At 35.3% G+C, this 72,089-nt stretch overlaps 3 protein-coding genes across 3 annotated transcripts in view; 2 read left to right on the top strand and 1 right to left on the bottom strand.

The window, feature by feature from the left end:
* LOC128982087 (ETS homologous factor-like) overlaps positions 1-12,686 on the top strand; it is a 13,222-nt gene extending 536 nt beyond the window's left edge. Inside the window, exons 2-8 of the mRNA XM_054401130.1 lie at positions 1,419-1,464; positions 5,072-5,225; positions 6,825-6,970; positions 8,733-9,090; positions 9,402-9,521; positions 10,032-10,224; positions 11,512-12,686. Of these exons, the coding sequence (XP_054257105.1) occupies positions 1,426-1,464; positions 5,072-5,225; positions 6,825-6,970; positions 8,733-9,090; positions 9,402-9,521; positions 10,032-10,224; positions 11,512-11,626 (1,125 nt within the window). The 5' untranslated portion in view covers positions 1,419-1,425 and the 3' untranslated portion in view covers positions 11,627-12,686. The remainder of the gene's footprint in view (positions 1-1,418; positions 1,465-5,071; positions 5,226-6,824; positions 6,971-8,732; positions 9,091-9,401; positions 9,522-10,031; positions 10,225-11,511) is intronic.
* Positions 12,687-13,410: 724 nt separating this feature from the next.
* Positions 13,411-69,260, bottom strand: LOC128982082 (charged multivesicular body protein 2a-like). The gene is given in 7 exon segments (XM_054401124.1): positions 13,411-15,586; positions 32,821-32,926; positions 35,918-36,052; positions 36,790-36,965; positions 57,741-57,775; positions 57,778-57,974; positions 69,143-69,260. Coding segments are annotated over 6 exon segments (684 nt in total). The 5' UTR covers positions 57,908-57,974; positions 69,143-69,260; the 3' UTR covers positions 13,411-15,484.
* On the top strand, positions 46,305-50,104 carry LOC128982081 (zinc finger MYM-type protein 1-like). The gene is made up of 2 exons (XM_054401123.1): positions 46,305-46,731; positions 47,763-50,104. Exons 1-2 carry the CDS (start codon positions 46,495-46,497, stop codon positions 50,010-50,012), a joined length of 2,487 nt encoding a protein of 828 aa, XP_054257098.1. The 5' UTR covers positions 46,305-46,494; the 3' UTR covers positions 50,013-50,104.
* Positions 69,261-72,089: the final 2,829 nt, after the last annotated feature.

Here is a 72,089-nt window from a genome sequence, read left to right as displayed (position 1 = left end):
TGTAGATACATGTGAAGCAAAACCATCATCATAAAGTGAACAAATTAATTAAGACCTACTGACTGTTTGTTTATATGTGTTTACTGCAGTCATATCTTTGAGCAGATAAGGAATATGGTACACATTTTCTTTACCATTCAACCTTTTTTTCCTTTTAAAATTTAATTCCACTTACTTTGTAATAAGATGGTAACTTCAATTGCTATAAATGAATTTGTTTATCATAATTGCAATGTAATATAAAATATACCTTGTTTACAACACTAGCTGCAAGTTTTTTTTACTGTAGGGATTGTAAAATTCAAAGTAAGTTAATTAAACATTAGAAAATGTCTTTGAATTTGTAACATAAAAACCTTTAATTTAACTATTTATGAACTTAGAAACAAACCACAGTTTAAGGGTGACTCAATTTTACAAGAATTTAGCTTGTAAAATTATCTAATTCTATTATTATTTTGAACTGGCATTTTAATATTTATCTTAAGCAAGCAAACATACTTATTACTTAAGTTGTAATTGAATTGGAACATTTCTCAAAATACTACACTATTATTGATTACAAGATATATTTTATAAAATTGTCCCATGGCAGTTATTTTCAAAATAGTAATGTATATTTGTGTTTAATTGCTGAAAAGATTGCTTTCAAAGAATTTGTTTTAAACAAATTTTTTACTACTTGGGTATTACTACTTGGGAAAAATTTCAACAAAATTAAGTTAGATTTTATGATTAAGTTAATACATCTCATGCCAAGTCATCGTTAAATGAGATACCGGTATATTATTCAATGTATAATAATGACAATTATTTACAATTAATTTTGTTTTGTTTTACTTGCCAGAAATGTCATGATCAGGTAGATTTTTGGGATACAGTTTCTTAACTGGCCTACGCTAATATTTATTGAAACTATCGATTCGATTAGTAAACCTTCATGCAATTTTTTCACCATCAGCAAGTTTGGTTGGTTAGGTTAGGTTATGATAGTTTAATTTTATAATAGATATATTTTAAAATATCGATTATTAATCAATATTTTCAATTCAATAGTTTCAATAAATATTAGCGTAGCCCAGTTAAGAAACTGTACCCGATTTTTGTGATTTACATTAGAAATAGATTTAACTGTCAACATAATTTAGTTAGAGGTCTAGTTGTATTAAATCCTACATTGTACAATAAATAGACCAAAGTTCAGTTAAACTTGCAGGAACATTTGGTAATTATTTCCCCCTACAAATTAGTTGGAAGTCTTATTTTGTCTAAAACTATTTCATAATGTCAATCATGTCCAATTTCTACTACTAGAGGCCTTAGGGCCTTAGGGATTGTGATTAGATTAATTAGTCTTACTCGCATACTGTTTAAGCCAGTTTTGATTTATATTTTTTACAGTTTGTGTTTGTTTACAGGCTCAAAATGCCAGCGTTCTCAGGAGTTAATTCTGAATCTAATGAAGTAAGTTCACCCTCTGCAACTAATTAACTTTTATAAACTGTGTAGACATTTTGTGTGACTTTTCCACTATTTTAACTATAATCATCTACTATTCAATCAGTACCAAAACTAAGTTTTTATCCCTTATGTGTGTTTGTTTGTTGGATTCAAACTAAATTCACTATCAATTGCCCATTGGGTTTTAACATGTTCCCGTGTGTACCGTACTATTTTTGGCATTAAATCAGTATTAAGCTATTGTAATTTGTCAAATATATCTGCTTGATCAACTGTTAACTTCAAAACCTTATTATTTTCATTTTTGTTTGGCGAGGGGGGCCCCTACAGATCACTACAATGAGAAAATGTGATCTCAATGTAGCAATACATTGTGCCTGATTTTAAGACTGAAGTTTTCGCATAAGTATTATTTTTTTGTGAATTACTCTACAGGGAAGTAGTATAACTGTAGGTGGCACGGTAAGACCTAGGCACGGGACCGATTTACTTTTTCATTTTGATGTCCCCAGAGGCCAAAAACACCATTCGTTCAAATTTTTATATACAACAATCAATATATAGGCTATATATATATGTCCTGAACTTGAGTGTGCGATAACTTGAGTATTTTTTTGTCCGATTTTGATGAAATTTGGATTAAAGGTGTAAGGCAGCATGAACTTGGAAGATTTTGCAAAGCAGCTTGATCGGACCATGGGAACGGGGTTTTACGGGGGGCTGTATGGGGTTAAAATTGGTTTTTCTCATTTTTGACTCTCAAAACATCAAATTTCCCAATTTATCTCTGAACCTTTTTAAGAGCTTAAAAAACCCAAACAATTTATTCTCTGTATACACTAACTTGGCGTCTGGACCCTTGACTACCTGCGACCGGGCCGGGACCATCCCTTGCTCGCTCACTTCTTGAGAAGCTGTTTTCTTAATTAGTCACCTAGTCGCACCCCCACTGCACTTATTAACTTTTTTTGCGGGGCGGAATTTTACATATTTATCTGTACGAGCAAAAAGTCCATGAATAAATAAGTAAAATGATACCAAACATGACCATATTCTTATTATGTTTGTAGAACCTACAGGCACAGACAATGGAAATGGAATAAACATTAAAGTATTATATTGTCTGTGCTACAGGCTGTATATGTACAGTAGCTACTGAGGAATAGAAACTTTATTAGGGATAGAAATAAAACTGCAGAAATAAAACAATATCGTTATGTATGAATTATTATTAATTGAATCAGACGTGCACCGCGAATCTGCAAACACAAAAAAGGAATAGTGATTTATATATTTAAATTTCCTAATATTGTTAGGGGAATAAAGTTTAACAAGTAAAAACATGTAAAACGTGTTGAGGTGATGTAGTTTGTCACAACCTAATTCATATGTTTCATTGAGTAGATCTAACCAATCACATTTAAGATTATTGTAAACGTGAAACACTTTTAAACCGTACGTTTCCCTCCGTAAGTTAGTATACGTAATGTTATGTGTTAAATGGCAAAAAAATAATCGTAAATGCGAGCGAAAGTAGCATTTGGCTTGAAGTTTCAAAATTGCGTCATTTTCTACGGGTCAAATGAAACTTAAGATTAATCATACAATCATTATGTTTCTATGGATATGTCAATTGTCGATTAAAAATTACAGAATCATGTGCATGTGTTGAGTAAATGTTTTTAAGCTAATTAAATGTCTGTATAAAGTGTAGGCCTACGACGGGCCTACCGTAGTTTTTCGGCAGATTATACATATTTCATCAATAGCATTTCAATACCCAATACGCGATTAATCTAATGGTGATCCACGATCATGGTGACCCACGTCAAAATATGATGGTGACCCACGTCAGAATCGTCGTCGCTCGTCAGAGGTCTTAGGACGTGAATCACTCATTTCCCGGAAGACATGGGGGTTGGTTTAAAGATATAACAATATCAACGGTATTCATAATATGAATAATTAAAAATAATTTAAACTTAAGGTTAACTTAACGGAATATGGTCAAGTTTAGTATCACTTTTCTTAAAATTTCATGAACTTTTTGATTGTGCAGGAAAAACATTAAAATTCCGTCCCGCACAAAAAAGTTCATAATTGCAGTGGAGGTGCTACTAGGTGACTAATTATAGAAGCAGCTGCTCAACAGTGGGCGAGCAAGGGACGGCCCCGGTCCGTCCGCAGGTAGTCAAGGGTTCAGACGCCAAGTTAGTGTATACAGAGAATAGTACCTATATCGAAGTGTTTTTGTACCATTATTGGTAACGGAGAAAATTAAAAAAAAATTAAATTTCAAATTCCCATGTTATTCTTATGGAGAATATTGTAATAAGTTGTAGTTTGCTTGTTTATGGATACATTTTGATCAAACTTGGCAAATTTATTTAGCCTATTTTATACTAAACTATTAATTATTATTATTATTTTATGGCCAGCATTGGACCACTTAGGTCAATATAATGGTTAGATTCTTTTTAAATTCTGTCTCTTCTTCTTGTCCGCCCAATACTTCTTCATTCTTTCCGACCGTTGTTTTCTTTCTTCTTCCGAAACCACTCTTCCTTGTCTCTGATTGTTTGCTCATATTTGCAGGATGATATTTTTGTCTTTGAGTACTGCAAGCGCCTCTGACTTATTTTCCAAATCTTCTAATGATATTTTCAACCTTCTCATGTCCTCCGTAATCTCTGTAATCCACCTAAAGTCACTCTTGCTATTCCACAACTTGTCAATTATTTTCTTGCTTATTCTATTTTCCGGTGTCCTTAAAAGATGTCCAATGAATGAAATTCTTTTCTTTTTAATTATTAGTATAAAAAAAAAAACACACGTTATTAGTTTCATTATAGCAGCAAACCTAGATATTTGTTTACCCTTAAATGTTATTTAAATAGATTTAATTGAAAATCAATTCAGACAAGTGGAAATTCGCTTAGTTGGCAGGTTCACTGTGGCATGGGTATTTTTATTATCATTGCTTAGATTTTGCATGGTTTCAGCAAAATAAAGTTTTAGCAACACTAGAAAATAATGTTAAATAATCACCACTGATCAAAGTTAAAGAAGTTAGTTTTCTATTAATTTGTACTCTTATCCTTTTATTTTAGAAACTTTAAATCAAATTTTTAACCGTTTTAATCTTACAGACAATTTAATTTATATTTTATCCAACATACATTCAATTTTGATATGTATAGATACTATCATACTATTTGCTTTTTAAACATGATATGGTAATGCAATGTAAACGGTTACAAGATATGACTAATATTAAAGAACAACTTAAAGGCAATAGATAACAAAACTATAACTTAAAAGTGATTAACAACATAATCCAGCCAGCAAAAAAAAAAAAAAAAAACAGAAGATGATCTCTTAATGTACTAACAATAATAAGGAAAACAGGCATAAGTTCAATATAAATAAATATATTATATACCTGTAAGTTAATAACTACTTTTTTAAGTCATTACAACAGAATTCTACTAACGATAAGCATAGATTCAACCTACGATAAGCAAAAATGAAAGACTTGTTTAACATTAAAAAACTACTTAATGAATTATATACTCCTATTAGTTCTAATGCATGTTTTGGTGATGTCCAGATGTTTGACCCTTCACAAGACTGGAGTATCTACAAAGCCACATCACTACTATCAGACTCGGTCTCTCTTTACGATGACGCCGAATTGTTCCGTCAAGTGGAGAGCGAATATCAGCCTCCGACCTACGGACTACCTCCAAAGACCATTAAAACAGGTAAATAACATCTCAAAAAATCAAACTTTTTTACTTAAAACTGTTAAGAACAAGCATTTGAAGTTATTTTTTCCCTGCATGGTGTACATGACGATTTTACATGTTTGATCCCTAAAGTATCGAGGTTTTTAGATTTCATCACAACTAATACCAGCCAAAAAATAAATTAATTTCAAAACTGAGGACTTAAATACTCCAGGTCTAGAGCTAAGGCTAGGATTATACTAGGACGCTGGCGTCCGGGATGCTGGCGTCCGAGAGGCTAGCGTCCCACTTCGAGCCGAAAAATGACGTGATTTGTGTTGGGATGCTAGCCTCTCGGACTGCCATTTTATTTATATGTTTAGTCACTTTTTGTAACATTAAATAACATTGGGTTTAACGAGTACCAAGGTTTTATGCTTTAGGGGGCTAATAAAGTGTGTTTTTAGTAAAATACTGTATTATTAGCTTAGTATAAAACAAATTGGCCAAGTTTAATCGAAATATATCCATACATAAGCAAATTCCAACACTTAACAACATTTTCTATAAGAATAACATGGCAATTTTTAATATACTCTTTTTTAATTTTCTCCATAACTAATAACATTACAAAAACACTTAAATATAGGTACTAAATTATTTGTTTTTAAGCTCATTAAAATTGTCTAGAGAGAAATTGTGATTTTTTTATTTTTATGTGTCAAAAATGACAAACCCCCTTTTTTAGCACATTAAACCCCGTTCCCAAAGCATGTTCATGCTGGTTCGCGGACTCATTCAAATTTATCCCACCCTTCACCTTAAAACCAAATTTCTTCAAAATAGAACAAAAGTTACTCCAGTTATTGCGTTTACAGACAAATATATTTATAATATTTAAATCTATACGAACGGATGGTGTTTTTGGCCTCTGGGGACATCAAAATGAAAAAGTAAATCGGTCCCGGGCCTAGGTTTTACCATGCCACCTACGGTAATAACTTCGAGCTTTCGGTGGCTTTTTTTAGCATCCGACGCTAGCATCCATAGTATAATCGCCCCCATTTGATTTAATGCCCCGCTAGCGTCCCGGACGCTGGCCTCTCGGACGCCAGCGTCCTAGTATAATCCTAGCCTAAGTGGTTAGGGTGGTTGCCTTGAGATCCAGAGGCTGTTAATTTCTTTCTGAGAAGAGTTTTAAACAGCTTTCATTTTTCATTTTGAAAAAGTAAGCTAAGTAAAACAAAATACAATAATTACTTGTCAATCTCTTGTTTGAGCGGGTGATAATATAAGAAACTTTAAGAGGAACAATAAAGAAACGTCATAACTTTAGTACAGTAGGCTACAGTATATGTCTCATGATTCTTGTCATTTACCTATTGAGCCTGAAAAGGAAAGAAACATCCAGTGCAAATTGACCCAGCTGTTCATGATCATTGGGCTTAGTCAGTAACAAAGCTACGCACAGATCATCTCACACCATTCTACACTCATCCTTGGGTTAATATAGGCACCTAGGTGGTGTCCCCATCTCCTGAAAAAGAGATCCTAGGTGGTGTTTCTGGAAATACTTGTGATTTGTGATAAAATAAAACAAGTTTTTATTCAGTTGTCTATTTACTTGTTCCTCAGAGCCGCTGGCAGAGCTGTGTCCACCAGACGTACAGCACTACGGAGACTGGCAGTCCAAGTACATTGACCACTGGACACCTGAAGACTGTCTGTTCTGGGTCATACACGAGCTACATAACCTCAAAGTCGGCCGCAACCTACCAGAGGTAAGTTAACCACTACTCTTGGTCACATTACTCACATTTCATAGTTGTCAGTTAATTCTGGAAAAAAACTGTTACTTTTGGAAGGCAAAATTCTTGTAGAAATTCTAGATTAAATCAATAATCAGTTTGGTATCGTAGCTCCAAACAAAATAGCAAGCCAGATATAAGTGGTTTGAGGGCTGTTTCCTGAAGCCAGTGGCGGACCTAGAACAGTCACAAGGGGGGGGAGCGAACCGGGGGGACTGGGGGATTTGGGGGTACCCCCCTAAAAATTAGTGTAAACTAAGTATCCAAAATGGCAGTTTTATACTATTTCTTTGTCCAAAGTTAGTGTGACAAATTATTTTACGCAATGTGTAAAAATATATGTATACAGGGTGATTGGTACTCAGTGTGACAAAAATTTTTTGGTGTAAGTACAAAGTAAATGCAGTATGATGATGCATATAAAATGTTCCAAGTCTAAAAATTAGCCTCCCAAAGAATTATTTTATGTTTTTCAAAAATAACTATGTTTTTAAACTTAATACAGCTATTTCTCAATTACCTGTAAATGGATTTGAGTAGATAATGTCATTTTCGTGTTCTACATTAAATTTTGAATAAGAATAATACAAAATGACAGAGGATCAGTTGTAAAAACTCCATTGTAAATAGATTCAAAGATAAAAATTAAGATGTTTGATAAAAATTTAAAAAACATTGGTCAATTGCATTTGTTTACACCCTGTATACAAGAAAGTGTCGGAATATGTTAAAAACTGTGCCATTTTATAAGCTTTCCAACCATATGCTACACCATTGAGCTTTATGTCTGCTTATGTACGCTTTAGTGGTTTGAAGACTACAAAGCATGGTGTCTTTAACATTTAAAACATAGAAAGTCGGCATTTATTAAGCAAAAGTTGTATTTTTGTTTCAGCTTGAACAGTAAAAAAGTTCCCTGTTTTCTGGCATTCAAACCACTAAAACAAACAAAAAAATATCTAAACCTCAATAGTGTAGCATATGGTTGGAAAGCTTATAAAATGGCGCAGTTTTTAACATATTCCGACACTTTCTTGTATACAGGGTGTAAACAAATGCAATTGACCAATGTTTTTTAAATTTTTATCAAACATCTTAATTTTTATCTTTGAATCTATTTACAATGGAGTTTTTACAACTGATCCTCTGTCACTTTGTATTATTCTTATTCAAAATTTATTGTAGAACACGAAAATGACATTATCTACCCAAATCCATATACAGGTAATTGAGAAATCGCTGTATTAAGTTTAAAAGCATGGTTATTTTTGAAAAGCATAAAATAATTTTTTGGGAAGCTAATTTTTAGACTTGGAACATTTGATATGCATCATCACACTTCATTTACTTTGTACTTACACCAATAAATTTTTGTCACACTGAGTACAAATCACCCTGTATGTATGCCTGAGGGGGGGGGGGGTCGGTCGCCCTGCCCCTCTGGATCTGCCACTGCCTGAAGTGTTGGTAAAAAACCACTCTTCAACATTCACAGAAAGTATTTAGTCATTTTGTGAACCCATTTGGTTAGCAAGATGCAAATTTAGGGAAGTTCTAGTAATACAGCTGTGATGGAACACAAACCTGTAAGAAAAACCAGGATTTTGTTATCAAAAGTCCAACCCTTTAGTTGATAACACTAAGTTGTATGTAGTTGTTCTTCATGATAAACAGTAAAATTATAGTTCAACAATTTATTTTAAAATTATTTCCTAACTTGTTGACTTGTCAACAGGTGAAAATTGAGAAATTGGCACACATCAACGGTGTAATGCTGAAACACATGAGTGCGGAAGAGTTTTGCCAAAACTTCCCTGACCATGGTAAGGAGCTGTACATGAGGCTGCAGAGGTTCAAGTCACCCTACGTTTACAACAGTATGTTCAGCGTAGACCAGTGGAACAACCCGAGACATGAGGACGAGTACAGCAGGTATCGCATGGAACAGTCTCAGTCTCGTACAGACAACCACATGGACACCAGCAGTCCACCACATGAGAGTCACACACTCACAGACCTGGACGAGTCCCACTTGCACACTCCTGCGTTTAAATCATCTACAGCCACCGCTCCTCCGTACTCCTCACCATCAGGTAAACAATCATGGTCAAGATAAATATTTATAAAAATTATTGTGGATATTTTCCAGTACAGCTAAAGCTGGAAAAACACAACAAAAACCACCAACAGAACAATATATTAGTCAAACACAAGTAGAATAATCAAAAAAAACAAAAGCTCATAAATAAAAACCCTGTTAATAATTTTTGTCTGGCAAATGCCGATCGTTGTTTCTCGATCGAGGACGTGGGGTAGGTATCAAGATCCTGAAATCTCTTGAAAACTCCATTATAGCGATGATATGTAGTTTGATCTGAAAGCTAATGCTAACCTTGTGTTGCAGAGGTTGATAGTGGTTACAAGTCAGATTCCAGTGAAGAGACGACAGTCAATGAGCCTCCCCCTCCCCCTGAGAAGAGAAGACCAGGCAGACCTCGCGGCACACGGAGGAAGAAGAAACCAGGTACTAAATCCTTAACATTCAAGGAAGTTACAGTAGTGGCTCTACAAACAATCACAACCTTAGGGACAGTTGCGGGGGATTTTCAATTTAAAAGGTTCCCCTTTTACTTGTTACAATTAATTGCAAAATAATTTGTAAATTAATTTAAAACTGCAAAATATGTGAAATTTCTGTTTGGGGAATAAATAAAATTTCTTAGAAAAATCTATCAGGTAGCAAAATATTCTGTGAATTTCATAAATTTAACATTTTTTTTACTTTCCATATACAAAAGTCCTGCTATCACTGAAATTCATGTAGGTTTTGGCCTTTGCATCACGTTTCCCTGCCACTCTGTCGTCCTCTTCAAGTTAACTGCTCAAAGATTCCTCATGTATGTCTAATACTTGATCATTCCATTAAACCAAAGATTGAACATAAAAACTTTGCTAAAGTCATTGGTAAAGCTGTATAGAATAAAATATATCAAAATAAAGTGAGATCATACTAAATTCTGTGTATTGATTACAGAAAAGCTTGGACGACTGTGGGAGTTTATCAGAGACCTGTTACTCAACCCATTGTACAACCCTAGCCTCATATGTTGGGAGAACTACGACGAGGGAACGTTCAGGTTCGTCCACAGTGACCGTGTAGCCAAACTGTGGGGCAGCAAGAAAGACAACATCGACATGAACTACGAGAAACTCAGCCGTGCCATGAGGTAAGCATTCACTGTCGTTATTGTTGATACCACTTTGGGAGAAAAATATAAGTTAACCTTTCCAGTAACAAATATACCTGCTAGTATTTTGGTGTTGAAGGATATATCTGCATAATGTTGGAACCAATGAGAATTTAAAATGTTAGCCAGTTCCAAAGACATACTAGCAAGTGTACGATAACCAGCTGGTTTGCACCAATATGGCACGACATTCAGGCACTCTGTAGGAATGCTGTAAACTTTTATGGAGCAATCCACCCTTCTCGCGGATACAGATAAATTTTGTATGTGGACATCTTTCTAAAGCATAAATCTTGTTCAAATTTACCTAATCTTTTTCAAATACAATTTTGTCCAATAAATAAGATCAACACTTTATTACTAACCTGTTGGTATTTTTTTGTTGCATTGATGTTATTGTTGATCTTGTACAGGAAGATTTCCTTTACAAAGATTTTAAAATTCATAAAGGATGAAAAGAGAATGAATAATTGTAGTGACTACCTATTGAACACCATTAAAAGTGATTTTGACAACTATTTAACATTGTGGAAATTTTCTTTGGTCACTTTTGAAATAAAGTAAGATTGTTGTAAAAATAACGTTCGTAATGCAAATAACTGCTGTTTCCACAATCTAAAACGAGAAGGCGAGTCACATAGCAAGTATTTGGCTGGTTTTGGAAGGTAAACACTATGTGCAAACAGGCTGAGATGAAGTAAACAGGCTAATAATAGATGTTATTGTTTGCTAAACTGACTCTGCTGGTACACTGATACTCTTAATTCTTACAAGGGATCCTGTGTTAGTTAATTTCTATTATATTTTCTAGTTTGGTAGAAACATGTAGGTCCATCTATTTCTATCCAACATGGATGGATATTGTTTTTTTTTTGTCACACTTAAGATGGACTGTAGTAGCCTGAAGCTAGTAATTTACAGTTCAACTAGCATAAGATCACTTGACAGTAATTTAATCCATTATAGCTTAAGCTCCGTGATTCAGAAGCTATTTCACCATAAGAAAATAAAGTACATTGATTGACAATTACTGTTGCCTAGGAAGAAATTAATGTGATTCAATATACATTGGAGCTCGATAACACGAGCCTAGATAACATGTCACCCTTGATAACAAGTGTCATTTCCAAATCCCTTTGAATATAATAACAATATGTTAGTGCAAACCTCTAGGAAGTCGACCTTGATAACAAGTCTTGGCATCAATGGCATTACAAAGAGTGATTTCTTATTATTTTTAGTTATAGCCTTTATTGTGATTTACAGATACTACTACAAGAGCCAAGTTTTACTCCCAGTATATGGCAAGCGGCTTGTATACAAGTTTGGTCCCACAGCTACAGGCTGGCGGTCAGAACGGCCCATCTTCCGTCAGGGGTAAACCTCACCTACCTCTCAGACAAACAGGGTACTGCGCACCTCGACCATTCCTAGTCCTATTGTTATGTTTTGTAGACTTAAGTTAAAGCCAGATGCTAAGACGTTTTTACACATGTGATTCTTCCTTAACCGTAAAACATAGCGATTGTAATCTCTTTTGTTTAAAATGTTGGCCATGAATTGGTTTCTCAATACAATTTACATAAAGTAACGTTTTGAATTTATGAAAAAAAATGATTAACAAGAAACATAGATCTCAAGGACAGGGTTATAAATTTTAAACTGTGAGTGTTAAATATTCTGATTAGAAGTTGTTTTATCATTCCTTTTGTTTGTAAAAGTTTTTGATCAAACCTTTTAATGTTTTAATGTTCATGGTTTAAAGTTCCTTCAACACATGACCGCCAAATTAAAGAATTTTTCTTAATCCCAAGTTTTGACATTAGATTTTAAAATATTCTTAGATTTAGTAATTTAAGAACAAATTTTTTGAAAATAAGTGATTTTAATTGAATTTTTTAACTCTTGGGGCCTACTTAGCTTATAAAATGATGCTCATGAATTTTATTGATAGAAGTATCAAGCTCAATGCTATTTGTAAAATATTTAAATAAAATGCATTCTATTTTGTAATATCAAATACATTAAAATGAATGGAGAATATATTCTAATTTGTCTAATTGGAGTAATTTTATTTTTAAGAAATACATGTTTTAAACGTAATTCTCTTTTGATGGTTAGATGTGTACAACTTTTTTCTGTGATAATAAAAGTTTGTTGTATATAGATGTTAACATTCTACCACAAAATACCTATGTATATAAACCATTGTTATCTTTATTTAGTAAGCCATTTGTTCCCAAAGGCAAATAGTTGATAGTTATCTTGAAGCAATTTTATGAATTTTGCAACAATTTGTATGAACCAAGTATTCTTAGAATATTTTTATATTTCTGAGTGTTGTTGTTTTAGCTTGCAAACGAAGCTAACTTATTCAATATTATTTCACGTTATATTTATTGTTAATTTTTTATGTTGAAATAAACTGTACATCACAGTAATGTATCTTCTTCATTTATTTCTTACATGTATATAGACCTAAGGCCAATAGTGAGATTTTTCAGACTCGAGAAAGTGTTTCAAGTTCGAAACATAGTCGAGAAAAGGTCAAGAGCTTACAAAATATTTTTGCCAAAGGGGCAAAAACCCTTATTATTATAAAAAAGATAATAATAGATCAAGATAATAATAAAATAGAACACTGTAGTACTACAAAAATAGTTTGATTTAGTTTGCAAAGAAAAATCTACATTAAATTGTAAAATCAATAACAAGGATAGCTAAAGAACACGAATCTGTCCAATGCAAATATTTAATTCCAAGGAGGTTTTTTTTTTTCCATCAATAGTCAATCTTGGGTAAACAAAACTGTCTTACATACAACAGACCACTACATAAGTGTTGAGTACTATGTAAGACCAATTGATATAGTTTTTACTGAGATTTGATATTTTGCTGGTATAAAAAACAACAAATATGTCTTTGGTGACTTTAAATTCAGTTAAAAATAGGCCCAGTAAGTTTAAGAAAATTGTGAAATAGTTTTAAAGTAAGCCCAAAGCTGTAAGTAATAGTTTGGGATCAACAGTTAGACTTTGAGGGCAAACAACTGTTGTTTGCTTTTTTTCTTCCCATTAATATTAGTTGGACAATTATTGCCGGTACCAAGTCCTACATCAGTGTAATGGTAGTAAACGGGTGATAATAATGAAAACAAAACAATAATTATCAAAATAATATATATGTCGTTTAATATAAATCAGCATCCAGTTATAATAGCAGCTTATATTAATACAATAACAATTATTAACTATAGTATCACATTGTTTTTTAAACACTTAAGTAAAAAATTACTATAAACTGACATCAACCATTGAATATAATGCTTTAAAAATTGTATTTTTTATCACTCAGGAGACTAAAAGAAAACTCTGTTTTAAGGTGGTATTGGTAACTTATTTGACACTAATACATTTTTTTAAAGGGAATCTTAATGTAAACATACATTTAAAGTTGTTTTTATAGGCAATACTCACTAAATATAAACAACAAACAATGGTATTTTCAACCAACGCATTAATTATTAAGCTATGGGTCGACCTGCCTATTTCTTAATGATTAATTTCATTTTTTTTTGTTCTCATCTAAAAATGACTACATACAACTTTGGTTTGAAGCTGTGAATGTGAGTAAAGAAGGGATTTGCTATTGCCATATTTAGTAATCTGGGCCGAACCACAATAAAGGGTCTTCTTTTTTTTTAAGAGGTTGGCAGCCTCTTTTAACCTTGCATTTGCCCGTTCACATAGACTATCTGCCCGTGCGTGGAACGTATTTAGCAAAGCGAGTGGTGAGCCGGTACAGTACAAAGGTGAACTGTACTGATAAATTTTATCGGCAGTGACTAGGATCCAAACCCACGACATCGCTGCCTTGGGCCCGAAGTCCGTGACGCTACCAACTGAGCCACCAAATCACATTTTATATGTTCAGAATAACTAAATATTTGATTACCGTTTTTATATTCGCGAGACCATTGACTATTGGATACTGAAGTAAACGTCCCATCTATATAGACCAGCCGAAGCCAAATTTTTGTTAAAAAAGAACGTAGTTGTGTGAGCCAGTCACAGAATGCGCTAGTGACTCAATTTATATTTTCTACCTTATTTTTTGTTGCTGACCAAGTTTATGGGTTATAACAGTTGCTATAACCTATCATAAGTCATCCCGTTAGTTTGAATTGGTAAAAAAGATTGTGTATTCATTCGACATAAATCAGTAATTTAGATCAGCGCAATCTGTCGGTGGCTCACATAAACTATGGCGGCTTCAGTTGGAAATATTTAACATGAGGATGGAATGTCTAGTTGTATTAATAGTCAAAGGTACATTTAGACTGTTAAAGAGGCCCAATAAAGAAGATAAGCAAATGAACCAAGAGGAATCACTGTTTTACAATTATTCAGAGTTTGTTTGCATAAGCCTTCCTTCCATGGTAAAACATCTATTTTGTTATACACTGACAATTCATGTTTTATACAATCATTAAAAAGGATCAATATTTTTAAAATAACCAATACCTAAGACCCAACTTAAGTACAGGAATCGTCCCTGAAAGGTGCAAGAAGTTTTCACTGCAAGTGATTTTTGTCTTATAGTACCTAATTAATTAACATAAAACTATACAACCTAATGTTAAGCAAAAGCTTGGCTTATTGATTCGGGTGTCTTCGATACATCTCATATTAGAACAAATAATTAATTCAGTTCTTTTATACAAATAAATACTGATAAAACTTTGCTTGAGTTGAAAACACAGGGAATTTGGTATAATAAGTATGGTAAAACTATCTCCACTTGTGTGCAAGTTATTAAATAACAGACAAGTTAATTTTCAAAATTTGAAATTATAATTTAATATATAAATTGTAAATTTTATAATTTTGTAAATTGAAAGCCGTTAAACATTCTAACTTTGACAGTCTAATTATGATACAAAATCCTATTTAGACCTTTAGAATTATTTATACGCAGTTCAAATTTACAACGATTACTAGCAAACTGATTTAAAGTTATAATTGAATAATAATTTTCAACGGTGGAACTTACAAAAAGGGTTAGTTTATTCACACTTTTTACAAGTAGCAGTAATAAAATTTTCACAAGACTTAGTATTAAAAAGGTTTGCACTTATTTAGGCAACTTTACAATGGAACTTTACCATACCTTTGCTCATCATTCGTTAATCCAAAGCTTTATTACAGGTAATGTACAGAATAGACATTGTCGTGATCATTTACTCACGACGCAGGTTGTCAAGACGAGCTTGTAGGTCGGCGTCTGCATCGGAGACTGGTGCGGCCCCGCCACCCCCTCCTGCTGTGGCTGCCACAGCGGTCTATAACACAATAACCGCAATCAACAGCTGCTTTTATACTACAAATCATTCAAACAATACAACAGTACATTTAAGTACTGTAACTCGGAAATTGATAACCTGGGAGTCTAAATTTCTCAACGAAGAACAAACTCATAACAAATTATTTCTCAAAAGTTCATATATCCCTACGATGATGCAGGGTGTCCATGTCCAGCATTTCATAAAATAAAATTCAACTTAAGGTTTTTTAGGTTTTCCAGGATGCTAAAATAAAGTCATTTCACTTATTTGTAGCTATGATGATTCAAATTATATCCATGTTAATTTTATGAGGTCATCATCGCATCCGTGATTATTTCCCATGGTTGCAGAAATGTCCTTAATAATGTATCACGACCGAGAGAACATCAAAAATCGTAGCACAACCATAATGAATTCCCTCGATCAGGGATTTCATCAATGATTTCTCAATATAAATAGGTTACATACCTTACGTCGTCAATCCTAAAATAAGTCTATGGCGACTAGTTTCGAAACATCAAGGTTTCATTGTCGAGCCTCTTGCTTTTTAAAAACATTGTGACATCTTGTCGTCGTCATTATACACAGTACATTTAACATAAACACACGAACACGGACATACTATTTACAAAAATGGGTGCGCGGCCGGCCATAAGTACCGCGGTGACGGACACGATGCAACTAACCGACTCCTGTCTGTTGACATTGACCTTGGAGGGGGTGAAACAGCTGATTGTGAGCGCTTCCGTTATCAATGTCCTCAATCCTATCAAATATTATATTACGGCCAAAATTGAGTTTTTCATTTAAAATGTCGTGAGGATGTTTTTTGATTTCTCAATACCACTGCAACATCTGGGATATTTCTCAAGATCAAAATTTGTGATCATCACCTGCGACCATATTGACAATTGCTACCATCTTCCAAGGTCATAGCAATAACTCTGATAATCTTCTGCTATATCGACACAATCATAATGATTTAGTGTAACTGTAGCAACTTCTATGATAATTTCTAACGATTGCAGCGATTACCACTAGCACGGTAGCATTATTATGATAATTTTCCACGGTTAAAGTTTTTACTTGGCAAGACGACACAAAGAAAATATATACCGTGATAATTGGTAGATATTTTTGGAGTTAAACACAAATTTTGCATTTTCTGGTCCCATAATGAACAAAACTTAGACAGTTCATGGATTTTTCCTGGGCATCAAAATTTATGTTCAGCTGGATACCACCCTGGTGGAGAGCTACAGAGATTGTTGGCTTCAAAATTATAGAGTTTTGAAATAGTGAGGAAAAATGTGATTTGGATTCCACTATAAGCTGCAGGCCCCTTAGGTGCCATTGGCTTTATTGGCTATTAATGAACAGCTGTGTCTAAGGAACATGTCTGCCTTAGTCACCAACAAGACTACAAGATCGTGCCACTCATCCTTTACTCATATTTGGGTTAAAATATGCACATAGTGGTGTCCGAGTCTTAAATAATTTATATAATTGAATTGATAATTGATAGAGTTCATCACCTTTGCCATTTAGAACGGTGCCAAAGCAAACATTACGAACACACCTGACGACTAGATTGCTGACCAATCAATCAACCAGTTAGCACAATGAAAACCACGATATTTTGGAAATTTTCGTAAAATTTTTTGTTGATGTTCTGAGGCAACCTATGGGTGAATTAGGGATAATCTCTCTTTTGGAACAATCATTTGTGACACTGTTCTCCAGGTATCTGACCCACCATATTGTGTAGTTGTGTAAAAACAGGTTAAGGTTCCTAGAACTTCTGTTAAGAGAATGTTTAAAACAGAAAATATAATGACAGTTTTCGGTATGTATGTTTTTGAAACAGTGGTATCTGTTAAAAACAGATTTCATGAAATAGAGCTGGTTGGAAGGAAACATGATTATCTTACAAGAAATCGAGGCAAGTTAGCATTAAGTCCTCATAAATTGCGCCTTTTCGAAAAAAAACCCAAATACGCCGGAACAAAATTCTATAATAAACTTCCAAAGGACATACAAGCAGAAGTAAATATAAAAAAATTTAAAAATAAACTTAAGAAATTTCTCATTAGCAGGGCTATTTATTCATTTGATGAACTGTAATTGACTTTTCTTTCCCTACTAATCAAAGTACCTATGTTTTAACTGTTAGTTTTATGTTCTTTTACAATTATTCCCATTTACTATAAGCATGTATGTTTTATTATAACTTATAAGAAATGTGACACTATTCATGTATATATTTCTAATGTACTTGATGAATAAAGATAATTTGAATTGAATTGAATTGAATTAAGGTGGACCACCGGACCAAGATCGAAGTCGGAGACGAACTACGGAAGAAGCAGGATGACGGGCTAAGATACGCGGGACATGGGATGAGGCCCTGATAAGGTATGGTGGTTAAATTATAAGTTACCTATTCTAAATTTTCACATTATTTGTTTCAGGCTCAATGATTTATGATGTCCATTTTAACTTAAGTGTAAGCATTTAGATATCAATATTGCTTTAATTAATCCTTCTTGTTGTGTCCGGTCAACTTTGGTCTGTTAATTAATATATTGATTGAAAGTTAATAATTCCACAGCAATATTTAATAATTTAGTTAATGTTAGCATAAATCAAAGTTTGCTTCTTGGGCCTGTGATTCCCGGTAAGCTGTGTCCTCTCATAAATTTAACGTTCAATGCCCGTTTCCAACATAAAAATGGTTATGTAATTGCATCTATCAAACGGCCAGACGGCCACATTTCTTCATGGTCACAAGAGTTCATATATAATTCAAGCTTTTCAAGGTTTTCATGGCTAGTGGCAACCCTAGTGTTGGAATATATCTTCTACAATAATAAAACAGTTGGCGCTGATAGCCAGGCAAAACCAATACAACCTCTTTTGCTAGCCGGCTACCCGGGCTTTGTAAATCATGGTGGCACCCGGGATTAGTGAACCCATGACGTAATTGTAGATAGTTTGTAGATAGTTTATTGAATTGGAAGAATCACATTCATAACACCTCTAAAAAGTTAAATTCAGTATGTTTTCAAATGTTGGTCTTAAGAAATGTTGTTGATTTAAACACTAGACTAATGATTTATCACGCTTTATTTTCGTCAATTTTACAGTATGGAATAGAGCTTTGGGGCGTCACATCTGATTCGTATCAACTTTTTAAACTTCAAAAAAGAATACTTAGAATTATGACTTTTAAACCTGTAAAACATTCTTGCAAACAACTTTTTAAAGAACTAAAGATTCTAACCGTCCCTAATTTGTATATTCTTAAATGTTTATTGTATGTGAAAACAAATTTTGAAAAACTCCACAGTGAAAATAATCGACACAATTATAACACTAGATTTCATACAGATTTTCAATATCCTATACACAGATTAAATCTTGTGGAAAGGACACCTTCTTATATGGGTAAAAGATTTTTTAACAATTTGCCTGGGTACTACAAATCTATAATAGGATTAGTATCTTTTAAAGAAAAAATTTTTGAATTTTTATTGGAAAAGAATTATTATAGTATTGGTCAGTTTCTTGAAGATAAATCAATGTGAATTGTTTGTTTTGTTACCTACTATGTATTTATTTTTACCAATATAAGCTAGTTTATTTTAGTACTAGTTAACGGCCCGTGCTCCGCCACGGGAATATTGTCAGCAATAAAAGAAATAATAATTAACAAATACTGTTTATCTTTGTATTTTATTTAGGAGTTATTTAATTTTTTACATGAAGTAGAACTGATAGTTTGCCTGTATAAACTATTTTATGTTAATCAAACCGATATATTATTTTAACCAAATTAATGTTTTATATTAATTCGAGTTTCATTTGAAAAATAAATAATATACGAACTGGGCAATGCTGATTGATAACCTAATAAGCAGCTATTTATGCTATTTAGATAATTTGCTCAAGTATATTCCTATATTCGTAGTTTTTTTCATTACATTTGTTGTATGGAATAAAGATAGTCACTTAGCCTACATGTAAATCACGCATCAGCAGTTGGTCGCATTTCACGAATCATTGACCCATTCTGTGAGTAAAAGCTGTGTTTACGTCGTATATATAAAGTTGGGCATACTTGTTCAATGTTGAGTCGTGGATTTTAAAACTATGTAGACTACCACTACCAGGAAGATGTTGATTCAAGTGAGACTTAGAACTGGCCATTTCAAATGCAGATTTGTATTATATTTTACTCAAATAGTTTTTGTCTCTTTTGACCCTTAATACTTTTTTTATAGTCGCTGTTGATAAGATTTTCCATAAACTCAAAATGTTGATAAGGAGTTCATTTTACCTTCCCCTTGTGACAACATAAGGAAAAAATATTTGTGTCCCAGTTAGTCTGTTCTGACTCAAAATTCATAGATTTGCAGTACTGACAAATCCAATCTAACGACCCCAATTCCAAAAAATTTGTATTTTTTAGAAGGGACTTCCAGAGCACATTTAACATCATCACTGCTCTTTACCTTTTTAGTTCGATGGTTCTCTACATGTTTTTTTTCGTTCTGTATGTCTCTTTACGCCCGGTTAATGATTACCTTTTCTTTTTCTTTTTGTAATTCTCACATCCTGGAGTTAATGATAAAGTTTTATAACGCTATAATGACCCGAGTCAACATTGCCATTAAACATCAATTCAGATACTTCTTCGCCAGAACCGAAATCGTAAGTCACAGTTTCTCAAGCAACTTCCCTGTGTAGGCCTACTCGAAAAAATATAGTTAGGGTATAGTTCACTGATAAATTGTAGTTCCAAATATCCCAGCGTACTCGCCATCTCGAGAAGGTAAAATTTGGACGTCGAACACTGATCTTGAGTAAGATTAATCACTTATGATAAAATGTTTGTATGTTTACTGGTACCAATCATTAGCAATTATCTGTACAACTTGCAAGCGGATTTCTCTGTGATTGTTCTGGTGGCTATAGAGAATAAATTATATTGATCAAAACAATAAGTTTCCGTCCCCTACTATGGGTATTATTTCACATTCCATACTCAAACTTAAACTCGATTAGGCTACCACTTTCCTTCAGATCTTTTTGCAGGAAAACAAAAACATTTTTGTGTCCCAGTTAGTCTGTTCTGACTCAAAATTCATAGATTTAAAAGTAGTGACAAATCCAATCTAACAACCCCAATTCAAAAGAGTTGTTATTTTTTTGTAGGGACTTCCAGAGCACATTTAACACCAACACTGCTCTTTACCTTTTTAGTTCGACGGTTCTCTACATTTTTTTTCGTTCGGTATGTCTCTTTAATAATGATTACCTTTTCTTTTTCTTTTTGTACTTTTCACACCCTGGGGTTAATGATAAAGTTTTATAACGCTATAATGACCCGAGTCAACATTGCCACATTAAGTCACATACTTCTTCGCCAGAACCGAATGGTAAGTCACAGTTTCTCAAGCAACTTCCTTGTGTACTTGAAAAAAATTCACGATATACTGTAGTTCCACGTATCCCAGCGTACTCGCCATCTCGAGAAGGTAAAGTTTGGTACCACTGAACGTCTAACACTGATCTTGAGTAAGATTCGTCACCTACTATAAAATGTTTATGTTTCCCACTCATTAGCAATTATATGTACAACTTGCAAGCGGATTTCCCCATGATTATTCTGGTGGCAGTAGATAATAAATTATATTGATCAAAACAATAAGTTTCCGTTCCCTACTATGGTTATTATTTCACATTCCATACTCAAACTTAAACTCAATTACCACTTTCCTTCAGATCACTTTGCAGGAAAACTAAAACATTTCAAAAATAAGTTAACAAATACACTTTCCTTGATCAAAATCGTGTGTTTATAAACAGAAAGTCCAAGTTTAATAATTGCATACTGAAAGTGAGGTTATAAAAATAATAACAAATGTCTGACAAACATTAAACAGCTGACGAATAATTGAATGAACGAAGTGAATTCTCATACTGGTGTAAAATGCATCTCATCAATCTCCAATAACTCGAATATAACTTCGTATATCAAGTTGATGTTTTGCACAAAGGTTCTTTATCATATTATCTCGGTTAAGTTCGTTATTGGAGATTATTTGTTCAGTAATAATTATAAAATCCTAAAAAAACCATTTTAATTTTCCCCCATAAGAATAACATTAGGAGCTACCTTCTTCTTCTTTTTTTTTGTTTACATTTTACGAGCAACAATTTTGTTGTGAATTCTAGAGACCGAAGTGAATTCTATTATTTCTTTCATCCATGGAGTAAACAGTTTTAACATCTGTAGGTATATTATATTAGTCAATGGTTTTATGCTTAATAAATCTTTAAATTATAATTATTCTAAAAAATCTTTATCGGAGGAAATAATTATGGGACATAAAAATATCCACAGAAATGTATTACAATCGATAAAAATGTTTAGGTAGTCACATGTTTGAACTTTTTACATGTTTTTATGGTTGTTAGTTTAGTAGGCCTAGGCTTGAATTAAGTAAGACCACAGTCATTGGAATGCTTGTTAATTAAAATAATGAGTGAATTTTATCACTTTGGTGGCATGACGGGTTTCTAAAAATAAGTGGTTTTAACTCGTCTTGAGCTTTTTATATTGTAAACTTTCAATATTATTGTTATAGCACACTCTGCCTATGCCAATCAGATTTTTTTAAGAGTTTTTTTTTCAAACATATAGGCTAAGGCTAATAAGTTAAATAGTTTCCTTTTTTTCTATTTTCTTATCGTCGGTTGTTTGTTGGTGCTTTCTGTCGGGTGTATTTGTTGTTAATGTTGGTTGTAAAATAAAATAGTTAACATTTTGATACAATCATTTTAATGAATAAACCGCAAATATTACTCCTCGTAGTTAGAGTGTAAGAGTTAATTCACTTTATACCTATCTTTGTCACTGTTGTCAATGGCAAAAACTAGATCTGATCTAGGTTAGGAACTGAGGGAGCCATGGTCATTGGTTAGAGACCATTAGATTCTAAGCAAGAAAGGAACTTAAATTACTGTGTTTGGTTAAGTGTTTAAAAAATTAATCGTCATTATTGAGATATGATCTTTAAGTGTTATTTAGAACTTAATATTAGGCCTATAACTTAACGTTATCCGGTAAGTTATAAGCTAGGCCTATTTAACTTAACTTGGTTACATTATCAAGTGTAACTGACAGAGTGTTCCCTATGAAGTAGGATAGCCTGCAATCAAAGGTAATAGGCCTATTACCTTAACACGTAGAGTGCGGCCGTTCCCGATCGGGTACGGCGCTTGGCCCCCGTACGGTGCGTCCGTACCCCATCGGGAACGCTCGGTAATGCCTTTTGTATATCTTCGTTTTTGCTCTAGCGTCGGCCGAAAGCGGACCTATACCACGTTAGCGTGTAGTATGTGACTTGCATTTTGTTGTGGTGTAGGTTGGTAGTAAATTTCCCCGTAAAATCCCCGTCTGGCAATCTCAAAAGTCTTCTTTTTGTCCCGTCTTTTTCCCTCCATTTGGCAATACAATTCCAATGGGACCGGCTACGTTCCAAGCAGTGCTGCTATCTGTGGGTGTTTAGCGAACTACGTCGACTCTCGTTGTAAAGCAGGACATCCCCTCACGTTATTTGCTATTCGTCGGACCGAAATTGGAAAGCCAATCACACGCGGCAATCGGGTTTACTCGACGCTGAGGGCTGCGCCGCACTGGGGATACGCCCGCTATTTGACGTGCCGCAGCGAACGTGTTAATAGCCTACCTTGGCCTTTTCTACAGTCTAATTAATTTAAATTAAAGGATCTAACTTAGGGTAGTCCTAAGATAATAGATCAATTTATTCTAACCTTTAACTTGTATAAGTTAGCCTATCTCTGGCCATAAGCCGGGTTTTCCTAGGCGCGGAGTGCGGAAAAGCGGTTTAACAACGTCTTCCGACGCGCTTCTAGGAAAACAGTTAACTAAACATGAACTTAAATGACTGTAAGATGCCTACCTAAGACATGAGGAGGGCCTCACTTTCATTTACGTCCTACACTCATTCGAATGAATATATGGATCGATAAGTTATAAGTTTATCGATTATTCCATTCGATATATAAGTTTGGTAAGTTACCGGTAACTAAGTTTACGTTATCCGAATGAAATACAGTAATCGATATAATCGAATAATTTATATCTTAGGTCTATCAATATGTTTAATTCAAATTAAGTTAGTGTAGGATGTTTAAACTTAAGTGCAGTCCAGAGGAGTCTGTGTTTTGCAATCCGTTTCTGTGCCTAACTTAACTTAGGAAAGCTCCAGGTTAAGTAGGCCTAGGGTGAGTTAAGTTAGGTGGACCTAACTTATCTGTCTGCAGTCAAGTTTCTATAAAAAGCCTACTACATGCAGGCCTAAGTTAGGTTTAAAGCATTCATAGCTCATCTGAATCTATAAATTGTTTAAACTTAGCCTATGTAACGAGTGTTCTAAAAGTCAGTTAACCTAAGAATTTCTCATTTAAGTTAGTAGGCCTAGGCATGTGTGGAGTTCCGCTAAAACCTGCGATATTTTATCAAATTAATAATAAGCTATAAAGTAGGCCTATCAATTATGATTCGGTTTGATGAATTTTAATAACTTAGGTCTAACCTATAGACCCTACCGGTAAGCAATAACAAGCAAAAAAGATCCAATTTTAATGAAATTTGGTCTAAACGTGTAAATATAGGCTAGGCCTACATTTATTTTCGCAAACCAGCATGATCTAACTATAGGAACGGTGGTTTTGGGGGGTTTTATGAGGTAAAAATAGGGTTTTCTCATTTTTGACCAAACACAAAATTTTACAATTTCTTTCCAAACCATTTTGTAGAGCTTAAAAAACAAATAATTTAGTATAATAAAGCGTTATCATGCATCTAATAGTTACTGTATGGAGGAAATTCCAAAAATTTAAAATTTAAAATAGCTATATTATTCTTATGGAGATTAATTCAACTGTTGTACTGTAGTTTGCTTGTTTTTGAGCATATATTGATCAAAGTGCTTTGATTGGTGTGAACCTGGCAATAACTCCAGCAATATGTAGTGCGCGCGCCCTATAAAATCTATTGCTGGCCGTTTAGCGGGAAAATACTGCCACGTACCATATTACCGATGATGTCACCATATAGAAGACACTTTACCGGACACGACAGTATCAATATCATGTACCTGGGGGATAAGTTAGGGGGGGGGGGGGGGTTGATGTGTTTAACTGATGTACTGACTTAAGACCATATGTGTATATGAATTAATGATCACCTGTTATTTTGTATTTGTTTTGTTTGTATTAGTTTTTCTGTTTAGATTAAAGTATGAGTTTGATTCAACTGAACTAATTTAGTTATTATTTGAAAATGTAACATTGGCGACGAGGAAAACAAAGAATGGACGGACAAGAGTTAAATAATCTAAAGAAAGCACGAGCTGTAGTAAAAGGACAGTTGAAGAAGGCAGAAAGATTCCAGTCTCAAGGTAGTCTTACAGTGACAGAGGTGAGTGTTAAACTCAAAGCAATTGCTGACCAGTGGGAACGTTACAAAAGTATTCAGGACCAAATTGATACATTAACCGATGAAGAAAACTTGCACCATGAAATAGAATGTAGATGTAATGTTGAGGATAAGTATTTAAATCTTACAACAAAACTGCAAGAGTTAATTAAGAATGAATGTTCCAACACTAGGTCTACACCACTTCACCCAATTAGCAATCCATCTGAGGCGACACATAGTTCAATTCCCGGGTCCTCATTGTCGGGTAGTATAAATTTTACACCTTTTCACCCAGATGAAACGGTTACAAATTTCATAAAGAGACTTGAAATATTCCTACATCTTAAAAATATAAGTACAGATGGTAATGCTAAAGTTTACATGCTACTACACGCTCTTGCACCCCAGTTACACCAACAACTTTATGATTTATGTGCACCTGAAAACCCACTTACAAAAGACTACAGTGAGTTGGTTCAGATACTAAAGGATTTTGTAGAACCACAGCCAAGTCAATGGGCTTTACAACACAAGTTTATTTCGCGTACTCAACAAGAACATGAATCCATAAATGAATTCTCAATAGCACTTAAGAAATTAACTAGCAACTGTGACTTTAATTGTGATTGTGGAAAGTCGGTTGTAGAGATGTTTCTTAAACTTCAGTTTATTCGTGGTTTGAATGACATAGATATTCGAGCCAAACTTCTTCAAGGACGAGAGAAACGCACGTACAAAGACATTGTTAACGAAGCATCGGCAATGGAACTAGCTAAGTCTGAGAGCAAAACTGTATGTCGCAAAACAATGGAACACGTTGATTTGAACAAGGTGGATTCCAATAGTAGTGATAGGAACAAGCCAAAGAAAATGTTGTATCGACAAACATTTCAAGAAACTGGCACGAGACCCAACACAAAATTTGACAATCTAAAAGGGAAATGTTACAGATGCGGTTCACCTTCTCATCGAGCTAACAAATGTAAATTTATAGATGCTGAGTGCAGAAAATGTACTAAAATTGGACACATAGCAAGTGTATGCTTACAGAAAAAGAACCAGACTAACAGAAATTTGGAGCAATACCAGACTCAAGATGACTCAGAGAAAGGCAGTGAGTATGAACATGAAATTAATGTACTAAGTGACAGACAAAAAGGTAAATTCATTCTTGACATATCGATTGAAGGAAAAACTGTACCAATGGAATTGGATACAGGCGCAGCCCTTAGTACAATGTCCTATGATGATTTTAAAAAACTGAATGTACGTACAAAAGTATTTAAAACCAACATCGAACTTAGAACATACACAGGTGAACCTATCAAACCCAAGGGTATGACATTTGTACAATGCTCATACAAGATGCAAAAATTTGTTGGAAAACTCTACCTTATTGACCAAAATGTAGATGCTATATTTGGAAGAGAATGGCTCAGAGAAGTGACAATAGATTGGGCTGAGATAAAAAATGTGATAGCAATACAACCTGAAAGTCTTGACACCATCCTCAGTGAGTTTGAGGAAGTTTTTGATGGTAAAATTGGAGAGATACCTGAGTATATGGGACACTATAGACTTATAGACAATGCTACACCTATATTTGCAAAACCAAGACAAATACCCTTTTCCCTTAAAAGTAAAGTTGAAAATGAATTGAAAAGACTTGAAGACTGTAACATTATAACAAAGATTGACCATTCTGACTGGGGAACTCCCATTGTACCAGTGGTGAAGCCAAACGGACAAGTACGAATTTGTGCCGATTACAAAGTAACACTGAACAGAGTAATAAAAGATGAGAACCACCCTATTCCACGAATTGAAGAAATCCACTCTCAAATGAACGGAGGAAAAGTATTTTGCACGCTAGATATTTCCAACGCATATCTTCACATGAAAATGGATGAGGACAGCGCACACATGCAAACATTGAGTACACATAAAGGTATGTACAAAGTTAATCGTTTGATGTTTGGTGTCAAAGTTGCTCCTTCACTTTGGCAACAGTTCATGGACAAAACTTTACAAGGTATTTGCGGAGTGCAATGCTTTTTTTGATGACATTATTATACAAGGTAAGACATCTGAAGAACTCTTGAAAAGATTAAAGGTTGTTCTAGAAAGATTAAAAAGTAAAAACTTAAAATTGAACAGAGAAAAATGTAAGTTTTTTCAAACTAGCCTGCAATATCTGGGACATATAATTGATGCTCAAGGTATTCACAAAACAAAGGAAAAAGTCTCATCCATCTTAAACAGCAAAAGACCAGAAAACGTAACAGAACTTCGCAAATTTCTTGGATTAATAAACTACTACAACAAATTCATAAAAGATTTAGCTACAATCCTACACCCACTCAACCAACTACTTAAGAAAGACGCACGCTACGATTGGACCTCAAAATGCGAGAATAGTTTTCAAAAGGTCAAATCAGAATTAGCAAGTGATCGCGTCCTTGTACATTATAATCCTGATTTGCCTCTGGTACTAGCAACGGATGCCTCTCCGGTGGGTCTTGGTGCTATTCTTTCACATCGTTACAGCGATGGAAGTGAGAGACCGATAAGTTTTGCCTCACGCAGTTTGACAAAACGTGAACAGCACTACAGCCAAATTGACAAGGAAGCCACTGGCATCTACTGGGGGCTTAAGAAGTTTTTCCCGTACTGTTATGGACGGAAATTTACTCTGATTACTGACCACAAGCCACTCGTATCCATATTCAGTCCCACAAAAACACTACCATCAATATCTGCAACTAGATTATTTAATTATGCACATTTTCTATCTGGATTCGACTACAAAATTGAATACAGAAGAACATCGGATCATGCTAACGTAGATTTTTATCTCGGTTCCCAACCGAGCATGCTTCAACTAAAGGCAGGGACAACTATGACCTTTTTCAACTTAGTCAGCTCGATTCTTTTCAAATTAGTAGTTCTACAATTTCTAAGTCAACAGCCCACGACAAAGACCTTCAACCAATACTACATGCACTTGAAGAAGGTAAATCAGTGGAAGCTTTTGGGTACCATGACAATGAATTAACACTTCAAGACGGATGTATATTCAAAGGATGTCGAGTTCTAATACCACAATCCCTTCGTAGGAAGGTTCTTGATGAACTTCATATAGGGCATTTAGGCATGGAGAAAATGAAATCCCTAGCCAGAAGCTATTGTGCATGGAAGAATATTGACCGAGATATAGAGCAATTGGCAAAATCGTGCAAACAATGCCGTTTGAAACAAAATGAACCAAGAAAGGAACAAAATCATCCCTGGCTTGCTCCACAGGGACCATGGGAAAGGTTACATATAGACTTTGCTGGTCCAATGCAAGGACAGTGGTACTTTATAATTGTGGATGCCTTTACTAAGTGGATTGAGGTAATACCTACTAAGAATACTTCTACAGAATTTTGCACAAGAGAACTTAGAAAACTATTTGCTACATTTGGTCTTCCCATGATTTTGGTTTCTGACAATGGAAGTCAATTTACGTCTAGCGACTTCAAACAGTTCCTATCAGAAAACGGGGTGGTACACAAAACAACTGCTCCTTACCACCCTTCGTCAAACGGGCAGGCTGAGCGTTATGTTCAGACTGTGAAGAAGTCCCTAAGAGCAATGGAAGACGAGGGAGGGAAACTAGACTTCAAACTCTTCAGAATGCTTATGCAGTTACGTCAAACCTCAAATTCATCTGGCTGTGATGCATACTCCTTGATGTTTGGCAGGAAGATTCGAACACACATAGCTCTTTTACATCCCACACGTAAACAAGAAACTGAACATGTGAAGCAAGCAACAAGATATTTTAAGGAGGGAGACAGAGTACAAGCTAGAAATTATTCAAACTCAAAAGACAAGTGGAGTTTTGGAAGAATATTGGAAAGGGAAAGCAACCTTCTGTATAAAGTACAAATGGACGATGGAACTGTCTGGAGGCGTCATGTTGACCAACTACTCAAATGCAAAATAACTTTACCAAAACATTTCAGAGGGGAGAATTGATGTGTTTAACTGATGTACTGACTTAAGACCATATGTGTATATGAATTAATGATCACCTGTTATTTTGTATTTGTTTTGTTTGTATTAGTTTTTCTGTTTAGATTAAAGTATGAGTTTGATTCAACTGAACTAATTTAGTTATTATTTGAAAATGTAACAGGGGTAAAGTCAGCAATAAGAAGTGAGCGCACCTTATAATGTCTATTGCTGGCCATTTTGCAGGAAAATACGGCCGCGTACCATATTATCGATGATGTCACCAGGTAGAGGACACTGTAACGGACACGACAGTATCAATATCATGTACCTAGGGGATAAGTTAGGGAGGGGGTAAAGTCATCAAAAATTCAAAAAAAATCTATTGCTGGCCGTTTAGCGGAAAGATCCGGCCGCGTACTTTATTACCGATAGTGTCAACAGATAGAGGTCACTTTATAACGGACACGACAGTATCAATATCATGTACCTGGGGGATAAGTTAGGGAGGGTAAAGTCAGCAATAAGTAGTGAGCGCACCTTATAATGTCTATTGCTGGCCGTTTTGCGGGAAAATACGGCCACGTACCATATTATCGATGACATCACCAGATAGAGGACACTGTAACGGACACGACAGTATCAATATCATGTACCTAGGGAATAAGTTAGGGGGGGTAAAGTCATCAAATATTCGAAAAAATCTATTGCTGGCCGTTTAGCGAAAAAATCCGGCCGCGTACTTTATTACCGATAGTGTCAACAGATAGAGGAAACTTTAACGGACACGACAGTATCAATATCATGTACCTGGGGGAGAATTTAGGGGGGATAAAGCCAGCAATAAATCAAAAAAATCTATTGCTGTCTGTTTAGCGGGAAAATCCAGCCGCGTACCTTATTATCGATAATGCCAGCAGATAAAGGACACTTTAATGGACACGACAGTATCAATATCATGTTTCTGGGGAATAAGTTTAGGGGGGGTAAAGTCAGCAATAAATCTAAAAAATCTATTGCTGTCCGTTTAGCGGGAAAATCCAGCCGCGTACCTTCTTATCGATAATGTCAGCACATAAAGGACACGACATTATCAATATCATGTACCTGGGGGATAAGTTATGGGAGGTAAAGTCAGCAATAAGTAGTGAGCGCGCTTCATAAAATCTATTGCTGGCCGTTTTGCAGGAAAATACGGCCGCGTACCGTATTACCGACGATGTTACCAGATAGAGGACACTTTAACGGACACGACAGTATCATCATGTACCTGGGGGATAAATTATGGGGGATAAAGTCAGCAATAAATCGAAAAAATATATTGCTGTCCGTTTAGCGGGAAAATCCAGCCGTGTACCTTCTTATCGATAATGCCAGCAGATAAAGGACACTTTAATGGGCACGACAGTATCAATATCATGTACCTGGGGGCTAAGTAAGGGGGGGGGGGTAAAGCCAGCAATAAGTAGTGAGCGCGCTTCATAAAATCTATTGCTGGCCGTTTTGCGGGAAAATATGGCCGCGGACCTTATTACCGATGATGTCACCAGATCGAGGACACTTTAACGGACACGACAGTATCAATATCATGTACCTGGGGGATAAGTTAGGGCCGCCCGATAAAATCTTTTGCTAGCCGTTTTGCTGTTTTGACCCCAGTCGCGCACCCTCGCCACTAGGTTTGATCTTACGCGACCAGCGGGCCATGTTATCAAATGCTTTTGCTGTTTATTACGCGCAGCCACAGTCACACCTGTAGCTTCCTCAAACGACTGGCAGTCGCGGTTACGCGCAACTCGAGTGGCCGAAATGTGGCCGCGAACTGTCGTGTCCGTTAAAAAGTACCTATACCTAACATAACTATAAATCGGTTCAATAATAACTTAACTATCGTATCAAATTTGAATTAATCTTAAGATACCATATGATATAAATAAAAAAATAGCAAAAACATTAACGAAGCATTTTATTTTTTTTATCCTTAGTTGTTTTGTTATTAGGTGGCCTAGGTCTATTTGTTTTGTTTCCTTTGGTAAATTATAGTCCTAGACAGTAGTTTAATTTATGAAATATAAACAAAAACCGAACAAACCATTAATCAATTTTATGTATAGCCTACATTGGGGAAAAATAAAGAATATTTTTTAATACAAAAATTAAATCGGATAAATACCGATACGTAATGTTAAGTATTTATCCGAGAAAAAAAAAACTTCACGAAAATTATTTAGTATGACATCATTGCGATATGATGTACTTTTTAGATGTTTAATTGCAGTTTCTTTCACGCTGAATCCAAAAATGCAATTGGTTTTTGTCGGTGAGATTCCTAAGTGGCTTTAAAAAGAAGGGTAAAATTACGAATCTGAGGTTCATTTAGCGGTTCAGATGATAATATGGCGTGGTCTGGACGGATCCGTATGTGTTATTGTCTGAAAGTTTTGTTGTAATTAGTAATACAAAACCTCAAGAACCCTTCATAGTTCGCTAGCTATAGTAAGTAGTTGTAGCTTAGTAACAACTCCGTTACTAAGCAGAGTAGAGTAATTAATGTTTTTGGTACTGTACAGTAATACATTAAAATACATTCAACTTATTTGGCCACGTATCACACACAATTTAGTTGTGCATCATAGAATACGTTAGGTTAAAAAAGAAGTGATACTCAGCCCATGATTTTAATCACTCTGTCACATGATTACAGTACCACCGTGAGGGGGGGGGGCTAATGGGGCAAATGCCCAGGGACACGGGCCTTAACTTAGGTTGGACAATTTTTAGCGTAAAACTGACCCCAGTTACTTTTTGCTTTGGGGCTTTAAAAATTATTGCCTTGTGAATTAACAGGTTTAGATTAACATCCCCAGCCAAAAACATAACAAACACCACTGACACTACGTTATAATTTATGATAGACAAAAGTAGAGCTTATGCTATTTATATTTGATTTTTGGATAGATATATGCGGCATTAGAATTATTTCTAAAATAAAAGAGCATTACGCCCGTAGTACAAAAAAATCGTTGTTAGTCTGGCCGCTGCCGCCGCACAAACTTGCGGCGCGCCGCAGGGGCAGGGTGAGGGACCAAGGACAGATTATATGTACAGTACTTGGAATTGTCTTCGTTCATTCTCATACGCGACTTCGGAGCATACTCCTAGTTTATAAACTGTGTATTATATTCTTCAATAAGAATTGTATTGACTCGACCTTTAAAGGGCTGTAGGTCGTAGCCCTTAGAAAAAGCGTAAATTCTAAGGAAGTTTGGAAAATCTACACACTATCCCCTTCAATTTGAGACATAAATCTTGTAGATCGGTCCAGTAATTACTGAGAAAACAGTGTTACAACTGTGTATTAAATATATAGATAGTTTGACAATGTCACCTGTTTTGTCTGGCTGTGCCAGAGCATAAAAAAAACGTTTTGTGACAATAAAGATGACTTTGACTTTTGACTTTGAATTAAACATTAAAATTAAGAATTTTACTGTTTTGTGTTATTTGTTTTGTTGTGTGTATGAAACCTAATCTGGACTCTACCTACCAGGTAAGCTAGCTGATCACTATGAACATAATAGTATCTAATAAGAAAAAGAAAAAAAAACAAAGCTTTGGAACACTTTTGGTTAACCGAGATTACATATAATTGACTGTAGGATAATTGATGCTTTATTATTATGCTAAAACTAGATAGAAACATACACCAGTTACTTACCTTTCCACCAGCCACGCTGAGGGACGCAGATGCTTGAGGTAAACCAGACAACTGGTCATCCAACTGCAGGCCCAGTTCATCTAGTACTTGTGCCACAACAGCATCACTGAACAACCACAAACATTTGTAATGCCACTAGCTAATGTTGTCAGCTCTTCAATATCACACAACCTAGAAGTGAGTTGGAGCCTAAGCATGAGTTTTTATATCCCTCCGAGCGTCACTCGTCGAAAAATCGACTCACGACACACTTTGTGTAGTGTCACGCGTCGATTTTTTGACACACGAACATCGTTTACGGCGAAGGCTCTATGACTGACTGAATCGGATTGAACTGGATCGAGTTAGGTATCGTTCTTTTCGTTAGATTCTAAGCTTTCTCCAGAGGTCTGTCTCTAAGCGCTTTATGTTCTCCGAGCTGATCGTAATTGTAGCAGACAGCTGACGTTCGTGTTTTGTTTTAGACAACTTGGTTATTTCACATCGGTGACTTGTGTGTTTTTGTACGTTTATCGTTGTTTTTAGTGGTAAAAATGGACAGTAGTGATATACGTAATGCACTAGAAGATGATATTAGTGATGTTGAAGGACTTATTGACGATCCGGATGAAGTTGGTAGTGACATTGATGTTAATTATCAGCCAGATTCCTAGCTATGGTTAGGCTATGCATTCTTAGCTAAACGCTATGTACTGAAATCTGTTTTTTGCCCATAACTTATTTATTTGCAAATCTACTTCCTTATATTATTATATATTTGTAATCCTCATAAAATTTAGAACAAAGTGGCTATTTTAAAATATTTATAGGCCTATAATTTATACAATTTCATTGAGCGCAAACTTACTTTTTTTTTCAATTTTTCCCAAATAATTTTTTTTTACCTAAAAAAATTTTTTGGAACAAATATTCCTTATGTTTTATGTATGATATTGAAGCCCATGATTTTCCAAACAAAATGGTATATAGAACAGTAGAATTAACATTGTTTTAAGCTTCTCAGATCCGTTTTAATAAAACCTTGCAAATGCGCCAAAAATAGGTGGACATTAAGGCCTAAACTATGGACACTCGGAGGGCTAAAGGACTAAAAAAAAGACAACATTGCCAGTCCATATAAAAAAATAAGGATCTAGTATGTCCTACCCCCCTAAATCTGAAGCCACTAACAACCTATACTATTAGGTCAGTAATATTAATACTGAGGGATATCTATTATGTTATGTTGATCTCATCTGTTCTTACCAACCATCTCAGTCTGCTTCCAGATCCACTATGTCAAACATTTGTGTCAACTAATTTTCAAGAAGAACTGGTAATATTGGAATAAATATAAATTTAAAATAAAAACTTCACCAATTTTTTCTGAATTTTTAATTGCAATTTAGAGGCCTTTCGCCAGCTATGCTGGCATCATCAGACACATCACAAAACTGAAGGTTATGTTTATGTCAACCAATTGTTTGGAATTCAACTTAACAGTGGAAGAAGCCCTGCAGAAAACAAAAGAACTTGGATTGGGTGTTAAGCTAGGAGTAGATCTAAACATATTGACATTTGCTGATGATGTGGTATTTTAATCAGAAACAGTTCAAAACTTGGCAAGTTTGGCAGAGGTACTTATCACAGAAGCAAACAAAATAGGACTGCAAGTAAATTTAGAAAAAACTAAAATCATTAACTTTGGAAGACAAGCAAACAATAGAAACAGAAACAGACAGATAAAGAACTCAACTATAAATTGTGCAGAAAGTTTCAAATATTTATGATTATGAGTAAATGTAAATAGTAGAAACTCAGAAGACGAAGATATTCTAACTAAGTTATCAAATGCCAGTAAGTGTTGGGGAGCCTAGAAAAAGTTGATCTCATGCAAAAAGTATTATCTCACAGAACCAAAATACAGTTATATAAGACAATAATTCAACCTATTCTGTTATATTGTAGTGAAACATGGGTATTGTCCAAGAAAAATGAAAACCGACTCATGGTGTTTGAAAATAAAGTCCTAAGAAAAATATTTGGACCAGTGCAGGAGGGAGAAATGTGGAGAATGAGGAAAAATAGAGAGTTAAGATCACTATACACCAACCCAGATGTTGTTGCAATAGTTATAGGAAGAATGTTAAGTTAGGTAGGGCATGTGCTAAGAGGAGGGAAAGGAACAAGACTGTATGAAGTTTATAGAGCCACACCTGGAGGTAAACGCCCATTGGGAAGGCCGAAATTGAGATGGACTGACCAAGTATTGAACGACATCAGGACAATGGGTGCAAATGTCAACTTGGCAGAAGACAGACAAGGACAGAAGTGAGATTTGTGGAGCCACGGCAGTAAGTAATTGTTTGGAATTGTAGCAATCAAGTGTTGATAATTCACAAGTATTATCCATGTCTTTATCGACTTCCCATACACAAGGTTAGGTATGTAACATAGAGCACAAGAGCCTAGGTTTTTGGGATTTTATGTGAGGATAGCAAGCTTGGCTTACCTAAATAGGAAAGATTATTTTTGTCCAAGGAAAGGCTCTAGGCCAGGATTTAGAATTGCAGAATAAGGAGGATGGAAGCTAACTTACCTTGAAAAGACGAAGGCGATGAGGGTTTGAAACTCTCATCACTTTCTCTACATTTGTCAAAGTTCTCTAGGGAATAAAATATTGTGTGTTCAGTTTCTACTCTGTATGTTGTATGGCCTACGTGCACTTGTCAAGGTAAGCTAGCTGCTATCCTCCCCATTCTACAATTCTAAATGGGAAAGAGTCCAATCTGGCACACAAAACACAATACTTACGAAATATTTCACTGTCACTGACAACATTCCCAACCAAGGATAGTATGAGTTGATATTCTAATGTTATGTTTAGTGTAAAGTTTTGCTTATCATTCATAAGGTTAATGAATGTAAGGTTTTACTATTACTACTATGTTAATTAGGCCTACTATTGATTGCCATTAACTACTATATTGAAATCATTAAGTACCATTAAGTTTTGCACATATGAATGAATGTAGCCTACCGTACTGCTTGTGTATCATTTGGTGTTGTATTATGTGTTTGCAGTATGTATGAAATAAAAGAGTAAGTGGAAACTTACCTTTCCTCCTCGTCTCCCTCGTCCTCCATAGCATCGTCAATGGCATCATTCATAATCTCCTCCTTCATATCCATCATCTCAGACTGCTTCTCAAACTCCTGCAGTATTCTCTGGATTTGAGGCAGGTTCAGTTGTCTGCACAGCAATAAGCAAATTAAACACATCCTTGACTAGAACCACTATATAAAATATGTCTGAATTTTCAAACAGACAAATGCTTAATTATTTGTCATACATTATGATCTTAAGTAAAATGTGTAGGTTACAAGTTGACATAACAGAATGTATGGTCAGACATGAAGTGGTTATTAATTATCATTGTTATAATTATAATTCACTAAATGTTTATATTGTAGTTATCTGCATCTTTGCTTGTGTTGATTAAGAAACAGTGTAAAAATCAAAACCTAAAGTGGCAATACTTTCCTTATCTTTAAAGATAGTATTGATAAATGAAAGTGAAGATATAATTTCAAATTTCTCAAGTCTTTGGAAGTTGTCCTCAGTCATTGCCTTTTTAGTTCAAGAACAAACAATTTTTTCCCAGTATTTTAAGCATTTAAACTGATAAATATTATTTAGGAAATATTGCCCACCTGTAAAAAGATATGTAGTTTTGTTTCATAATATGAATTTTGTAACAATTCATTTTTATTACGACAATTATGTAAGGTATTTACAACACTCACTCATTATAGGCTACCTAAAAGCTTAGCTCAAAATCTCAGGCTCCCATTTACCCCTTATTATTTTCTTTTATAACCTACTTCAAGAATTCAGTTTAAGACAATAATCACTTGTTAAAAATCAAAACACCTGCACTAAATTTACCAATTCTATTTTTAAACAATTTCCAAAGATACTCAACGTACCTATTCATATTCTGCATTGCTTTTGTAACTCCTTTCATGGCCTGAGCCATAGCATTTTGAGAACGGAGGGTCTGAATTTTAAGAGAGACTGCTTGAATATTTGCTTTCATCATCATAAACTTCTTTTCATAGCGCCTCGTTCTCACTAGGTCTTTTGCCATTATTTTTACCGCATCCTGTAAAAATATAAAACAGATAAAGTAAAAGCAGCGCAATGCTTCAATTTAACTACAGATTTCACTTTCAGTTTTAATGAAGTATTTGTATTATGAAATAGTAGTTTACGTAACGATCACATTTAAAGGTAGAGTAACGACAAAAGTAGAAATTTAAGGTACGAGTATTGGCAAGTGCCTTAAAAACTTCTACGAGTATCGTTAAGACTATTTATGCAAGTTGAGTACACTACTTTACCTTCAACAGTTTTTTTAATTACTTACAATCACTATTAAAAACTTCTAAGAGAGGATGTTTTTGTTTATAACATCTCATTGCCACTGACAGTGATGCAACGAATCATTGTATCAAACACTAATTGCACCACAAATTAACAATAAAATGAGCCTGAACAGCTGATTAGTTGAAGTTCGAAGCATTACAATTTTACTTCTTTTCTCTCCATCCTTGAACCTCATTGCTATGTTACCGTACCAGTGTTGTTAAGTAAAAAAAAAAACAATGCTGTTATAGTAGTTGACCTACGACCGTTTTTTAAAGTAGTTGTTTCAGTTCAGTTCTTAGAATTGAAAAGTTTCACATAACAGCATTGTTTACTTTCATAACAGCATCGTTTCACTCATAACACAGGTAACGGACCAATGAGGTTCAAAGATTGAGAGAGAAACAGTAAAATCTATATTATTAATACGAGACATGAAACTTTGTAAACAATAAAAAGGCCTATTTTTCTTGGGCGATTGCAACGATAGTCGAGTAGCGATAATCGCTCCGCGATAGTAGCTGGGTACTGTTCTATCGGAGTTTGTGATGTCCTGTTTTGCTTAGAGCGACTGTCGCAAGAGTCGCTAGCTACAGTTGTGGAACACAGCCCTGGATACTAGTCTTGCGATAATCGCGCCGCGACTGATGCACAGCGACACATGCACAGAACCTCAAAACAGTGCTGTTCACTAGGCACATTAATAATAGGAGTTAAAATAACCATGATTTACTCTTTTGTTCACATGAATTTTTCTATTCATGTGCTGTTACGATTGTATTGTTTTGTAGTGTGAGTGTTAATACTGTACCGGTATCAGTTTTTTGTATGAATAAATCTTTTTTATTTAGACTCCAGGCTTTATTTTCCGACATTCATGTACAAACAAATACATAATATTTATGTCTTATTGATATAAATATTTTTTTGTGTGATATGAATATATTTTTTCCTTTGATATCACTACAGTTTTCTATTTATATCCTATCTAGTGACATCTAGTGATACGTATCCGTCCCAAATCCTACGTATCACTATGTATTTTCTATCGATCGTCAATTGATACTTCCACAAGGGTCAAGTAGAGCCTCGTCTTCTAACTCCTCGCTGAGGAGATACTTTAACAAGTTAAAACACACACTCACGACTTCACCATTGTGAGTGCTGGTATTCAACTAACTATGAAAAATCATGCGGCGACCGAAAACCAATTGCTCTAAGCAAAATGGCCGCCGTAACAGCAATAGTAGCTGAGCGATATTTGCTGTGCGACTATCGCTACAGTCGCTCCAAGCAAAATAGGTCTTAAGGCTTTATTGTTTTAAGATTTAACCCCTCATATTATATACCAAAATGTTCGTCTAGGTGTATAGATTTACAAACTGACCTTACAATTTTGAAAAAGCCCCTTGGGCTCTGCCCAGTGGTTTTTTAAGTCCCCATGTTATCCTTACGAAGAACATATTTGTTTACATTATGATCAGCTGTTAATATTTTAATTGCAATTTAAGTGCTACAAACATTTACTGACTTGGTTCAAATGAAATATTTACTATTTTTGAATTTGGGTTGGCATAAATATTACAATGGAAAAAAGCGATGTGGCCCGGACAATTTGATATACTAAAAAGAAAACTGAATTAACACTGTGCAGCATTTCTTGAGCAATCATTGAAAGAGCAATGACAGCATGAATGAACAGCACCCAATCACCCCCATTCACCCATTTGAATGAGCAGCATTGGAGCTGATTTGCAAACTATGGAAGCATTGGAAAGTCAGAGAGCACCACCAAGTAGATAAATGAAAATTATGTGTTTTTTTTTTAGTTTTTATAATCATTATTATGGACAACCTAATGAGGCTAGAGTGGGAAACATTTGTAGAAAACAGAAAAAACAAGATCAGCTTTTGAAAAATTATAAGATACTAGCTGTACCCGCGGGCTTTGCCCCGTTTAACTTCATGAGTTTAACTTCGTTCGCTACGATCACTCACCTTTAGGTTGGAGCTCGTTCGCTGCGCTCACTTGCCTTTAGGTTGGAGCTCGTTCGCTGCGCTCACTTGCCTTCAGGTTAGCTCGTTCGCTACGCTAACTCGCCTACAGGTTGAAGTTCGTTCGCTACGCTCACTCACCTTTTGGTTGCAAATTAGCTGTTGTCATAAATTAAAAAAATAATAGTGCTGCACCCTGTTGGTAATCCTTGTAACTTTAATGCTATTGAACATCACAGAACAGAACCAAATTGTTTAATTGAAACAGCTGTTAAGATTCATTAACTCCTTTTAAATATGAAACATCATAAGGTTAACATGGGAAACTCCAGAGCCACTGGGGCGGAGCCCGGAAGCCCGATCAGAATAAAAACTACTTAGTTTTCCTAGGTAATGCCCAAAAAATCGGTGTACCGAATTTCAGCCTCCTAGGTAAATGGGAAATGGGAGAATTAGTGATGAGTGAGTGAGTCAGTCAGTGAGTCAGTGAGGGCTTTGCCTTTTATATATATAGACTAGCTGTAACCCGCGGGCTTTGCCCCGTTTAACTTCTTAATTTTCAAGATTATCTCGTTCGCATGGCTCAATCACGTCCTGGTTGAAGTTTGTTCGCTACGCTCACTCACCTTTAGGTTAGAGCTCGTTCGCTACGCTCACTCACCTTTAGGTTGGAGCTCGTTCGCTACGCTCACTCACCTTTAGGTTGGAGCTCGTTCGCTGCGCTCACTTGCCTTCAGGTTAGCTCGTTCGCTACGCTAACTCGCCTCCAGGTTGAAGTTCGTTCGCTACGCTCACTCACCTTTTGGTTGCAGATTAGCTGTTGTCATAAGTTTAAAAAAATAATAGTGCTGCACCCTGTTGGTAATCCTTGTAACTTTAATGCTATTGAACATCATAGAACAGAACCAACTTGTTTAATTGAAACAGCTGTTAAGATTCAATAATTCCATTTCTCGTAAGGTTAACATGGGAAACTCCAGAGCCACTGGGGCGGAGCCCGAAAGGATTTTTGAAATAAGAATATGCCTATATGTTAATCGGGAATGTGAGCTATCATCATGCCAAATTTCAGCCTAATCCGACCAGTATTTTTCGAGTTTACTTTTCCCATACACACATACACACATACAGCAACCACCTCTTTTTTATAATAGTATAGATAGATATATATATATATTGAATTTGAACGGATGGTGTTTTTGGCCTCTGGGGACCTCAAAAGAAAAAGTAAATCGGTCCCGGGTCTAGGTCTTACCATGAGACCTACGGTAATAGCTCTTTCCCTATATGGGAAATTCGCTAAAAACAATGTGATGTGCAAGTTATGTTAAGTTAATCTAACACATGTGAAGCAGTTAGAATTTATTTAAAGTAGCCTCCAAATTCATACAAAACATCTATACATTGTAATTTTCATACTGTTTCCATGAAAACATATCAATAACATTATTTTCCCTTAAGATTATTAACTTAAGACGCTTTAAAAAATCCAAAGCAGAGCCGGAGTTGATACAGCAACTGTGATAAAATCTTTTTTTTCTATAATCATTGACATAGTTTTAGAATAAATAATCCATGATAAAAGGTTAGCTTAAAATAAACCTACCTCATATGGAAAATATTATATTTAATTTCTTTGTATCAGCTGTTAGGCCAGTCAAATTGGACAATAAAATCGCAAAGTGTGATGTATTGCTGCATTTTTAATATGTTGTTGGGACCAGTTAGGGTAACTCAAAACCAAGTTTGCAGCTTCGAGATCCCTGTGCTCCCTGCGTAATAAGTAAAATATTACAAAATTAATGTATTTTTTTAGTTTTTGGTCTATAACTTCTTAACAGTGCATTTTTCTTAATATTACTCAAATGTAATAATTAAAGTACATAAAATTTCCAACAATTTAAGCATAGTTTCATTTTTGTGTGTCAAATAGTTTGTGAGCAATGATTTTTTAAACATTACAAATTTTTTAAAGTAATTACCATAATTTACATTTTTCCTGATTTAGACCCACGAAAATTATGTAAAACCCATATTATGGGAGAATTATTAAAAACTGTTTTTATAGTAAATTTTATTGGCTTTCGTTCTATCACAAAGCCAAGTCCATACCACCAACACTTTTCTAAAAACCATACAAATAACAATTTATTAATATCACGAATGTTTATTTAATGAGTTGAAATAATGTCCCCCAACCATTAAGTGATAAAACTAAATGAGGAAAAAACATATTTAAGGTTAAAAGTTATATTTAAATATAAATTATGACAAAACATTCTTATAATTACTTTAATTATAATTATACCAATTAATTAATTTATTACAATTATACTGAAGCACAGAAACATACTTTGTTATAGTAGTATGTTTTCTGTGACTGAAGGCAAGGTATTATAAATGTTCCCTGATTCAAACTCATAAGGTAAAGACATATTATCGTCAGGGTCACCTTCATCCTCCTCAATAAATAGTAATGTGACATTTTGGCAATTCTTAGCAGAGCAAGGAGTAAATAATGGTGAACACTTTAGCCCGGCCTTTCGACATGTGCAAGCACTCGTGCATCCCTTTTTGCACCTACATGCAATTGGTTTCAAAAGGTTGGATGGAGCTAGACTGCATGAGGTTGTCACTGGAACCAATCCTGATGTGCTATTTGACCAACCCCACTCTGTGGGATCCTTTTCAATCCCTAAAAATTTTTTTTGCACTTGGTGGAATGCTCGAAATGAGTGGAAGGAAGCTGCATCTTGGGTGGGGGGAAAGCGTGATAAGTTTACCTTAGCGCTGGCTGCTGCCTTTACAACAGGCGGAACCGAAGGTTTTCTAAAGCAATTAGGCACTTTTCTCCAGCTTCCTAGGAGGAATGTTTAGGGCGAGAATGGGGAAACCTATTTTAATCCCATAAAACCCCGCTCCCTTTAGTATGATCATACCGGTTCGCAAACTCGTTCGGACGTAAGAATAACAGTTGCTTCTAATTTAATCAAAATTGGATGAGTTTTACTCTAGTTTATGTGCTGATGGACATACACACACATTTACATAAACTTGAACGGAAGGGGTTTTTGACCTCTGGTAATTTGAAGTCGAAAAAGTAAACCAGTCCCGGCTATGTATAAATAATGATATTTTTTCGACATCTAGATAAACGAAATTACAAGGTTTTAGCAAATTTCTTATATAGGGAATGAGCTATTACCGTAGTACTCATGGTAAGACGTGGACCCGGGACCGATTTAAATGCAGTAAAAAATCAATAATATTCACCCTATAGATATAAATAGCAGATCAAAACACTGCCATTTTAACTTGACAAAGTCATTTTTCCATTTTTTTTTATCCTGCAAGTGACGTCCTTGTCCTTTTAACCAGTGAATACAGTTGACACAACAGGAGGTCGTCTTTCAGGCTCTCGGAAAAGATGCTGCGGGAAAAAGTACATCAGCAATAAGCATGAGTCTTATTGATGTAGAAAATGTACTATTGTAGTTAAAAATGCATCACATAAATATTTGAAACAGGAACAAATAAATATATATACCGTAGTAGTTTACGCAACGATTGTGCTCAAATCAAATCAAATCGTCTTTGTTTCATATTGTACATAAATCAGTACATGGAATGGCGTCAAAAACAATATCTAAAACTTAACATAAAGAAGACAAGTTTAATAGAAATAAATACTAATTTAACATATATTCTTCTTTTTTACTTACCGATAGGAAGTAGCTACTGTATTACCATAGGTGGTACGGTAAGGCTTAGTGCCGAGACCGATATATTTGATCATTTTCTGCGGTGGGGAAATTTATTGTAAGTTGTTTTAACACAAATTTATATTATATATTTGTTTATTAGCTAAAGCATAGTGAAATGTATTTATCTAACTCTTAATAGCTTAAACCCATGTTGTAAAAACAATTAAACTAGTTAAATGAAACAAAAATTATATTCATAAATTATTATTTGTATAGTTTCCCGAAAAGTGTTAAAGTTACGGACTTGGCTTTGTGATAAAACGAAAGCCAATACAATTTACTACAAAAGCAGTTTTAAGAATTCTGCCATAATATGGGTATTTCATATTTTTTGTGGGTAGAACCCAGGAAAAATGTAAATTATGGTAATTACTTAAACAAATTTGTAATATTTGAAAAATCATTGCTCACAAACTATTTGACACACAAAAATGAAACTATGCTTAAATTGTTGGAATATTTATGTACTTTAATTATTACATTTGAGTAGTATTAAGAAAAATGCACTATTAAAAAGTTATAGACCAAAAACTAAAAAAAATACATTAATTTTGTAATATTTTACTTATTACGCAGGGAGCACAGGGATCTCGAAGCTGCAAACTTGGTTTTGAGTTACCCTAACTGGTCCCAACAACATATTAAAAATGCAGCAATACATCACGCTTTGCGATTTTAGCCTCTTTTTATGTACGATTTGACTGGCCTATGTCTGAAATTGTGAAATATGCAGTTTAGCAGTTCTTCTTGTTTATATTTAAATGTCAAAGCAAATGTAAACAAACTTTGTTAGTGTTCTCATCACAGCCATGGAGACCAATCAATATTTACTTTTAAAATGTTCACCTCAGAACTTTTAAAGCCAAAGGGGCAAAGCCTACGGTCAGTATTGTAATGTAAATAGTCCTATAATGGGAGGGTGGGGGAAGACCCACAGTCAGTAGTTTGCTATCAGATGTGCTCTCTGATTTTTTAAAGTTTTACATGGTAAAAATAATAATTCAGCTTTAATTTGTATATAGTTTTGTGAGTAAAGAATCAGTGATTTGTTTTTAAGTGTATCATTTGAAAAAAAACTTTGCTTTGTGAATAAGGTGAGATAAACACTAAAACCTTTCCTGGAAATTATTGGATAGGCAGGTAGCTGGAGTTAGAACAGGTCCCTTATCAGATCTGATAAGGAAAGTTGGGCAACTCCAAGCAGTCTTATCTATGTGACTATCTATGTGACTGATCTTTGGACACTGGTTCCTGACCTGGTACTTCCTTGAACTTTATTCATACAAGCAACTTTATTTACAAACGTTTTAATTTGAACAAAATTTTATTTTTTAAAACCATACAAAAATACAAATATTTTTGTTATATTTTATTGCTACCATTGACTATACTGCATAGACTTCCCAAGTACTGCTGGACTCCACATTTTAAAATAATTGTATTTCTATATCTTAAGATAAAACAATGAAGAGACAATTACAACCTAAGTTTAAAGTTGGGGACAAAGTTTTTGCTAAGCTCAAGGGGCACTCCTCCTGGCCTGCAACTATTACTGAAATCGATGATAACAGTAACCTGCTGAAATACAAAGTAAAATTTTATGGAACAAAACAAACAGCAATCATCAAAGAGATTGATATATGCTCATACCTTGAAAATAAAGCTCGACTCGGAAATTTGAAGGGTAAAGGATTTCAACAGGCTATTAAAGAAGTTGAAACTAGTTTTGTTAAGACCCTAGACAAAACCAAATCCCCATTGACACATAAAAAAACCGAAATAACTAACAAATCTATCATTGATCTGTCAGGTACACAAACATCCTTCGTAGCTAGCAGCCCACTATTGACAGTCAAAGAGGATTCTTTGCAATCTAATTCTGATTCATATACCGAGTTTAATATGCCAGAAATGAAAACTCTAACCACTACTGCAAGTTGTTCAAATGAACCTAGCTTAATAGAACAGTCAGAAAACAATTGTAATCACATTTTGTACAACTCAAATCAGCTCTCAAATGAACTGCTGGGGCCAAACTGGCTTACTGACCTTACGATTCAAAAATACTCTCAAACTATAAATGATAGATTCTTGGAGTCTAAATCTTGTATAGTTTTAAACCCCCTGATAGTCCACGCTGTAAAGAGTCTTGAAGAGTTTACTTACTTGTTGGATCCTCTAAATATAAGGTCTAAGACTATAATAATCATGCCAGTGAATGATTCGCAAGAACTGAACAAGGAAGGTGGATCGCACTGGAGTGTTTTGCTGTACAATGGGAGCACAAACGGTTTCTATCATTTTGATTCCATGAAAGACTTTAATTTATCATCAGCCAAGGGAGTTGCATCAAAGCTGTCTAGCTACTTGGGTGGTGAGACACTAAAGGCTAGTTTTACATCAGTCAATTGTCCTCTACAGCCAAACAGCTTTGACTGTGGAATCTTTGCTTGCTGGTTCATTGAATCCTTTATCCATGACATAATTGAGGGCAGAGCCATTGACATTGAGTATATACGACAATCGACCTTAACAAGCCAAGAATTAATTACTAAACGTTCACTTCTAGCATACTTTTTACTCAACCCTTCTGTTTTTGATGATAATTCCTTCTTCACATTATTGATAAAGAAGGTTAACAAGAAACAACCTTCCGAAGCAGTTAAAAGTCAAACTGGGCTGAATCCCCTAACCAATGACAATAAACCACAGAGTCAAACAAGCCTATCCTGCCCAAGACCTGAAAATCCTAATACAGATCACCCAGAACATGTTTGGACTAAGGTAAAAACAAATAGAAATGTAAACCCCAAGAACATCCACACCGGGACAACAATTAAGACCTACAATAGCTTCCAAGTACTACAGAACCATGTTAGTGACAACAAATCCCGTCCTGCTGGTAGCACAGCCGAACCTGTTAACATCAACGTGCAAAATAATTATAGTAGGGGAAATAACTCAACAAGTAAGGCAGGGCCGGCTTAAGGGCCGGGCAACCCGGGCGGCTGCCCGGGGCGCCGTGGGTTAGGGGGCGCCGAAACGCCGAAAAATTTTTTTTTTTTTTAAATAATATTTTGCACACAATTAATTGTTCTGTCGCGGGGGCGAAAGCGCCCGCCATAAGAGATCATGAAAATAACTTGCATTACATTTTTAGAACTTAAAGCAACGTAAACTTTGATAATATGGGTCCATAACATAACAGTTGTTTAGTAGTTTTGCATAGGCTACCTCATATAAAATACTAAATATTTACAAGCTTACTCGAGCTCAATACATAATAGCGGCCAGGTTACGTTACGTGCGCCCCACCCCCTTTTAGAATCATAGACTCGTCCGATGACTCATGCAACCAGTGGTGAGTGAAACGTCAAATGGACAGCTCTTAATCCGCACGCTGCGTTGCAGGTTGAATTAAGATTACAATTAATTATACGTATCTAATTGTGTTAAGTGTGTGTGTATGTCATGTGAGTATTTACGTGTGCTACAAACAAATTGGAAATGTCCGGTAATAAAAAACCTTCGGGAGCATTTCACCGCAAAAGGAAACTAGAGCGTTCTAAAGAAGATGAGAAGCAATCCAAAGTGTTGCAAAAGTTCTTGACAACTGCATCATCAAGTGAGAAAATTGACAATACTACAAATAAGGTAACAAAACCCGATGGAAACGAAAAGGAGATATTATCTGAGAATACTTCGCTTCTTCCTGAACCACCAGTTATTGACAAATCCGTTGAAGTAAGTAAAGAGATCATGATATGTGTTTTTATTTTAGTACTTAGGATTAAGGGTGCGCTAGACCTGGGCTCAAAAGTCTCAGCACGATGTTGCTAACCGCCGCTAGGAACGGGGAGTACGAAAATCAGTCGGAACGCTGTACAGTACAGGAATTGGGGGGGGGGGGGGGGCGACTGAAAGAGCGGCGCGGACGGAGGGGAAATTGACAAGATGGCGGCGGTAGTCTGGAGCTCCTGTCGCCCCTATTCACCCGCACGCGCATTGTCACACCGATCCGTTCCATCCGCGGCCTGGTCTCCGATCCGGGCATGAGATCGGGGACTTCTTTTACGCTTATTGAGTACCGTAAAACAGAGAACCATTAACACTCGTAATTTGGGTCTATTATTTTTTTTATGTACCTGTAGGTTTCTTTTTTTAAACGTAAATTTAAAAAGGCTTAATTTTTATGTTAAAAATTCAAGCAAACCATTCAAAGGCAAATTTAGTTTGAAAATGTAAATGTCAAGTCACAGTAATTGTGTAATAGTTGTTATGATAATGGTTAACACAGTAAAACATATGGTTTTACATGTGTCTGATATCTCTAGATATTTATCACCAAGTATAATTGTTAATTTCTCCATGTTTATTCCAGTTTATCGAGGTAAATTTATAAATAATGGTTTGATTACGATACTGCTCTTTTAATCCAACTGCATTTTTTTGTGTCCATTTCCATTTAAACTTACCTACATTTGAAATATAAGTATAATTTTACTTTCTCCCCCCTATACATAGTATAAGGAGAAAGTATTGTTTTCGTCAGAATTAACAGTGATCCGGATGATTCGGGCCCGGATAATCCGAGGTTTACTGTAAATGCAAATTTATTTGCTGGTATTTTTTTTGAAAGATAAGATGTGAACGTTAAAATAATTGTAAGCATCAGAGTCTTAACTGCTTGTAGTCAAAACAATTTTGTAAGCCTTTATACAATTTTTATATGCTCGGGCTCGGGCTGGTACTTAATTTTTCTTATTTTTTCGCAGGAACCGAAACCTGTAGAAAACGAAGTTGTATCTCATGATCCCGGAAACTGGCCTGCTAACATACCGACCTCTATTAGCGACATCATCGTACAACGAGGACCTGAACAAGTATTTGATGTAGAATTCCCGGTTAATAATCAAGGACGTCGTTTCAGCGTAAATTCCTACCGTAGGCGCATGGACAATGGTGAAGAAATTTCGCGTCCCTGGCTTGTATACTCAATATGTAAAGACGCAATTTTTTGTTTTTGCTGCAGACTATTTGGTAAAACTCATTCTTCGCCACTGACCTCTGAAAATGGTTACTGTGATTGGAAACACATATCAGGGCTCTTATCTGAACACGAGGGATCTCCATCACATATGCAAGCATTCCAGACTTGGATGGACTGTTCAATTAGGTTAAAGTCTAGTAAAACCATTGATGCGAAAAACCAGGAAATGATCAAACGTGAAGTGGAGCGGTGGAAAGAAGTTATCAAGCGAATAGTGATTTTAATAGAGTTTCTTGGATCACAAAACCTGGCTTTTCGGGGATCTTCGGACAAACTAAATGAAAGGGGAAATGGAAACTTTCTCAAACTTGTAGAGTTTGTTGGTAAATTTGATGTTGTTATTGCAGAACACATCAGGAAGATTACTTCTAAAGAAACCTATGTACACTATTTAGGAAAGAACGTGCAAAATGAAATAATTAAAATGCTAGGTTCAATGATTCACGATCACATTTTAAGTGATGTCCTTAAGTCTACGTACTATTCTGTCATTTTAGACTGTACACCTGATGTAAGCCGAACAGAACAAATGTCGCTAGTTGTTCGATTTGTGCAATGTGAGTCAGGAGAAGAACCCGAAATTCATGAACGTTTCTTGGGGTTCATCCCAGTTGAATCTACAACTGGAGAAGCTTTGACAGACGTCCTTTTAAACAAGCTTAAAGATATGAAACTGTCATTGAAGAATATGCGGGGACAAGGGTATGACAATGGATCAAACATGAAAGGGAAAAACGCAGGAGTGCAGAACAGAATTCTAACACTGAACCCTCGCGCATTTTTCGTTCCTTGTAGTGCACACTCTTTAAACTTAGTAGTGAATGACTCTGCTTTGTCCTGTAATGAAGCTGTAGGATTTTTCATGATTATACAAGAAGTGTATAACTATTTTTCTGCTTCGACTCACCGATGGTCGGTGTTGAAGAAACATGTGACTTCCCTAACAGTCAAACCACTTAGCGAAACTAGATGGGAGAGCCGTATCGATGCAGTCATTCCTTTCCGCTATCAGTTAGGAGAAATCTTCGACGCTTTGTTTGAGTTGTCAACAGACTCAGCTATTGACGCCTATGGAAGAAATGCTGCATTAGGTCTAGCTCGGAAAGTGAAAAACTACAGATTCATCTGCAGCTTGATAGTTTGGCATGCTATTCTTTCTAGAATAAATGTTATCAGTAAGCAGTTGCAAAAAGAAGACTTCAGTATTGCTAATGCAATTGAACTGATATCTAGTGCAAAGACCTATTTTGACAAGATGAGGACTGAGAAAGGATTTGAAGAAGTTCTAGTTGATGCCAGAGAAGTATCAGAAACAGTTGACATTGAAGCATCTTTTCCTCCTGAACACCAAGTTCGAGCGAGAAAAATCAAACGGCAGTTTGATTATGAAGCACCAGACGAGCCCATAGTGGATCCAAAAAAGGCTTTCAGAAGTAATTTCTATTACCACGTCCTGGATTGTGCAATAAATTCCCTTGAAGAAAGGTTTACTCAGCTGTCCAACTACAATGACGTCTTTGGTTTCTGCTACAACATAAAGAAAGAGGACAAAAGCTTACTGCTAAAAAAGTGTGCCGACCTACAACTAGCTTTAACAGATGGGGACCACCGAGACATTAAGGGGCATCAAATGTACCAAGAACTGTTAGTAGTTCAAACCCTATTGCCAGAAAACTGTGGCAGCAAGCCTATGGACGTATTGAAGTACTTAACGAAAAACAGGTTGTGTGAAAACTTTCCTAACCTGTGTATTGCCCTCAGGATAATATTAACTATACCGGTAAGCGTAGCCTCGGGAGAAAGGAGTTTCTCCAAACTGAAGCTAATCAAAAACTACCTAAGATCTAACATGTCCCAAGAACGACTAGTAGGACTGTCACTAATGTCAATCGAATATGACGTGTTACAAAAAATAGATATAGACACTTTTATTAAGGACTTTGCGGAAAAGAAAGCTCGAAAAGTTTCATTCTAACTTTCATTTATCTCTGTCCGTGTCCGTAGGATTAAGTTTGTTTATGTAAAATAAAATTCTATGTTGAATTATACATTGTTTATAATATCTTCATCTAACCCCGAAAAATACTTTCGAACAACTCTTAAACGCAAAACATACACTTTAATGTTTGCACAAAATTGATGGACATTTTTCTACAATAATTTTTCTATTTTGCTAAAGTATTGTTTTTTTTTTTTACTTAAAACTAATTCAACTAAGTAATATGTTCAAATTGAAAACTATATCACTGAAAATTATTATAAACTCACTGTTAGTTTTAATGCTTCAAAAAACCAGTTGGAGGGTATATTTCTCCCATTGCTTGATTTTGATTCAACCGGGAGCATCACCGGGGAGGGGGGGGGGGGGCGCCAAAACAGCAGTTTGCCCGGGTTAGTATTTTGCCTTGAGCCGGCCCTGAAGTAAGGAAAGAGACAACAAAACAAAAAGTAAAGCTGGTAGTTTTAAAAACCGTAGAAATAAAAGACAGTCTGCACACCTCCTCTCTCGGATAACTCCTATGAAGCTAACCCTATGCTCTGACAGCCAAGGTGCAACTATTGCGAATAAAATTGAAAGCCTGACCTCAGGAAAAATCAATGTATTCGGGTATGTCAGAGCCAATACAACATTATTACAGGTTATTGACTCAAACTCAAATTGAAAATAAAGCACCTGTATTGATTTTAGGAGGTACCAATGACAGCCTTAAGAACAACTTAAAAGAAATATATAAATCCTTAGAAAGCAAGCTAAAATCAATCAGTCAATGTAGAAAGGTGTTTTTAACTACAATACCCATGAGATACGACATTCCACTCAACCACACAACAAATCAAGAATTAAATGCTTTGAACAACTACATAGCGGAATTGGTGTTGAGGATAGACAATGTTACTCTTGTTGACATAGGCTACTTAAACAAGTCTCATTTTACCAAGCATGGCCTCCACCTCAACAATGCTGGGAAGAATGAATTAGCCCACACTGTTATTTGTAGTGTTGCAAGCTGGCAAGCCCAAACAGATCTCTCATCTCATAAAAACAATAAACCAGCTAAACTAACCAAGGTAAACCCCAGCCGTTCTGCTAAACACCATAAGGAATGCTTTTTTAACAACATTAAAAACAAGTTTGAATGTAGAAGACATCCAAATAATGGAGGGTAATATGAGGGATGCAATTCATAGGTATCAGACTGATGAGAGTGTAGCTTTTTCACACTGTGTATCGTCAGACTTCTCTGACGATAAGCAAATGAGCAGAGGTGTGGCTCTCGTTTTTAGAGAAGAGTTTGGTAAGCCCTGTCAATCTGATTACTGTTATGAAAACCTCACATTCCAAAAAACCAAGTATGGAGCTACAGTATACAGCCTTGTCACCAAGCCCAGATACTACCTTAATGCAAATAACTTTCCGCAATATAACAGCTTGTATGATGCCGCTTTTTCACAACTAACAGAAGATTTTAAAACAAAAAAGCTAAAAACACTCATCTGTTCACCGATGGGCTGCTTCCGGGACCGGATTACACCTGCTCATTTTGCTGAAAATATTAAAAAATTTCAGCAAAATACCGGCGCTTCAATCATTATTGTAACATACAAAAACAGCTTCAAGTACCTGGGAAAAAAACAGCTAGATCGTATGACACAACCCAACCTGAAGGCACCATATGATACATCACAGCATCCAACTACTGCAGACCAACCCCCAACTCTCACACAACAGTTAACGCCTCCTACTCAGCCATCATCTCAACATCAACTGTCTCTTGAAAAAAATGAAGAGTCTGTGAGTGCTTGCAATAATGATAAAAGTTCCATGATCTCAGATGTGTTGAGTGAAAGCAAAAGCTCCAAAAGTGAATCACATGTCAGTGTAGGAAGTAGTAGTCCTGTTACTATCAACAACCTGTTAAATTCTAGTATTAATAGTAATTTTTTAGTAATAAGTTAGACAACCATCACAATAAACCATCACATGATATTGATAAAACTAAGATAAATGAATTCAGTATTTTTCACCAAAATATAAGGGGTTTTAAATCAAATGTTGATTCATTAGAGATAACATTAGCTGAAATAGATCCAAATGTAGTCGTGTTGAGTGAGCACAAACTGACTCAAACATCCATAGAGAGAATTAATATTAAAGGGTACAACCTAAGTGCACATTTTGCTCGCAGTAACAGCCGTGGTGGGGGGTAATCATTTTATCAAAAACTTTTATTAAATCAAAAGAAATCATTTTAGAAGAAATAAATCATCTATTATCTGAAACAACATTTGAATGTTGTTTAGTAGAATTTCAAAAGATACTACCGCCCAAAAAATCTAAATTTTTGTTAGTTGGCCTATATAGAAATCCTATTAAAAAAACTGAAGTAGAATTTATTGATAAAATAAATATTTTGTTGGGAATACTTTCTCAAAAATACCAACACATAGTCTTAATGGGTGATATAAATATCAACATGATGAATTTTGAGGATGGTAATAGAAATAAACTTAACAATGTTGTTCTTGCCAATGGTTTCCAGTCAGTTCTTAATTTTCCCACAAGAATTACTGAAACAACAAAAAGCACCATAGATAATATTTTTACTAATATAAATAATGCCTATTTCGATGTAATTGGTTTCAATACTCAGCTGTCAGACCATGATGGTCAACTCTTTGTAATAAATAGTAAAAATGATAGTCCTGATAATGCTGTATATCTTGAATATTCTAGGAACTTTAGCACTGCAAATATAGATCACTTTATTGAAGTTCTTAGCCTTGAAACTTGGCTTAATGTATTTTTTGCTCCAGTTGAGTCAAAGTATGATGTATTTCACCAAACTTTTATGTATTATTTTGAGTTGTGTTTTCCTAAGAAAATATGTAGAAAATATAGACATAGAAGCAGGTGGTTTACTGAAGAGCTAAAGATTGAAAAACAATCAATTATTGAGTTTGCTAACAATGCTAGAATGTTAAAAAGCAAAACCATGTACAAACAACTAAGACAGAAGAATAAAATGTTTAGAAATAAGGTTACAGCTGCAAAAAAACTATATTATCAAAATAAAATAAACAACTCAAGTAACATGAACAAAACCAGCTGGCAAATTATTAACTCTGAAGTCGGTAAGGCAAAAGCAGATAACCACATTACTAGTGTTCATATTAACAATCAATGTTGTTCAGACCCTTATGTTATATGTAATTCATTTAACAATTATTTTACTGATTTGGTTGACACAAACATTGTTCCTAATTTGGATTCACTTGTTGGGGATGTAAAGGACAGTGTAAAAGTAGTTGAGTCAGATTATATAATTCCAGGTTTTCATTGTATACCTGTTGATGAGAAAGAGATAGACGAAATAATAAGTCATCTTAAAAACTCATTTAGCACCGGCTATGATGAGGTCCCTGTGGTGCTCATCAAAAAAGCAAAATTACCCCTCAGAAAACCTATAGCTCATTTAGTAAATTCTTCCTTTGTATCAGGCATTTTTCCTAATAAACTAAAAATTTCTAAATTAATTCCACTATTCAAAAAAGGAGATAGATATGAATTATCAAACTACCGTCCAATTGCTCTGCTTCCGGCCATGTCCAAAATATTTGAGAAAGCCATGTACAACCGTTTATATAGCTTCCTGGAAAGTAATCACCTTTTTGAGGACTGTCAACATGGATTTCGAAGTGGTAGATCAGTTGTGACAGCTGCTACAGAGTTTTTAGAGTCAGTTATTGATTGTTTAGATGCAAAACAAAAGGCTCTTGGCATTTTCATGGATTTAACCAAGGCATTTGACTCTATAAACCACAATCTACTTTTAAATAAATTGTCAAGCATCGGAGTAAAAAATAAATCTCTTCAATGGCTAGAATCATACATTTGTAATAGAAAACAATTTGTAGAAACTATCCAATTCAATAATCAAATGAAAATTACTCACAAGTCAAAAATTAGAACTATTAAACATGGTGTACCACAGGGATCCATCTTGGGTCCCCTTCTATTCATTTGCTATGTTACAAACCTACCAGGGCTGACTAAATCTAGCAAACTTGACCTTTATGCAGACGATGTAAATCTTACAGTTACCGCTAATTCTGAAGAGGAAATTGAAAAGACAGCTAATGCTAATCTAGATATACTTTCAAATTTTTTCCAAAACAATCAGTTACTTTTGAATCCAGATAAAACAAAGTTCATAAATTTTTAGACCCGTCAGACAAGACTTTCAATTAATCCTTCACTAGAAATTAATCAGAAACCTATTGAAGAATTAGAAAATATTAGATTCTTAGGATTTGAAATTGACAAAAATTTAACTTGGAATTCTCACGCAAACAAAGTAATAAAAAAAACTGTATCTGGTCTATTTGCATTAACTAGATTAAAAAATCTTCTTGATCAAGTAACATTAAAATCAATATACTTTTCGTACATACATTCTGTTATTTCTTTTGGAATATCTCTGTATGGCGCTACATCTATCAATAACTTAGAAACAATCCTAAAATTACAAAAACAAGCTATAAGAATTATTTTGGACCTTGACTCGAGAACTTCAAAAGAGCATTTTAGATCATTAAAAATAATGACAGTATATGGATTGTACATCTATGAAACAGTTCTATATGTTAAAAACAGATTTTCTCAATTGGCGTTAACTGGTGAACACCACCACTACAATACCAGAAACAAAACCAACATTGCTCTAAACCGCCACAGATTAGAACTTTACAGTAAAAAACCAAGTTATACCGGCTCCAAATTTTACAACAAAATTCCAAATGAAATTAAATCGGCAAAAAGCATGGTCGAATTTAAGAGGGGTCTTAAAACATTTCTCATCAACAAGGTATTGTATTCCCTTGATGAACTTTAAATTTTTTAGAAGGAGCATTCATTTTTAATTTGTATAAACTTATGTTAGATTTTAAGAACTTTGTATCCATAGAATATAACATTGTAATATAAAAACATTTAAGAGAATGACACTATTCATGTACTTTGTGCTTCAATGAATAAAGAAATATTGAATTGAATTGAATTGAATAATGGTCCTTGGTATGGTAGCTATATTTTTGTAAAATTTAAGCCCAGTTGGTTAAGTAGTTTTTGCACCTATTAGTAATACACATACAGACAGACACCATTAGATTTTTATATAAGAGTATAGATTTACAAGAAATGTTGATTATATCAAACTTGTATGTACATCATAAGTATTTCCATAATATTTGAGCCGACTCTTTTAAAGTCATAGAAAATTATGACTGTTATTCGTTTTAAAATAACGCCTGTAATACTTCGCAATTGCTTGAATTCGAGCAACAGGTACACTAGTTGTAATGATTCCAACTCCAACTAATCAGCTGTTCAGGCCAATTTAGTTGTTGAGTATTAGTGTTTGGTACAATGTTTTGTTGCTTCACTGTCAGTAGCAATGAGAGGATATAAACAAAAACATAACCTCTTTTAGAAGTTATGAGTAGTGATTTTTTGTAATTAAATCACTGTCGTAGGTAAAGTAGTGTACACAACTCGCGTAAATAGTGTTAACGACATTCGTAGAAGTTTTTAAGGCACTCCCCAAGGCTCATACTGTACCTAAAATTTTCTACTTGTGTTGTTAACACTATCTTTACGCAATTGTTGCGTAAACTACTGATACTTAACGATTGCGTAAAACGACACTGGTAATAAGGTCACTGGTCATTTGTAAAAGTTATTCGTATATCCAGTGTGCAAAGAGGTTTTCCAGACTTGCCTGCAACTGGGGCCGAAACAGCCTATATACTTCACATACATGTTCCTTGTTAGTCTACATTTTTTTACAGTTTTCATAAAAATTTTAGGTAGGCCCAAATACAATTTTAATTAGTTATTTTTAAATTCTTAACACGTTGAGTGTGGCATATATTCAAAAAAGCGCTCGCCAACGGCGGCGAGGCCCTGGTGAAGCACCGAAACAGTGAACACAATTGGCATTCAAATATTTCAATCTGACAAATGACAAAAGAGCAGCGGTTATTGTACTGCGTTACCCCGAGAGTGGACGTAGTTCACTGAAACACCCAAAGGTAGCAGCACTGCCTGGCTCAGTAGTCAGTGTCTTTGTAATGTGGCTTGAAGAGAGAAAATCTTCAAAACCGGGACAAAAGCATTTTCAGACGGGATTTTACAGGAAATTTTAGTACCAACCTACTCCAAAATAAAGCTCACATTCTAAGCTACAGGCTAGCAACGCTTATAAAGTTTCTCGGCAATGGCTGAACTCATACTGAACTAATTTTTGCCGATAGGAGTGCTAGTGGCGCAACTACATAAATTGATGTAGTCAGCGCTCAACGTGTTAATACACCAAGTAAAATAATCCATACTACTAGTATTATTTTTTAACCAACTTTAAGATAATAGCTTGTAGGTCTAGATATGAGTTGGTCACAAAATAATATTGGCTATTTCTGAAAGCTATTTAATATGATAAAATAACCACTTTCATGATTTGATCATTTGTATCTACATAAAAAAAACAAAAAACATTGATAACTCCATAAATCACTTAACATGTTTGCTGCGGCCTACAAAGTCTGAGCCCAGCACTCGGCCGGGGACAGTGTTATTGTTGCCAGGCTTTAGCTTAGAATACAAGCTTTATTTAGGTGTAGGTTGGTGCTAAACATTCCCGTAAAATCCCGTCTGGAAATGCTTTTGTCCCGGTTTTGGGGATTTTCTCTATTCGAGCCATATTACAAAGACTCTGGTTATTGATCCAGGCAGTGCTGCTACCTTTGGGTGTGTCAGTGAACTACGTCCACTTTCGGGGTAATGCAGAGCTATCACCACTGCTCTTTTGTGTTTCGTCTTACTGAGATATTTGAATGCCAAATGCGATCGCTGATTCAGTAGCGCGCCGGAGCTCCGCCCGGGCCTCGCCGCAGTTTGCGAGCGCATGTTTTAAGGTTTTCAGCAGTGAACGTGTTAACAATTTATTGGCAAGGCTGTAAACAACAGTAAAATATAAGTTGTCTTAAAAATCAAATCGCAAGTCATTCATAGTGCTGCAAACTTATTTTCATACACAAGTTACACCTGATTTCAAGTTCAGGTTGCACGTCTCTGGAATTTTTAGGTCAGGCTAGACCAACAGTTGGCCCGTGATATCAGTTTATGGCGGAAGTATCTTTCCGGCCAACCTCAAATAGTAATTTGCATTAGAGGTGTTGAAGCAATTTTAAAGCTTAGTGGAGCGTTTACTCTTACGATAACTTATTGCTTTAGCAAAAAGTGCCCATGAAGATTACAAGATTAAAATTATGGTTTCATCACAATTGGAGATTTCATGATCTCGCCACGATCACAGGAGACGATGATGTCCCGGCAACTGTGGATGTTCACTGTTAGGCCTGTGCTGTGACCGAAAGAGACATTCAAGTTGTTATTGTTACCACAGGAGACGTTAAAAATAATAATAACACATGTAGTCCTATGCGGAAGATTTTCTAATTTTTTCTAAGATTACGGAGACGTTCCTGATCATGAGAGACAATCACAATTTTACAGTGATCGCAGGAAGTAATATAAACAATTTGTTAACTGAATTCATCAATACTTTCAAGAAATATTTTGACTAGGCTACACAATGAGTACTATGATTGTGTAAAACTTATTTGAACTTGAAAATAAACTCACCATTTGCCCTTCTTTTGCCATTTTCTTAATGTCTGCAATATCTTCTTTTCCTGTTGTTCCATTCGCATTCTTTCTCTATCAAGATCTCTTATTGCTTTATTCAGGGCTCTTTGATTTTTTCTTAACATCTCCTCAGGTGTTACTCTTTTTCCAAATAACCACTCCATTGTTATTTTGCAGTTTAAATATTACAAAATCCAAGATGTAGCATACAAACAACTTTAAATTGTGTTGCTGAAACAGAAATAACTTATGAAACAAAAAAATAGAATGGTTGTATTAACATGTAATTTCTATGCTATGGTTAAAGTTTCCTGGCTTCTAAAAAAGAAAAAAAATACAGTAGACTCCCTCTTATCCTGACTCTTCGGGACCGAGGCCAGTCCGGATAACGGGTTTTCCCGGTTAAACCAACGTCCCAAAAAACTTGTTAAAACGGACTGTTTACTGTGATATTGGACTTATATTTAGGAGAGCATTGTATTTAGACATGTGATCACTGGTCTCAAATCTTTCCTACGAGAACAGTTGTTTCAGTAGGCCTACTGACCACTTCCTGCCGATCTAGTCCGGTTAAACCAATGTGCTAATAAAAATTATCAGGTTAAAGAGATGACATTTCCGCCGAGTGTCGTCAGGTTAAAAGGTGTCTGGATAAGAAGGAGTCTACTGTAGATTAAATAAAAAAAAAAACAATAAGAATCAATTACCGTACATCTACCCTATTGAAAAATATTAATACTTAGGGGAAAAGACTAAAAGTAGCTAAAAGTAGAAAAGACTAAAAGTAATTAAAGCACAAGTTAAGTTAACTTCATTTCTGAACCAAAAATACTAAGTCTAGTTACAGATGTAAGTTACCATGTTTTGTTTATGTTTATATTTTATTCAATAAAGTTTGAAAAGTTAAACATGATAGACAATAGACAATAGACAATGATCTTTATTTACATATTCGTTGAGAACAGTACATGCGTCAGAATAATAATTAAAATTTGTTGATTTAATATGTTGTTAAAGCTGGTTGTCAAGGAATTCTTTTTCTGAGTAGAATGGCCTTTCTTGCAGCCATGTTGTTAATTGGTTCTTGAAACGGTGAGTTGGTTCATTTCTAAGTTGTTCTGGTAGGTTGTTGAAATACAGGGCCCCTTTGTAGGATGGCTTCTTTTCAAAAATGATAAAAAAAGATATAAAAAAAGATTGTAAAAATTAGGCCTACGTTAGAAAAAAAAAGGTCAAAGATAGCGAGGATTCTTAATTATTTTTTTAAAAGACTGAACCTCATTTGTGTACCTACCTTAATCTGAAATAAAAACTTATTATTCTTAAGGGTGCAGCTAACAAGATACTCAGTGGTGTAGAGATTTATTGGTCCCCTGAACACAAAATACAACATTGTTTACCACTACGGCTTTTCAGAAATTAAGTCTAATGTTTCTGTCAGAAATCAAGTCACACGCTGATCACACCACACTGTTTAGTAGATTTATTAATCATCAAAAAACAAAAAAATATCATAGCTCAATTCAATATTTACATTAAAAAACTTAACTTAAGCTATCGAACCGAATCAAACTTGATATATATTGATTGATATTTCGACCGATAATATCTATTGCAGGTTCTCTGAGTGGAACTGTACCTGCCTACGGTTAAACCAAAAACTATGACAATCCTAGATAATCTTTGTAGAGACTGACAATTTAGTGAAATGAACATGTGCAGCTCATACTTTCTATTCCCACAACGGCCTCAACTCTAATGTAGTAGGCCTAGCCTAGTCTATTTTGTCATTTAAAAACCGAAAACAAAGACTTGGTGTACAAAATATGCAGACATTATAAATCAGAGTGGAAAATTAACCCCAGTGGAGTTCCTCAGGGCTCCATTTTTGGCCATTGTTTATTTATTATATATTTCAATGGTCTATGCAAAGATACTAAGATGTCCAGCTTTCAATATGCAGATGATATCGTTCTAATTTGTACAGGACAAAACAATGAGCTCATACGAGCCTCAATAAATCAGGAATTTCAACTCCTTGGGGACTGGTTTACAGTAAATGGCCTGTCCATGAATGTGGCAAAAACTCAACTAATTCAGTTTTCTGCGTCCAATATTAACCAAGAAATAATTGTAAATACAAACTTAACTACAACTCATTAACAACAGTCAATAAATTATTTGGGAATAGAAATCAATTCAGAAAAACCTATCAAAAAGACTACGCTCAGAAACATTTGTTCTCACAATAATTCCGGATAACTTACTACTACAGTAGAACCTCGATAAGAAGACCCTCGATAATAAGTCACCCTTGATAACAAGTGTACCGGTAATTTTGTAAATCCCCTTGAATTTAACAGGATCTTAAAAATAGCTCACCAGAATGTTAGGAGCTTACTTAACAAACTGGATATTCTAGACATATTTATTGATGACGAAACCCCAGATGTCTTATGCATATATCTGAGCATTTTTTAAAACGACATGAAATTGAGAACCTAGTTATACAAAATTTTGACTATGTCTCATCCTTCTGCAGAACAGAAACGAATGGTGGAGGTGTTGCGATTTGGTGCAGCCCACACCTGAAATACCAACCCCTTGACACTGTCAAATTGAGTGTGGAAGGAGAATGTGAATTATCGGCAATGTCAGTCGAAATCAGTTGCGATGAAAAGTTGCTAGTCGTAGCCGGGTATAGACCACCGTCAGGATCATATGAAATCTTCTTGGACAATATTGAAGACTGCTTAGATAAATATGCGTCTTCACACTCTAAAATAGTATTAATAGGAGATTTCAACATTGACTTGTCCACTGACAGTTTTATTGCTAGTAAGTTTACTGCGACCTTAGCTTCATATGATTTGCACAATGTCATAAAATCATACACAAGAGAAGCGTTAGGTTTACGTACCCTCATAGACCATATATTCACGAATGACAGTAACAGCCCCGAAAGTGATGTTGTCAAATCATTTTTATCTGACCATTACGCTCAAACTATAAAGCTTGAAATATCTCCATCCAATAAGGACGCAGGGGCGAAGTTTCGGTACTGTAGAAAATTTAGTGTATCAAACATGGAATCTTTTAAATATTTACTTGGTCGAGAGAGCTGGGTCGATTTATACAAAGCAGAAAGCACGCAGGAAAAGTACAATATATTTAACAGCACACTTGGCCATTACTTTGAAATTTCATTTCCGAAAATAAATAAAATAATTAAGAATAAACCCAAGAAACGAATCAAACTTTCTCCAGAACTGCTTCATCTGAAAGAACAGTGTTTCCAGTATTACGAAAAGACAAAAGACTTACACTCTGATCATTTCCTAAGACAGTACTATTTGAGACTGAAACTCCGATACAGAAACTTGATAAGAGATATTAAAGCACAATCAGTACTAAATACAATTGAAAAGTCGAGCAATAAAACAGTAGGAACTTGGAAGGTAATAAATGATATTAGACCAAAACGGAAAAGGGAACAGGAAGGCATTTTCTCTTAAAAACAACAACGGTAATGTGGTGGTCAAACCAGAAGAGGTATGTGAGGCCTTCAATAAGCATTTTGTTGAAGTGGGAAAGCATGCTTGTTTGAAAAAAAGAAACACTCCCTCTTTCAGTTCAAATAAAAAACAAATAAATTCCTCATTTTTTCTGAGTTCCGTTACCGAGGAAGAAATTAAAAGTATAATTAACGGATTAAAAAATAAAAAGTCTGCTGGAATTGACGAAATATCCCCGAATTTGCTCAAATATATATCAGATGTAGTTACAAAACCTCTATGCCACTTGATAAACACTTCCTTTGTTGAGGGAAGATTTCCTAGCAACCTTAAGGCATCACTAATAAGACCTATATTTAAGAATGGAGATAGAATGTGCTGCAACAACTACCGCCCTATAAGCCTGGTCTCGACCTTCTCCAAAGTTTTTGAGAAGGCAGTGCTGAGTAGATTGTGGATATTCCTTGAGAAACACAGCATACTATTTAAAAGTCAGCACGGGTTTGTTAAAAACAAATCAACGGCAAGCGCAATAATTCTCAGTCTCATAAACGGAATAGTAAAAGATATGGATTCTAGACTAGCAGTAGCTGGGATGTTTTTAGATTTCAGTAAGGCCTTTGACCTCGTCAACCATAGACTTCTCCTTAGCAAAATGAATAACATGGTCATTAGAGGCACAGCTCTCGACTGGTTTTCGTCCTATCTTGAAGGTAGAAGGCAGACTGTAATCATACCTGCAGTTGATAACACAGGCTATCTACGGAACCATGTATCTTCTGAGGCTGTAGTAAAGAGGGGTGTGCCACAGGGGTCCGTCCTGGGGCCGATCCTTTTCCTTCTGTTCATTAATGACCTGCCATCTAGCGTAAAGGAGGCAAATGTATGCCTATTCGCGGACGACACTTCCCTAACTGTGTCCAGACTTAGTATGGAGGAACTGGAACTTGTCACCTTTCTGGAATCAAACTCCCTTCTTCAGTGGTGCGAAGAAAATGACCTAATCTTGAACGCTCAAAAAACCCAAATAGTCCAATTTTCCATTTCTAACCGGTCAAAACGGTCCCACTATGACTTGAACATTCTCCTCGACGATAACACTATCTCCCCTTCTTCAGAAGTAAAATTCCTCGGTCTTGTCCTTGATGAAAACCTCAAATTCCACAGCCACATCGAGCACGTCAGCAAGAAAGTATCGGTGGGTATATTTATGCTGAGAGTTCTCAGCCAATCAGCCACCACTGATGTCCTATTATCAGCCTATTATGGGCTTGTCTACCCTCATCTGACTTATGCGGTTCCTGTTTGGGGGTGCGAAAGTGAGAGGACAAGGTTCTTGTTTAGGCTTCAGAGAAGGGCAATTCGAATTGTGTTTTCTATTTCCAAACAACAATCATGCAGAGATTATTTCAGAGAATTTAAAATTTTAACTTTAAGGAATTTTTTTTATTAAGATGTAGCCTAATAAATTTATTTTTCTTGTACTGACTTGGCTAATGCAAGTATTGTCAATTTGGCCCAATAAATGACTTATTGACTTATTATTGACTTATTTATTTTACCCTTTATCACATGTTATTGCCAACCCCAATGAGAAGTCAACCTTGATAACAAGTCTTATTTAATAATCCCAACCTAAAAAACAGTCTTGTTATCGAGGTTCTACTGTAATTTAGAAACACAAATAGTATGGTAGTATATCACACATATTTTTCATCAATTAAGTTGATGAATTATGGTAATATTACTGTATGGGGCTCATCAAGCCAGGCCAAAAATATTTATTTTCCAAAAAAGAGCTGTAAAATTAATGGCCAGAGTCCCCCGTTGAAAACATTGTAAAGATTTATTTGTTCAGTTTAAAATTTTAACCTTTTTTAGCTCTTATATTTACAAATTGGCATTAATGTAATTTCATCCACATAACACAAGATTCAAAAATATTATAAAAACCAGTTCAACATAGGCTTAAATCTTTCATTTATCCCCTCAGTATATGGGGCCAAAAATTTACAAAAATTACACGCTGAGATCATAAACATTGCCTCATTCTCTAAATTTGGCAATTATTTAATAGGTCTATGTCTACATGCCTTTTCTGACATAAAATATGATTTAAAAATTAATATTAAGGTTGGGTTGGATTAGGTTAGGTTAGATTAGATTAGCTGAGCTTAATGTAATTAAAAAGGGTTTCAATAATAGGCCTACTTAATTTCTTTACTGCAGTTTGTCTTAGGGCAAAAAAAAATATTATTACCAAGCATGGAATCTCTCATTGTTGGGGTTTCTTTATTAAACATGTACCGTAATATTATTTATTAGTTGCTGAATACATGAAATTATGCACTGTGTCACGTTTTCACTTTTACGCACAATGGGATTAACTTATGTACTATGGGATTATGCACTATGCTACGCCCATTAACAGACGACGTTGAGAGTTGGAATGAGAACGATCATGTCGGCAGTGGCCTAGCTTCTATTACTGGTACCTATTTTAAGAGAGTAAATTCAATTTGTTTATAGGCCTAACTTAATTTATGTTGATGTATAATTTATGTATCGCAGTTGATTTATTGTATTTTGTACACGGCACCAAAGTCCATTTGCTTTTCCAATCAAATTCTGATTAGTAGGCCTACCTAACTTACCTAGCGAATGTAAAAAACTGACAGCTGTTTCCACTCCACAAACCTTCCTCCCCTTTCAGAGTTAGTCGCCACTAGAACTTGGACTCGCCCAAACCACAAATAAGTTATGTGAATAAGTCACGGTACTTATTTAGGACACAGACCCCAGCTTAAACGTTCTAAAATAACTTTTAAACTATTCTAGGACATCAATACTACAACTTTATTAAAGATTTTTTTGGCGCCGAGACCCCCTTTTATTTTTAATTAAATATTTAAACAATAATCCCAACTCACTAGGGGGCCGGTGGGAATTCGGGGTTTTCAAATCAAATCAAATCAAATCTTTATTTGCACAAAACATTTACATGATTACATTGTAACCTTAAATTTTGGGTGGGGGAGATAAAACGTGGTTAATTATGGGGAGAAAAGGGTAATTCAACGGGTAACAGGGTAATTTATAGGTAATTACCCAGCAAGAATGGGAAATTCGTCTGTATAAATGGGTACTTTCCTTTGCCGCCGACGACGACGAGCAACGAGAGCTGGCAGTGACAGGAAGAAGACCATCAGAATTGTATTGTACAATAAATAAAAACAATAACAAAGTGAAAATAAAGTTGTTTGGTTATTTTATCCTTTATATTTAGTCAAAAAATGGCTTAAAAATATTTAAACAGGTCAATAAAAGTGGTGTAACATCTATCCCTGTGTGAATAGCCTATAACGATATCCTCTAAAAACGTGAAGTTAAGTTTTCAGTCTTCTTTTGTTTGAATATTTATAGTTTTATTTATTCAAGTTCTTAAAAAAACGTACACCGATCGTGGGTGCATTTTTACATTCAAAACACCAATAAAATATATAAACATATCATAACCTATTTCCATGTTTGTTTACATTGAAAATAAAAATATTTCGATATATCGAACCGAATCTGTATCGATATTTCTGCAGACATATGTTACGAATACATAGAGAAAACAAACACTTCAAGGAGTATGGAATTAATAATTAAATAAACATATCTCTGGAATTAACCAACACAAGTTGTTAGTCGTTTATCGTGCTTACAGTAGTTCATGTTGGTGACATTGGGTGCACTGGTGTCTACTATCTGATTTATTAATAGATTTCTTTATTTACTGTATTGGCAAATATTTACATTGGGATTATCAGTTCTTATTTAGGCATGTGAGGAAGGTAGGTCGGGTTTTATGCGGATTCGTGACTGTATTAAGTGTTTTGAAGTGAGGTTAGATTAGGAAGGTAAAGGTTAGGTTATAATGAAGCGACTCATTAATTTATGCAACTTCCAGACTGTTTTTGCACAATTAAATAGTGGGTGAAACACAATGAAATAACAATATCAAAAATGCGCAAGTTGAGCAAAGGACTTAATACAGTCACGAATCCGCATAAAACCCGACCTACCTTCCTCACATGCCTTTTCTGACATTAACTGCTATTTAAACATTAATATTAAGGTTGGGTTAGGTTAGGTTAGGTTAGATTAGATTAGATTATGTAACATCATTTGTTATTTAATTTCATGGTTTGTACTTTACTGTTTGGTTGTATATCTAGCTAACGAGTTCTCTTATAAAACCGATTTATGAAATCATACAGCAAGTTTGGTTGGTTTGGTTAGTTTAGAACGGTTTCATTTCATAATGAACTATTATTTTTTCCTCTGGGAATCGTACAGCAAGTTTGGTTGGTTTGGTTAGTTCAGAACAGTTTCATTTCATAATCAACGGTTATTTTTTTCTAAAAAAGTAAGTGTTCATAAGATCTACATGTTAAAATCTTAACTGCTGTACTTTGCTATTAAAAACGGGGTTTTACGAGAAATACAGAGGGAGTTCAGGTTAAATTGAGGGAATTTTAGGGGTAATTGTGGTACAGTGATCTGTCACTGCAACTGCATTGCTATTGTTTTGGTTTGTGGTAAAACAGATCAACAGATGATGTAATTGTACAGATTTCTGATTGGCAGATTATTTCTTTCGTGTAGTAATCTGATTGGCTGGTGGTTTCGTTGTTAGTTGTTTGTTTTGATCCGTCTCCATGACTCCATGTTGTTAGTTCAAAGTGAAGTAGTGACCAAGGAGGACGTAGCTCAGAGAGAGAGAGAGAGAGAGAGAGAGAGATGCTTTATTTGCTATCTTCAAGATTGAAATAGTGTCAAAAATACAAAGTGTATATACAAACAATTAGATTGACATTCTTCTTCCTTTACAATAAAATGTTCGAAATATTCAGTCGTTCCGCCAGTTGGTGAATTCAGTAATCGTATAGAATGGACGACCTAGCAGCCACTCCTTCAGTTTTGTCTTAAAAATTTTAGGTTTTGAAGTTTTGACTTCATCTGGTAGTAGGTTGAAGAACTTCGCTCCGTTGTACGATGGCTTCATTTCAAATCGCTTGCTGTGGTGGACAGGAAGGTTGAAGTCTCCTGCGCGCCGAGTGTTGTACTGGTGGGTATCTTCATTTTTGGGGAGACCCTTCAAGCAGGCGAGTGAAACAACTTCCAAGATGTAGATGTTCACCACAGTGAGAACGTTCCACTGTTTGAAAGGCTCTCGGCAGCTCTCCCTCCAGCCAAGGCCAGCCATGACTCTTAACGCTCTCTTTTGCAGGACCAGCACCCGTTGGATGATGTGAAGGGAGGCACTTCCCCAAAGCTGAATGCCATACCTAAGATGACTTTCAAAGAGAGAGTGATACGATGTTATTAGGGCTTCTGTCGTACTAATGCACTTGATGCGTCTTAGAGCGAAGGTTGCGCTGCTTAATCTCATGCATAGTTCGTCTATGTGATCAACCCATGAGAGCCTGTTGTCAATAACCAAACCAAGATGCTTTGATGATTCAGTGACCTGAAGATCTGGACAGCCAGAAATCTCATCTCTCTTCGTTCCCATGTTTACCTGCTTGGTTTTCCCCGCATTGAATACCAGGTCGTTCATGTTACAGTAATCAATTGCTAGGTTTAAGGCAATGTAAGAGTTAACTTCTAGATCTTCAACTGAATTGCTTGAAGTTACTAAGACTGTATCATCAGCGTACATTAATGCTTTGCTGTACGGCTCGATGTGTGATGGAAGATCGTAAGTGAATAGGATAAAAATCACCGGCCCCAGGATAGACCCTTGGGGTACGCCTCTTGAATTAGGAAGCAGTTCTGATCTGTATGTAGAGACTCTCCCATTCACTTTCTGTCGTAGTTGAACAAGTTGGTTGCGTCCCACTAGGTAGCTCTGAAACCATTTCCAGGCAACACCTTGCAAACCAAGTTCTTCAAGTTTTGCAAGGATCAGATTATGGCTGAGGCAATCAAAGGCCTTACTCAAGTCGAGGAAGACACTCGTTACATTCTCCCCCTTCTCGAGTTTGTCCACAATGTGTTCAATCAATTCTACCAAGGCTGTAACTGTAGATTTATTCTTTTGGAAACCATGTTGAGAATTTAATCTTATCCTGTTGATTTCTAGATGATCCGTGAGCCTAATAAGAACTATCTTCTCCACAAGCTTCGAGAAGGTAGAAACCAATGAGATGGGCCTATAGTTTTCTATGTCGTGTTTACTTCCTTTCTTGTGTATCGGAATTACTATTGAGCTTTTCATTTTGCTTGGGAAAATACCTTGGGACATACTTAGGTTTATTACATGTTGTAGAGGTGTTACTAGTTCATCTTTGCAGTGTTTAACCATGATTGACGAAAAATCATCTAAGCCTGAGGAAGTCTTGTTGTGTAGACTGCAGATAATCTTGAGCAGTTTTTGCTTAGAGGTAGGTGGAAACGACATCAAGGGAAATGGTACATCAAGTTGGGTGTGTTGTTCGATTCGTGGCTTCTGGTCAGGGATGTTTTTTAATGTATCTTCAGCAACTGATGTGAAGTAAGCATTAAAGCAATCAGCAAGTTTCCTGGGATCTTCTACTTTGTTTGAGTCCACCATGAGGTATTTACAACTTTCAGGTCCAAGCTCTTTTGACTTCCGCTCACTATTAATCACATTCCAGATAGCCTTCGACTTTATTGAGGACTCCGAGATGTAGTTGGCAGTGGCTCAAATTAGTGTTTAATTTTCATTCTTATTGTGTCGGAAAATCGCGTTCGGACATTATGTAGAAAACGTGATGATTCCTAGTGAAATATGTGGATACCTATCATTATGTATTTGTTGGACTAAGTGATTTCAATTTTCGTTGTAGGCTAGTTGCTGGTTGCTGGTTGGCTTGTTGGCTATCGGCAAACCAAAGACATGGTGCTCTCCGTGCGTGCCGGTTTTGGTTATTTTTGAGTGAGACAGCAGTAAATTATATGTCGAGTGCATATTCCTTGCGCATTTTTCACGGCGATATAGTGAATCCAACATTCTTGAAGTGTGGAATTGTGTAAAATTGGTGTATATTGAGGTTTTGGAGGAACTGTTGTTAGGGTCGGTTTTATTAAATTCCAGTCAATATTTAGGACTGCAATTGCTTTTCCCCAAATTATTATCCTCCAAAACTTCATTTTATACACTTTTTACACAATTTCACACTTCAGAAAGTGTTTTTAAGCTGGGGTCTGGGTCCTAAATTTTTACCTAAGTCACTCAACAAAACTGAAGCTTAATATTAATTATTTAACTGTACAGCCACTTAGGAATCTCTCCCACAAAAACTTATTGGCATTTTTTTATTCAGCGTGAAAAATAATGTAAGTAGGCTAGACATCTAAAAATTACATGATATCGTGTTGTAGACATATCAATTAGTTACCAGACAAACATTCACTCGTTTGACTCTTCTAAATAGACTATCAGTAGGCGTGTCGCTGTCACTGATAGGAATTCAAGAATGAGGTTAAAAAGAGAAATAGTCATCTTAGCATACGCCTTAGCCAAGGCCTAGCATAGGCTAATCAAATTACATTTTTGAGAAATAATTGGCCTAAGTTATTGGACTTTAGCAGTTAGCAGTCCCACTTAAGCATACCTATGCAAAAAACCCAGTCTTATTTTCTGTTGATTCATAAGTTTAAAATAGACCAAAATAAACGAGGGATTCTATGCCTAACATTACATTAATTAGTTAGATAGCCTATGCTTAGAACCTTAGAACTCTTAGAGTAGGCCAAGTTAGCCAGTCAAATGTATTGATAATTTGACATTGGCTAGAATTAGGGTCTAAATACAACCATTAATCTAAGAGTGAGAATATAGATGAAACTTATAAAACTTGATTTACTTACCCTAATAAGTAGTAGATAAAGACCTAAAATATTAATTTAATAATATTGATGGTGAATCACCTTACATTCACAAAAGAAAACAGTCTCACTTGGCAAAGACGACGGGACGGAACCTTTGACAACGACAACTGACAGTACTCAGTCACTCAGTCAGTCAGTAGACAGACAATAGACAATCAGAATCAGACTGAGACTCGGACTGAGTCCAGGACTCTCCTAACCATCATAGAAGGGCGGCACAATTTTTATTTCAGCAACAGTTTTTTTTATACGGACGTAGTAAAAGCATTCTTATTGGCTCATGCTCATAGTCATGGCATGACGTCACTGGTCACTCTTGTTGTTATCTCAAAGTTCAACCCGTTTCGTTCCGTTCACATTCCAGTTAGTTCCAGTCCAGTTATTACAGAACAGGGGGGCAGTTACTTCTGGAGGTTCCTATAAAATTTTGCCACTTTGAAGCTTTGAGATTTAATAAAAAAAAAAGAAAACGCCGAGCATGTTCAGTTATTGATTGAATATTTCTGCTATCGAACGGAATTTTGAAATGTTACAGCAAGTTTAGTTTATAACAGTTTCCTAATACTAGGTTTTCTTCGTGTACAGCCTGTTCCCTGGCTAGGCCCTAACAATTAAAAAAGTAACTGGATTAGGAACGCTTTCAGACTTTGCTTGGCATTTTGACTTGGATAACATTATTTTCATCATGACCACTGGGAGTGGGAGGAATCAAAGGACTGGGCTGAATTAGATATTTTTGTTGTTTGGGAGTGGGACTCTGGTTTTACGATTAGGATCCTTAGAATTGGTGCTAGGATGAGATGGATTTACATTTTCATCGGGATTGTCAGTTGGAGATAAAATATAAAAAAAACTTTCTGTTGCAATTATACAATCTACCATTATCATCCTTTACCACATAAGAACGGGTTGCATTTCCTAAAGCTGTTATCTTACCAGGGGACCAAGGACCATCTAGGTTCTTTTTAAAAAGAACTTTGTCATTTACATTCAACTCTGATAAAGGTTAAACATGTTTGTCATAATATTTTTGTACAGACTGTTTTCTTTTATTTACAAGATTGGGGGTTGGTTTTGTGACCTTTGACTCTAGTAACTTTGCTGAACATGTTAATAATGAATTTAAGTTTCTCGAAAACAATAATTGTGCGGGTGAAGGTAAATTACCTTTAGGAGTGTTCCTGTAATTGATTAAACCGATGTAGGGGTCTGTGTTTGAATGTTCACATTTTTTTCAGTATACCTTTGGCTATTTTTTACTCCTGACTCAATTTGTCCGTTGGACTGGGAGTGCTTTGGTGAAGATAGGACATGACTAAATTCATAGCTATTTACAAAGATTTGAAACTCATAACTACCTAGTGAACTGAGTACTAGATCAGTTACTAGTATTTGGGGGATTCCATGTCTTGCAAACATTGACTTTAATTTGTTAATAACACCTTTTGAGCTAATATCATTTAGAGACACTAATTCAATGTATTTAGAGTAATAATCCATTACAACTAAGTAGTGCACGGATTTTAATTCAAAGAGGTCTGCTGAAACTTTAGACCATGGCAGGGATGGTATTTCATGAAACAGGATTGGTTCTTTACAGTTGGGGGAATGTAAAGCACATGTCATACAATTATTTACAAACTCCTGTATGTATGAATTTATACTAGGCCAATACAAAATATTTTTTGCTCTCTTTTCACAGTTATCTCGCCTAACGAAGCCAATATGTTCCTTGTTAGCTTAAGCATGTGAGGAGCGTCCAATAATGCACACCTTACTAAAAAAGTCAAAATTTGGATCAAAAACGTCTAAATTTGCTCCCAGCATACTTGCCATACGTAGGTTTGATTAAACACCATCAAACGTCAAACTTATAGTCACTGCTCCAGTTTCAGCAATCTTACGCAAAACATCGTCAAACTAAATTGCATTTTTTCAGCGCCAATACTGTCGATTAAAAAATACCCACAGGGTATTTTCCATGAGCCATTCAATGCTACAGCCATAAAAATACCAACACATTTTTGGCTTCTGGCAAACTATCATTGATATCGAGTCCAGTGCCAAGATCTAAGTATCCATTCATATGTCTCCCGTCGAATTCTATATGTTTCTTTATCGCCATTTCATCCATCATTAAGCACACTACTTCTTGTTTATCTTTCTTTTTAGACTGTTCAACTTGCAACGCAATATGGCTTTGAAGGCTTCTTCAGTAAATCCTGGCTCGCCACCTAAAGAAGAATACCATCTTCTTAGTGTTCTAGGGTGAGGTAGTGACCTTCAGAAGGTTTTCCTTACATAGTTATATGCGCTCGGTGAGTAATAATGAAGAGTAAGTGCAAAAGAGTGAACAGCAGGGGAATATTTTGCCTTGTCTGTGTATTGCTGATAACTTTCAACACCTATTGCTGGCTTTTGGGATAAACCATCTTTTAAAATCATGCATTGTTGGTCACAGATTTTTTTCCCTTCAAATCGTTGATAATATCATTTAAAGTGTTGCATTTAATTGTTAATCTTCTGTGACAATACTGTAGGGTTTTTATTTTCTTTTTGTTAGTTTCAAGGTTTTGTTTTAATTTGAGTAAATCTATCTTTAACGCCTTCTTTCTTGGAGTATCTATTAGGAATTCACTCTCTTCTGTGTGATCACTTATACTGTATTGCAAATGTCAACTATGTCAACACTTCGACCGCCATCTTCACTCTCTGTCTGTGCGCTACTATCTGTTTTATGGCGGTTACTACTATCTTTGAAGCTTGCACTCGTACTAGGTACAATTATCTTTTCACTTTCTTCATCCTTTGAAAAAATAATCTTGGGAACATTACCCATATTAAATGTTGTCACAAACATTCGAAAACGGTATAACGATATAAATATTTAATGTTTAATCCTCCTAGGGGGTGGTCGCTTTCTCTT

Source organism: Macrosteles quadrilineatus, unplaced genomic scaffold, assembly GCF_028750875.1.
Source record: "Macrosteles quadrilineatus isolate MER2022 unplaced genomic scaffold, UCM_ALF_1.0 Scaffold_105__1_contigs__length_354404, whole genome shotgun sequence".
In the NCBI taxonomy this organism is placed as follows: Eukaryota; Metazoa; Arthropoda; class Insecta; order Hemiptera; family Cicadellidae; genus Macrosteles; species Macrosteles quadrilineatus.
This window is presented reverse-complemented; position numbering and strand designations above follow the sequence as displayed.

Bases quoted from the DNA above. Each gene is read 5' to 3' on its own strand.
- LOC128982081 (XM_054401123.1), top strand. From the start codon at position 46,495: ATGTCCGGTAATAAAAAACCTTCGGGAGCATTTCACCGCAAAAGGAAA. The intron at 46,732-47,762 runs GTAAGTAAAGAG...ATTTTTTCGCAG, and splicing joins TTATTGACAAATCCGTTGAA to GAACCGAAACCTGTAGAAAA.